Consider the following 72,089-nt stretch of genomic DNA (forward strand, 5'->3'; position numbering starts at 1 on the left):
GTTTGTTCATTTTTCTCTCTTTCTTTTCCTTCTTCTTTTCTTTAACATCGTATTTTTGAAATTCCAAACTCTACTCTAGATTTTTAATTTTCTCTCTGGTATTAGTTATCAATTTTGTACCTGTACTTTCTTTATAATTTTCGCGACCTTGTTTGTTTTTGTTTGTTTGTTCTTTCTCTCTTTCTTTTCCTTCTTCTTTTCTTTAACATCGTATTTTTGAAATTCCAAACTCTACTCTAGATTTTTAATTTTCGCTTTCTGGTATTAGTTATCAATTTTGTACCTGTACTTTCTTTATAATTTTCGTGACCTTGTTTGTTTTTGTTTGTTCGTTCTTTCTCTCTTTCTTTTCCTTCTTCTTTTCTTTAACATCGTATTTTTGAAATTCCAAACTCTACTCTAGATTTTTAATTTTTGCTTTTATGTATTTGTTACCAATTTTGTACCTTTAAGGACCCAATCTTCAGGACCCATTTTTCACTAGGGAGTGAGATTACTGGCTTGACTGCTCTCTCTCCCTTTGGACCCTCCTTTTTCTCCACCAGGTCGCCTGTGTCTCCTCCCTAACCCCTCTCTACTCTACCCAACTCTGTGAATTTCTGTGTGTTTCAGACGGTGGAGAACACTTAGGGAACTGATTACTGGCTGGATCTGTCTCCCTCCTTTTCATTCCCCCTTTTATCCTTCTGGCCACCTCTGTTACCTTCCTCCTTCTTCTCTTTTCTGTATAACCCCGTGAACATCTCTGAGTGGTCCAGTTGTGGAGTGTACATAAGGAAGTGACTACTGGCTAGCCCACTCTCTCCACTATTGATTCACCTCATCTCATTTGGGTCACCTCTAACTCCCTCCTCCCTCTTCTCTTCTCCATGTAACCCTGTGAACCTCTCTGAGTGACCCTCACTGTAGAGAAACTTATCATCTTTAATGTAGATGTTTTATCAATGGTGCTGTATAGAAGGAGAAGTTTTGAAACTACTGTAAAAATAAGACCGATAATCGGAAGCAGGAGACTTAAGTCCAAACCCTGACTCCAGGGAACTCCTGACTCCAAGGAACATTCATTGACAGGAGCTCATCAAATGCCTCCATACTGACACTGAAACCAAGCATCACACAAGGGCCAATAAGTTCCAGGGCAAGACATACCAAGCAAATTCTCCAGCAACAAAGGAACACAGTCCTGAGCTTCAAGATACAGGCTGCCCAAAGTCACCCCAAAACTATAGACATCTCATAACTCATTACTGGACATTTCATTGCACTCCAGAGAGAAGAAATACAGCTCCACCCACCAGAACACCGACACAAGCTTCCCTAACCAGGAAACCTTGACAAGCCACCTGTACAAACCCACACACAGTGAGGAAACGCCATAATAAAGAGAACTCCACAAACTGCCAGAATACAGAAAGGACACCCCAAACTCAGCAATTTAAACAAGATGAAGAGACAGAGGAATACTCAGCAGATAAAGGAACAGGATAAATGCCCACCAAACCAAACAAAAGAGGAAGAGATAGGGAATCACCTGATAAAGAATTCCGAATAATGATAGTGAAATTGATCCAAAATCTTGAAACTAAATGAATCACAGATAAATAGCCTGGAGACAAGGATTGAGAAGATGCAAGAAAGGTTTAACAAGGACCTAGAAGAAATAAAAAAGAGTCAATATATAATGAATAATGCAATAAGTGAAATTAAAAACACTCTGGAGGCAACAAATAGTAGAATAACAGAGGCAGAAGACAGGATTAGTGAATTAGAAGATAGAATGGTAGAAATAAATGAATCAGAGAGATAAAAGAAAACGAATTAAAAGAAATGAGGACAATCTCAGAGACCTCCAGGACAATATTAAACCTACAACATTCAATCATAGGGGTTCCAGAAGAAGAAGACAAAGAAAGACCATGAGAAAATACTTGAGGAGATAATAGTGGAAAACTTCCCTAAAATGGGAAGGAAATAATCACCCAAGTCCAAGAAACCCAGAGAGTCCCAAACAGGATAAACCCAAGGAGAAACACCCCAAGACACATATTAATCAAATTAACAAAGATCAAACACAAGAACAAATATTAAAAGCAGCAAGGGAAAAACAACAAATAACACACAAGGGAATTCTATAAGGATAACAGCTGATCTTTCAATAGAAACTCTTCAAGCCAGGAGGGAATGGCAAGACATACTTAAAATGATGAAAGAAAATAACCTAAAGCCCAGATTATTGTACTCAGCAAGGATCTCATTCAAGTATGAAGGAGAAATCAAAAGCTTTTCAGACAAGCAAAAGCTGAGAGAATTCTGCACTACCAAACCAGCTCTCCAACAAATACTAAAGGATATTCTCAGACAGGAAACACAAAAACGGTGTATAAACCCGAACCCAAAACAATAAAGTAAGGCAACGGGAACATACTTATCAGTAATTACCTTAAATGTAAATGGGTTGAATGCTCTAACCAAAAGACAAAGACTGGCTGAATGGATACAAAAATAAGATTCCTACATATGTTGTCTACAAGAGATCCACCTCAAAACAGGGGACACATACAGACTGAAAGTGAAGGGCTGGAAAAAGATTTTCCATGCAAATAGGGACCAAAAGAAAGCAGGAGTAGCAATACTCATATCAGATAAAATAGACTTTAAAACAAAGGCTGTGAAAAGAGACAAAGAAGGTCACTACATAATGATCAAAGGATCAATCCAAGAAGAAGATATAACAATTATAAACATATATGCACCCAACACGGGAGCACCACAATATGTAAGACAAATGCTAACAAGTATGAAAGGAGAAATTAACAATAATACAATAATAGTGGGAGACTTTAATACCCCACTTACACCTATGGATAGATCAACTAAACAGAAAATTAACAAGAAACAAAACTTTAAACGATACAATAGACCAGTTAGACCTAATTGATATCTATAGGTCATTTCATCCCAAAACAATGAATTTCACCTTTTTCTCAAGCGCACATGGAACCTTCTCCAGGATAGATCACATCCTGGGCCATAAAGCTAGCCTTGGTAAATTAAAATAAAATCATTCCAAGCATTTTTTCTGACCACAATGCAGTAAGATTAGATCTCAATTACAGGAGAAAAACTATTAAAAATTCCAACATATGGAGGCTGAACAACACGCTGCTGAATAACCAACAAATCACAGAAGAAATCAAAAAAGAAATCAAAATTCGCAGAGAAACGAATGAAAATGAAAACACAACAACCCAAAACCTGTGGGACACGGTAAAAGCAGTCCTAAGGGGAAAGTTCATAGCAATACAGGTACACCTCAAGAAACAAGAAAAAGTCAAATAAATAACCTAACTCTACACCTAAAGCAACTAGAAAAGGAAGAAATGAAGAACCCCAGGGTTAGTAGAAGGAAAGAAATCTTAAAATTAGAGCAGAAATAAATGCAAAAGAAACAAAAGAGACCATAGCAAAAATCAACAAAACCAAAGCTGGTTCTTTGAAAGGATAAATAAAATTGACAAACCATTAGCCAGACTCATCAAGAAACAAAGGGAGAAAATCAAATCAACAAAATTAGAAACGAAATGGAGAGATCACAACAGATAACACAGAAATACAAAGGATCATAAGAGACTACTATCAACAATTATATGCCAATAAAATGGACAACGTGGAAGAAATGGACAAATTCTCAGAAAAGTACAACTTTCAAAACTGGACCAGGAAGAAATAGAAAATCTTAACAGACCCATCACAAGCATGGAAATTGAAACTGTAATCAAAAATCTTCCAGCAAACAAAAGCCCCGTCCAGACGGCTTCACAGCTGAATTCTACCAAAAATTTAGAGAAGAGCTAACACCTATCCTGCTCAAACTCTTCCAGAAAATTGCAGAGGAAGGTAATCCTCCAAACTCATTCTATGAGGCCACCATCACCCTAATACCAAAACCTGACAAAGATCCCACAAAAAAAGAAAACTACAGGCCAATATCACTGATGAACATAGATGCAAAAATCCTCAACAAAATTCTAGCAATCAGAATCCAACAACACATTAAAAAGATCATACACCATGATCAAGTGGGCTTTATCCCAGGGATGCAAGGATTCTTCAATATCCGTAAATCAATCAATGTAATACACCACATTAACAAATTGAAAAATAAAAACCATATGATTATCTCAATAGATGCAGAGAAAGCCTTTGACAAAATTCAACATCCATTTATGATAAAAACTCTCCAGAAAGCAGGAATAGAAGGAACATACCTCAACATAATAAAAGCCATATATGACAAACCCACTGCAAACATTATCCTCAATGGTGAAAAATTGAAAGCATTTCCTCTAAAGTCAGGAACAAGACAAGGGTGCCCACTTTCACCATTACTATTCAACATAGTTTTGGAAGTTTTGGCCACAGCAATCAGAGCAGAAAAAGAAATAAAAGGAATCCAAATTGGAAAAGAAGAAGTAAAACTCTCACTATTTGCAGATGACATGATCCTCTACATAGAAAACCCTAAAGAGTCCACCAGAAAATTACTAGAAATAATCAATGACTACAGTAAAGTTGCAGGATATAAAATCAACACACAGAAATCCCTTGCATTCCTATACACTAATAATGAGAAAACAGAAAGAGAAATTAAGAAACAATTCCATTCACCACTGCAACGGAAAGAATAAAATACTTAGGAATATATCTACCTAAAGAAACTAAAGACCTATATATGAAAACTATAAAACACTGGTGAAAGAAATCAAAGAGGACACTAATAGATGGAGAAATATACCATGTTCATGGATTGGAAGAATCAATATAGTGAAAATGGTATACTACCCAAAGCAATTTATAGATTCAACGCAATCCCTATCAAGCTACCAACAGTATTCTTCACAGAGCTAGAACAAATAATTTACAATTTGTATGGAAATACAAAACCTCGAATAGCCAAAGCGATCTTGAGAAAGAAGAATGGAACTGGAGGAATCAACTTACCTGACTTCAGACTCTACTACAAAGCACAGTTATCAAGACAGTATGGTACTGGCACAAAGACAGAAATATTGATCAATGGAATAAAATAGAAAGCCCAGAGATAAATCCACGCACATATGGACACCTTATCTTCGACAAAGGAGGCAAGAATATACAATGGATTAAAGATAATCTCTTTAACAAGTGGTGCTGGGAAATCTGGTCAACCACTTGTAAAAGAATGAAACTGGACCACTTTCTAACACCATACACAAAAATAAACTCAAAATGGATTAAAGATCTAAACGTAAGACCAGAAACTATAAAACCCTAGAGGAGAACATAGGCAAAACACTCTCCGACATACATCACAGCAGGATCCCTATGACCCACCTCCCAGAATATTGGAAATAAAAGCAAAAATAAACAAATGGGACCTAATTAACCTTAAAAGCTTCTGCACATCAAAGGAAACTATTAGCAAGGTGAAAAGACAGCCTTCAGAATGGGAGAAAATAATAGCAAATGAAGCAACCGACAAACAACTAATCTCAAAATATACAAGCAACTCCTACAGCTCAACTCAGAAAATAAACGACCCAATCAAAAAATGGGCCAAAGAACTAAATAGACATTTCTCCAAAAAAGACATACAGATGGCTAACAAACACATGAAAAGATGCTCAACATCACTCATTATCAGAGAAATGCAAATCAAAACCACTATGAGGTACCATTTCACACCAGTCAGAATGGCTGCGATCCAAAAGTCTACAAATAATAAATGCTGGAGAGGGTGTGGAGAAAAGGAACCCTCTTACACTGTTGGTGGGAATGCAAACTAGTACAGCCACTATGGAGAACAGTGTGGAGATTCCTTAAAAAACTGGAAATAGAACTGCCTTATGATCCAGCAACCCCACTGCTGGGCATACACACTGAGGAAACCAGAAGGAAAGAGACACGTGTACCCCAATGTTCATCGCAGCACTGTTTATAATAGCCAAGACGTGGAAGCAACCTAGATGTCCATCAGCAGATGAATGGATAAGAAAGCTGTGGTACATATACACAATGGAGTATTACTCAGCCATTAAAAAGAATACATTTGAATCAGTTCTAATGAGGTGGATGAAACTGGAGCCTATTATACAGAGTGAAGTAAGCCAGAAGGAAAACATAAATACAGTATACTAACGCATATATATGGAATTAGAAAGATGGTAACAATAACCCGGTGTACGAGACAGCAAAAGAGACACTGATGTATAGAACAGTCTTATGGACTCTGTGGGAGAGGGAGAGGGTGGGAAGATGTGGGAGAATGGCAATGAAACATGTAAAATATCATGTAGGAAACGAGTTGCCAGTCCAGGTTCGATGCACGATGCTGGATGCTTGGGGCTGGTGCACTGGGACGGCCCAGAGGGATGGTGTGGGGAGGGAGGAGGGAGGAGGGTTCGGGATGGGGAACACATGTATACCTGTGGAGGATTCATTTTGATATTTGGCAAAACTAATACAATTATGTAAAGTTTAAAAATAAAATAAAATTGGAAAAAAAAAAAAAGAAAAAAAAAATACCTTCTAACATTTAAATGTCTTTTCTATGTTATGTTGGCATAAAGAAAAACAAATAGATCAATAAAACAGAATAGAGCAGTCAGAAGTAGACTCACATCTATAGATAATTTGTTGTTTATTTATGTATAAAGTTGAAAGCAGTCCAAAGGGGAAATCGACATACTTGGGGAAGACAAAACACAAACCTGAATAACTCAGTATCTATATGGAAAAAAAAGTGCACTTTTATTTATTAAATGAACAAATGTCTTATGGTATGTTGCTTCTGAGTCAAGAGCTAACATAGACCACAATATGGTACAATGGTCCTGATAAATTTCTCTGAAGAATTTTGAACCTTTCAGTTTCATTAGAAAATCAAATTCTTATATACTAATAACACTACTCATTCCTACTTATTATTTACCTCCTGAGTGTCAGAGACCATGTGAGACATTTTTCATTGATCATATTATTTTTCTTTGTAATACTCCATAAGATAGTGTCAGATTGATCATAGGACCTAGTTTCTAAATAACTTGCCTACAGTCACAGAAAAATCCCCTGGAGAAGGAAATGGCAACCAACTCCAGTATTCTTGTCTGGGAAATCCCATGGACAGAGGAGCTTTGGAGGCTCTAGTCCATCGAGTTGCAAAAGAGTCGGACATGACTTGGTGATTAAACAACAGTCACACCAGTAAATGAGCGTTGATTTAATCTAGTACTATCTGAAGCAAATTTCAGTACTTTAGTTCACTAAGGAAAAATTTAATATATACAGTGTATTTAAATATATCATATAACACATTAGGAGATATGAAATCAAAAGATGCTTTATTAATTCAAACATACATCTAAGATAGCATAAAAGTCATGGAACTAGCTAGATAGAGTTTGAGCTCTAAAGATGCCATTCCCCATTAATGCCAGATTAAGTTAACAAGTTTACTGATATCTGAGAATGAAAAGTCTCAACAGCAGAGATTCTTTTTTCCCAATAAAAGGAGAAATATTAAACTTATTGGAACAAAAAGCATTTCATTTCAAAAACAGTTAAAATAATTCTACAATATACATGTCTCAGTTTACTAAATTTGGTTGAAAAATTTGAGTCAGTTTTTATTTAATCAGTTCACAATAGTCATTTTAGAGCATATTCTGTTTTGGGAAAAAGATGATGAAAACTTTTGTCAGAAAGATGGGTGCATTAGCAATGGAATAATCAAATAATCAAAAATTCAAGGGAATAATCACTCATAGAAAGAAAAAATGGTCACTTGGGCTCCCAGACTCTCTGGACCTAAGTAATTGATCTATAAGCTACATATTTTCAGGAGGAGCAGCAGAAAGTAAGATGAAAGAGCAGTTACTCTGAGTCTGTATGAGTTAGAGAAGAAAGATATGAGAAGGCACTGACTTGCTTGAAGCTTAGAGATCATAAATGCAGAGGAATAAGCTTGAAGTTTTGAACAAGTTTCAAAATTATTTTGTGTTCTAAAGTAAAGAAAGACTCAAAATTACAGTCCCGCCTGTCTAACAGTTTTTAACTAGGCAGTAGAAACATTTTGGTCTGGATAATTTACTATGGAGAGCTACCCTGTATATTGTGGGAATTTTAGCAGCATTCTTGGTGTCTACAGATTAGATGCCAATGGCACCCTTCTCCGAGCTGTGACAACCAAAACTGAAAACGTTGTTAATGTCTTCTGGTGAGAAAAATCATCCTCAATTTAGAACCACTGGTCTAAATATGCTGGTTTGCCTTTCTAACACACAAAGTGTTTAGAACTAAATCTCATACACCAGTTATAAAGGAACACTTAAATATCTCTCCCTTCTCTGGTGAGAAGTTGCATTTTCTTTGCCTGATGATACTAATGTTGCTGGATGTGAACTGTAGAACTTGCCACATTTATATGCTAAGAATTAGTATTTATCAGATAATGAAAGTAATGCATTAATTTTATACACTATTGTCATCACTAGAGCCACATTATCTTTTCTAAATTAAAATGAATTTTTTATTAAAATGATGATACAAATGATGATATATGTTCTTTTAAAAAGAATATTAATATGTTAGCCCTACACTTGAAATTAAAGATGAGACGTGAACCTTCATATATAAAAAAAGGTACTTCTCTGGTGGTCCAGTGGTTAAGACTTTGTGCTTCCACTGCACAGGTTAGGTCCTTGGTCGAGAAACTAAGTTCCCACATGCCATGTGGAAGGACCAGAAAAAATTTATTTACTGTCATCCAAGTAAATTTAGTATGTGATATTGAAATTAAAGACTGTAGGCCTGGAGACTGGCTGATGCATTCAAGGGGGGATGCCTATTGCAGTTTGTTCATTGATGTAATTGTTTAATTGTTAAGTCATGTCTGACTCTTTTGTGGCCCCATAGACTACGGCCCACCAGGCTCCACTGTCCATGAGATTTCCCAGGCAAGAATACTGGAGTGAGTTGCCATCTCCCTCTCCAGGGAGTCTTCCTCATCCAGAACTGAACTCGCATCTCCTGCTTGTCAGGCAGATTCTTTACCACGGAGCCACCTGGTAAGCCCTGTTGATCTGGTTAGCCAATACCTATTTAATGTTACTTTGTGTAATTCATTGTTTCTGGGAAAACAAAGGATCTACTAGCCAAAATCTCTCATGGAGTTTATGTCCTAGTTGAGGGAGAAAATAATGAACTAATAATGTTAAGCAGATAAGCTATTTGTAGGAAATAAAGCATATCAAGGACTAGAGAATTTTATGTGGGATGATCAAGGAAATCCTCTCTTCATAGATGATTCTATAAACAGAACTCTGAATAAATAAGGGAACGGGGTTCATGGAGAACTGGGAGAATTCTAAGCAAAGAAGAAATACTGTGCAAAATTTGGAGTCAGAATCAACCTAGCTTATTGAAAAATCATCAGGAAAACTAGTGAGACCAAATTAAGGAAGTAAACTAGAAACTTACATGGGTGGAGAGGTTGGAGAGATCATGCAGAATCACTTAAGTGAGGTTAAAATTTGCTTTTCTGTGGAATAAAAAAAAGACACAGTGGAATCTGAGCAAAAGAGTGTGTGATGTGATTTACATTTATAAATGATCAGGCTGCCTGCTTTGTAGAAAAGTGTCTGTAGAAGGAAAGGAATTGAAACAATGAGAATTATTAGGAAGGCACTGAAGTTTCATAGTGCAGGGAAAATGAGATGGTTTGGATAGGGACAGGAGAACTAGGGTAGATGAGAAATAAGCAGATTCAGGAAATATTGTTCCAGAAAGAAGGAATAAACAGAACCTGCTGAGGTACTAAATGCATGGTATACTTGAAAGTATTCAAGAACAACATAAAAGGATTTGGGTTTGAATGACAAGGTGAAAATGTCATTTTCTAAAATGGGGACAACTGGAGAAGAAACAGATGTGGGTGTGGGTGTAAGAGTGAGATCAAATGTCTTTTCAGACACATCAAGTTTGAGATGACCTTTATATGTTAAACTAGCACTATGTTATCTACGGAACTCATCAGATATATCCTTCCTCTTCATTACTTCTCAGTCACTTTTTAAAGTATCTTTTTTTTCTCTTAATAGTAGGGTATTTAATTACATCAGCTTTTCTACTTATCTCCAACTTATTTATTTCTTATCTGCTAGCTTTGCCATAGAAAATATGTGTCTTGATTGGTGTTTATCAGAGCTTGTGGTTTTTTTTTTTTTTTCTTCCTTTATCATGTTATCTGGGGCTTCCTTAGTGGTGGTAAAAAGAATCCACCTGCCAATGCAGGAGACGCAGTTTCGATCCCTGGGTCACAAAGATCCCCTGGAGAAGAAAATGACAACCTACTCCAGTATTCTTGCCTGGGAATTCCTATGGACAGAGGAGCCTGGAGGGTTACAGTTCATGGGGTTGCAAAGAATTGGACACAATTTAGCGACTAAAACAATAACCACCATATTATCTATCTAAGCCTAGACAGCTCAAAAAAAAAAAAAAAAAAAGGTCAGTGAAAAAAAGCAAGACATTAATAAATTAAATTTCAGAAGTCTGTTTTTTCCTCAGGCAACTGGTGAACATTGACAAATATTGTTTTAAAACACAAATGTTAAAGTTGACCAATACAAACTTTAAAAATGTAATTGTGACACAGATTATATGTACAATTTGTGGGATCTCTTCTTAAAAGTATATAGTTTGACATGGATAGGAATAAAGATCGTTCCCTGAATGTTTAAAAATGTAGTAAATCTAAGTTTGAAGATTATTGGTATGTAAATTCACTGGGGAAGAAAGACCTGTAAAAGATAGCTTCATCGTAAAAGTACCAGCTATAATTTTTTACTGTCATTAATTGGTATTCCACATTTCTACTTTTTGATACTTTGATTGAAAATTGAACCAAAATCAAAGATTCAGTCTATATTTATAAAGTTTGTCTTGAAATATATTACAACAGGCCATGTAAAATCTTTATGGGGTGCAACCTTTTTAAGATGATACATGAATTGTAAACATTATTTCAGCCAAGAAAGGTAGTATTATAATTTTTATTATCCATTTATATCATAGGAATGATAATCTTTTTTTGAGCAGATTCTGAAGACACACTAGGTAAAATAAATTGAGAGAGGGGAAAGATCAGAATAGGGGAGTGTTCCTGGTTCTAATGTTTAAGTGGGAAACCTAAAGGTAGTTTAATGATTTATAAGAGAAGGAAAAGAAGAGTTTGTTGTTGTTGTTTTGCTGTGTGCTCAGTTCAGTTCAGTTCAGTCATTCAGTCGTGTCTGACTCTTTGCTACCCCATGAACCACAGCACGCCAGGTCTCCCTGTCCATCACCAACTCCCAGAGTTCACCCACAACCATGACCATTGAGTCGGTGATGCCATCCAACCATCTCATCTTCTGTTGTCCCCTTTTCCTCCTGCCCTCAATCTTTCCCAGCATCAGGGTCTTTTCAAATGAGTCAGCTCTTTGCATCAGGTGGCCAAAGTACTGGAGTTTCAGCTTCAACATCAGTCCTTCCGATGAACACCCAGGACTGATCTCCTTTAGGATGGACTGGTTGGATCTCCTTGCTGTCCAAGGAACTCCCAAAAGTCTCCAACACCAAAGTTCAAAAGCATCAATTCTTCGGTGCTCAGCTTTCTTTATAGTCCAACTCTCACATCCATACATGACTACTGGGAAAACCATAGCCTTGACTAGATGGACCTCTGTTGGCAAAGTAATGCCTCTGCTTTTGAATTTGTCATCTAGGTTACTCATAACTTTCCTTCCAAGGAGTAAGCATCTTTTAATTTCATGGCTGCAGTCACCATCTGCAGTGATTTTGGAGCCCAGAAAAATAGTCAGCCACTGTTTCCCCATCTATTTGTCATGCTTCATCCTGTTCAAAACTTTTGTGACCCCACGGACTATATGTAGCCTGCTAGACTTCTCTGTCCATGGAATTTCCCCGGCAAGAATACTGGAATGGGTTGCCATTTCCTACTGCAGGGGATCTTCCAAACCCAGGGATCCAACCCGCAGTACACTCTCGCATCTCCTTCATTGGCAAGGGATTTCTTTACCAATTTCCTGTGCCATTTCGGAGGCTCCAGTAAGACAGCAGAGATGGCTTAAGGAACAGCAAGACAGGGCCCTGACTCATGTTTGATTTGGGGTTAATCCCTATTTTCTACATTGCTCTTATTAAAGGAACATTCTATATATTGTGAAAACTCATATTTTCAGGCCCGTTACTGTCCTATGGAATTTGTTTTCATGCTCATAAAAAAAAGAAAATAAAAAATACAAGTGAAACAAAGTTCTTAATAAGCTGGATAAGTGAATTGTATCATACTTTGGGCAAGAAATATAAATTCTATTATTTCATCATGCTAAAAGAAATATTAGTGACTCCTGGGGTTCAGTAAAAGGACATAGCATGTTTTAGCCTCTAGGCCATTTGATAATTTTAAGTGACCTGCGGAGACTGAAAATGTTTTATGCTGTTTTCTATCTCTGTGACAGCAGGAATGGGCAAAGATGATTAAGAACAGTCTTTATGTATGAAAATAACCATAAATGAATATAAACGAGCAATTTATATTCATATCTCAGGAAACAACTGACAAAAATATTCTGATTATAACATTGAAAATTATGAAAATTAACTAAATTCTTAGGTACTTGGTAAATTTTTAATTTGGCCTTCAATACTCCAAAAATAGTTAACAGCTAAATGGTGGTCAAATAAAACTTGTAAAGTTAGAATATTTACTAAATCTTATGTTGAAGCACATTAATGAATGATAAATTTATGAAAAGTACAATAACAAATTAAATCTTTAAAAAATAATCCAAAATATTCAGTATTTTTATTTTTCTATAACTGAATTTAAATTCTAACTCTAGCTTTTAATTATCCCAGAAATTGAAAAGTACATTAATTCTTATCAGGGCAAAGTAAGCCAATCTAATTGTTTTCATTTATGTACAGAATATTTTTCATCAAGTTTCAGATGCTTTTTGGATTTGATCTAAGCTCTGGAAGGTTTAAAAGCATCCGTGGAGTTCTGGTGATGATGTTATTGGTGGTGGTAAAGCTTCTAGTCCTTAATCATCACTATCTATTATTTTTTAAAAAATACCATTCTTGGTGGCCCCAGGTTTCAGCATCTCCCTCCTGGGAGTCCACTAACTCTTGCCCAGCATCTGTTTTCCGTTGGTCACATCTCTGAATTGTGATTTCTTTACCAAGACAGTGACACTATTCAAATAGGCCAACTTTTCTTCAGGCATATCGTAGTCCCAGACAATAGAAATTCAAGTACCCTTCTCTCCTTTCCAAAGCATTTAGATTCAGCAGCTAAAGAATGAGTAGGAGTTTTTCAGCTGTCCCATGAGAATGGCAAGGCTCCTGGAAAATTCCTCATGTCCAGTAACTTCCTATTTACCCAACTAAAACCCAGGCATAGTGTAAGAGCCTGATAGTTAAGTTTTGGTTGTAATGTTAATGCCCAACATCAAGCTTTTGATTTCAAAGATATCCATTTTGAATAAACAAGGTGCCAGCATAATGACAGAGCTACTAGCTAAACAACTAGTTAAGAAACAAGGCCACCCACACCCATGAAACACTCCTTTCAGAAAACTCCGGGTAACCTAGATAACTGACCACTTGAGTGACACCTCACCCTCATTCTTGTTCTTATGTGTTTGAATTCACCAGTGAAGAGCGAACACATGAAACCTTAGGTCCCCACCCATGACGTTAATAAAGGCAGAAGCCAAAGTACATGATTTCTCTTCCTCTTTCTCCCTCTCTTCCCCCCTGCAACCTCATTGTGTGACCCAGGGCTGCTTTGCACTCTTCAGTACTCATGAGTAATAAACCTTGGCTTTTCACAGTTTCCTGATGGCTGTTGCCAAGGTAAGTCTAACAATCATAATAAAAAACCACAAGGACCCAATATTGTCACAACATTGGCTCCATTCAGAGAAATTTCTGTGGGAGCCTGCTACAAGTAGTATGGGCCGAGGTGAGTGCCTAGGCTTTCCTAGCCAATAACATCACTACCAATTTGCTGAGACCAATGCAAATCACCAGACCTAACTAACTGGTCATTAGCCAGAGACTCTGTCCTGCTCTACCTTGTCTATGTTCTTCCATCTCCAGACACAGGAAATAGTAAGTACTCTGTGACCCTCCAAAGCTTCTAAAATCCCATAAAAATCCTTTGGCATCAGCAAGAGATGGAGTAGTCCTTTCCCCAACTTTACCTGTGCCAAAGTACATTGCAAATAATAGTTGAACTTGGATTTGTGTCTCAGGATAAATTTTTATCTTTCTGAATGACAGATCCAGTAGCTTCAGCAAACTCAATAGGCTGTCTCAGTGACTTAAAACAACAATTTCATTATATATCATGATTTTGTGAGTCAGAAATTCAAACAGAAAGTGGTTAGCAATTTTTCTATTCATTGTACCAATGACTAACTGGGGTCGTTCCTTATTTTTACCTTATAGCTGGGCTCTTGTAGAAGTTCAGAAAGGCTTCACACAGGTGCTAAATACTTTGGCAAGGACAGTTGGTAAACTGGAATCAGCTGAGCCTCTTTCTTTTTCCACGTAGACTCAAGCCCAATCCACTTGGTTTTGTCCAGAGGGAAGATGGAGTTCTTACATGGAGGATATCTTTGTGTCCACGGTAGATCTTTTTTGACTCAAATTATTTTGAAGGGCTTAAGTTCCAAACTTAAGCCCATTCCCTGCTTATTTAACTTCTATGCAGAGTACATCATGAGAAACACTGGGCTGAAAGAAGCACAAGCTGGAATCAAGTTTGCTGGGAGAAATATCAATAACCTCAGATATGCAGATGACACCACCCTTATGGCAGAAAGTGAAGAGGAACTAAAAAGCCTCTTGATGAAAGTGAAAGAGGAGAGTGAAAAGGCTGGCTTAAAGCTCAACATTCAGAAAACGAAGATCATGGCATCTGGTCCCATCACTTCATGGGAAATAGATGGGGAAACAGTGGAAACAGTTTCAGACTTTATCTTTTTGGGCTCCAAAATCACTGCAGATGATGACTGCAGCCATGAAATTAAAAGCCGCTTCCTCCTTGGAAGAAAAGTTATGACCAACCTAGATAGCATATTGAAAAGCAAAGACATTACTTTGCCAACAAAGGTCCGTTTAGTCAAGGCTGTGGTTTTTCCCATGGTTGTATATGGATGCGAGAGTTGGACTGTGAAGAAGGCTGAGCGCCAAAGAATCGATGCTTTTGAACTGTGGTGTTGGAGGAGACTCTTGAGAGTCCCTTGGACTGCAAGGAGATCCAACCAGTCCATTCTGAAGGAGATCAGCCCTGGGTGTTCTTTGGAAGGAATGATGCTAAAGCTGAAACTCCAGTACTTTGGCCACCTCATGCGAAGAGTTGACTCATTGGAAAAGACTCTGATGCTGGGAGGGATTGAGGGCAGGAGGAAAAGGGGACGACAGACAATGAGATGGCTGGATGGCATCACCGACTCGATGGACATGAGTTTGAGTGAACTCCAGGAGATGGTGATGGACAGGGAGGCCTGGCGTGCTGTGATTCATGGGGTCGCAAAGAGTCGAACACGACTGAGTGACTGAACTGAAGTTCCAAACATTTTAAAATATAATTTAAAATTATATTCTCATAAGTTTTTATATCATTTAATTTTGGTTTATTTCTTGTGGGCTCCAGATAGAATCTGTAAGAATTTGACATTTTCAAATTTGCTAAGGTTTTCTTTATTGGTTAGCATATAATAAAAATTATAGTCAAAATTGATTAAATGTAGTCCCTGTGTAGCTAAAAAGATCACGTATTCTGAAAACATTCAACTCAATGTTCTATATATGGTAATTCATTATGTAGTTAATTGTAAATTACTTATACCAAGCTGTGTTACAATTAGCAATTATGATATTTGCTTATTTTTTACCTTTTAGTTCATTTTTGGCACTATATATATTGAATACAGGGGAGCACAAATATAAATATTGTTATATCTTTCTCTTAAGTTGACATTTTTCATCATTATGAAAACTTCTCTCAATATACTCCTTGCCTTAAAGTCCTCTTTGTCTGATATTAATGTCACCACACCAAATACCTATTAAGAATATAACAATTAAATTCTTACCTCTGTAACTTCTGGGCATCAGTCAAGAGAAGTCTTAATAACTGTAGCATGTGAAACAATTATGATTAATATTTAAACATATTTTTATTAACCTGAGAGAGTCTTAGACTAGGTCTAAAAATATCTATTGAATTATTTTCCTAACTGCTAAAGGACTCTTTTTTGCAAAAAATATAACATGTATTTATATTTAAATTTATTGGTGATCACACTAATGCAAATCATTGATTCTAAAATGGTTGCCTATTTTGTTTATGGGAAAGCTTGAGCATTTTATTAGAACAGGCAAAAATTTGTTTTAAAATACAAAATGAAAAATAGTGCCTTGTAGTTCCTAAAGCAGCTATTTGAATGTGAGGCAAAATTTTATACACCACTTATTACTTGACTTTACTTGTTTGTTTTTGTTTCTACTTCAGCTACCCATGGTTGCTGCTGCTGCTAAGCTGCTTCAGTCGTGTCCGACTCTGTGCGACCCCAGAGACGGCAGCCCACCAGGCTCCCCCATCCCCGGGACTCCCCAGGCAAGAACATTGGAGTGGGTTGCCATTTCCTTCTCCAATGCATGAAAGTGAAAAGTGAAAGTGAAGTCGCTCAGTCGTGTCCAACTCTTAGCGACCCCATGGACTGCAGCCCACCAGGCTCCTCCATCCATGGGATTTCCAGGCTTTAGAGAATAGTTAAGTTTAGCAAAAAGTGACTAAGAAGATAATGTAAGTGAAGTGAAGGGAGTCACTATTTCTTTGGATGTGGTATTCCTGAAGGTGACATCAGTAGTCTGAAACTATTAGGCTGTTACAAGGTTTGGTTAACAAAACATTGCTTTCACCTGAATACCTGTAAGCCCCACACATATTGTTATTATGTGTTTAAATATTGCTATTTAAGTATTAGCAAAATACTATGTGTTTAAATATTGCTATTGAAGCAACACGGAGAAAGCGATGGCACCACACTCCAGTACTCTTGCCTGGAAAATCCCATGGACAGAGGAGCCTGGTGGGCTGCAGTCCATGGGGTCGCGAAGAGTTGGACACGACTGAGAGACTTCACTTTCAATTTTCACTTTCATACATTGGAGAAGGAAATGGCAACCCACTCCAATGTTCTTGCCTGGAGAATCCCAGGGATGGGGCAGCCTGGTGGGCTGCCATCTATGGGGTTGCACAGGGTCGGACACGACTGAAGCAACTTAGCAGCAGCAGCAGAAGCATAAATCCTGTTAAAATAAATACTTTATAATAGCTTGTAATAATCGTATATTTTGTTGATCAAAAAATTTCACTAAAAGTGAAATTACTCTAAGTTAAGGATTCATGATTTTTATTTTACCTTTGAAATTACTTCTTAAACTCTAAAAGGCAAATATTGCTAAAATGATTGATTCTATAAATGTACTCCTGTCATTGCCTAATGTTTTAAAATGTAACACCTTTATAGCTAAATCATTACAAATTCATGTGAGATATCTGTATGGTACAATTCTTTAAGTGTTTGTGAAGTATGGCTTACCACTTCTTTGTAAACATTACATAAAAACAAGCATAGCAAAATATGACTATTTAATAAAAGATATTTGGTCATGATGCTAAAAAATACTAAAGAGAGAAAAGTTAAATGTTTTGTTTGAATATAAAAAATAACAGAAAAAGTTTTGGCAATAAATTTATTGAACTTATATAAAATATGTAACACCATCAACAACAATAATAACTAATAGTATAGAGTCTGTTTACATGCCAGGTACCTTGCTAACCTTCATATGTGCATTATCTCCTTGAATCATTATAACAAATGGATAAAATTAGTAGTGTTTTCACTAATTTTTACATGGAAACTAGGCATAAAGGTTATTCAAAGACCATAGAGCTAGTAACCAATACATTTGAATTTATGAAGACTATCACTAGAACCTATGTTCTTATTCACTTTGCTGATGAAACAGTATAAATAGGAAATAGTGATAGTAAGAGAAGAGAAGGCATAAAGGATATAAGGCTGGTAGGCCAACTCATGGACAAACTAAAAGGATATTGCACCTTGGGAAGAAAAAAAATTGACTTAAATCTGTAATTCAAGAGCAAATAAAGTCTCAAGCAAAACTTTAAACTTCAGAATATAATTAGCCTAATTTGTTTCACAAGGATTGACAATAAAAATGGTATGAGTACATTACAGTAAGGGGAAATCTTAATATAGCCTAAGTTTGTAAGCTTGATAGGAATTGTTTAGATTACCATCAGGGTTTAGAGCCAATTAAACTATAGAAGTAAAACATGATTATTAAGTCTCTTGTAATCAAAATTTTAGGGCAATTTTAAGCTGTAAACTTGATGTAGTGCTCACTCTCACTACATGCTTGGAAGTGAAGAGGAATAAAAATGATCAGTAAACTTCCTTTTTAGCAAGATGCACATTTTAGTGTATGCCTCAGCAAATCCAGACTGTAGAAGATGCTTTGTGTGTGTTTGTGTGTGTGTGTGTGTGTGTGTGTATGCTAAGTTGCTTCAGCTACAGGTGTGTCCAACTCTTTGTGACCCCATGGACTGCAGCATGCCAGGAGCCTGCCAGGCTCCTCTGTCCATGGGATTCTCCAGGGAAGAATACTGGAGTGGATTGCCATGCCCTCTTACAGGGGATCTTCCATACCCAGGAATCAAATCCGAATTTCTTATGTATTCTGCATTGGCAGGCAGGTCCTTTACCACTAGCATCACCTGGGCAGCCAGAAACTGTTTTAGGAAGGTAAGTAAAAGTAGGTTTACATCTATGATTGTTGTTGTTGTTCAGTCCCTCGGTCATGTCCGACTCTTTGCAACCCTATGGACTGCAGCATGCCAGGCTTCTCTGTCCTTCACACTCTCCAGAAGGCTGCTCAAACTCATGTCCATTGAGTCCGTGATGCCATCCAACCCTATTTGTCGTCAGTTGTCCCCTTCTTCTCCCACCTTCAATCTTTCCCAGGATAAGGGTCTTTTCGAATGAGTTGGCCCTTCACATCAGGTGGCCAAAGTATTGGAGCTTCAGCTTCAGCATTAGTCCTTCCAATCAATATTCAGGGTTGATTTCCTTTAGAATTGACTGGTTTATTCTCCTTGAGGTCCAAGGGACTCTCATGAGTCTTCTCCAACACCCCAGGTCAAAAGTGTCAATGCTTCAGCGCTCAGTCTACTTTATGGTTCAACTCTCACATCCGTACATGGCTACTGGAAAAACCATAGCTTTGACTAGATGAACCTTTGTGGGCAAAGTAATGTCTCTGCTTTTTAATAAGCTGTTTAAGTTGGTCATAGCTTTTCTTCAAAGAGTAAGCATCTTTTAAATTCAGGGCTGCAGTCACCATCTGCAGTGATTTTGGAGCCCCCCAAAATAAAGTCTCTAACTATTTCCATTGTTCCCCCATCTATTTGCCATGGAATGATGGGACCAGACCATGATTTTTTGAATGTTGAATTTTAAGCCAACTTTTTCACTCTCCTCTTTCACTTTTTTCAAAAGGCTCTTTACTTCTTCTTCACTTTCTGCCATAAGGGTGGTGTCATTTGTGTATCTGAGATTATTGATATTTATCCTGGCAATCTTGATTCCAGCTTTTGCTCTATCCAGCCCAGCATTTCTCATCATGTACTCTGAATATAACTTAAATAAGCATGGTGACAATATGAAACCTTGACATACTCCTTTCCAGATTTGGAACCAGTCTGTTGTTCCGTGTCCAGTTCTAAGTGTTGCTTCTTGACCTGCATACAGGTTTCTCAGGAGTCAGGTCAGGTGCTCTTGAAGAATTTTTCACAGTTTGTTGTGATCCACACAGTCAAAGGCTTTGGCATAATCAATAAAGCAGGTGTTTTTCTGGAACTCTCTTTCTTTAAAAATGATTCAGTGGATGTTGGCAATTTGATCTCTGGTTCCTCTCCCTTTTCTAAACCCAGCTTGAACATCTAGAATTTCACAGTTCACATACTGTTGAAGCCAGACTTGGAGAATTTTGGGCATGACTTTGCTAGCACGTGTGATGGGTCAATTGTGCAGTAGTTGGAACACTCTTTGGCATTGCCTTTCTTTGGGATTGGAATGAAAACTGACCTTTTCCAATCCTGTGGCCACTGCTGAGTTTTCCAAATTTGCTGGCATATTGAGAGCACCACTTTCACAGCATCATCTGTTAGGATTTTGAAATAGCTCAACTGGAATTCCATCACCTCCACTAGCTTTGTTCATAGTGATGCTTCCTAATGCCCACTTGACTTCACATGCCAGAATGTCTGGCTCTAGGTGAGTGACTACACCATCATGGTTATCTGGGTCATGAAGATCTTTTTTGTAAGTTTTTCTGTATATTCTTGCCAACTCTTCGTAATACCTTCTGTTTTTGTTAGGTCTATACAATTTCTGTCTTATATTGCACCCATCTTTGCATGAAATGTTCCCTTTGTATCTCTAATTTTCTTGAAGAGATCTCTAGTCTTCCTGTTCTATTGTTTTTCTCTATTTCTTTACATTGATCACTGATGAAGGGTTTCCTATCTCTCCTTGCTATTCTCTGGAACTCTACCTTCAAATGGTTTTATCTTCCCTGGGAAATCCAGCTGAGCTATTTCACATCCTAAAAGATGATGCTGTTACAGTGCTGCACTCAATATGCCATCAAATTTGGAAAACTCAATAGTGGCCACTGGAGTGGAAAAGGTCAGTTTCATTCCAATCCCAAAGAAGGACAATGCCAAAAATTGTTTCAAGTACCACATTTGCAATGCTGAGCCCTAAATGGCTCTGAGTAGGAACAAGCCTGTGACTGTAGTGCATTTTAAGTCACTTCTGTCCTGTCCGACTCTGTGTGACCCCTGGACTATAGTCCACCAGGCTCCTTTGTCCATGGAATCTCCAGACAAGAATATTGGAGTGGATTGCTATGCCCTCCTCCAGGCAATCTTCCCAACCCAGAGATCAAACCCGTGTCTCTACATCTCCTGCATTGGCAGGTGGGTTCTTTACCATTAGAAAGGTGGGCATGATCTTGCAAAGAGTTTCCTTACTCAGAAAAACTGGCAAAGCGGCTCAAAACTTATAGCCTGTCTCTTTCTGCTTTGCTGAACTTCTTGGCAACTCTTAACTCCCTCTCCCAGACCTTTCCCACACCCAAACAAGACTGCACATGTTCTTTCTTAGTGAATTGGTATAAAACGTTCTAAGATGAATGCACTGGATTTACAGCATATTTAAGTGAGGGAGCACTACATTATCCTCTTCTTCAAATGCAACTCAAGGTCCTTGCAATTCTGCATGCATTCAATCAAATATATTAGCATTCTGCAGGTAAAGAAATTTCTCTCTAACCTGACCTCTATTTTCAATCAATTTCAAAACTTTAAATGACCGAGGCTTGAAATACATGATTAAATACGCATGTGACAAAATGTGTGTGGAAAGAAAAAATGACAGACTCATGGTGTTGCACTGAAAGTTTAAACAGAATTATCATGTTAAGAGGCATATCTCCAGTAAAGCGATAATAATCTAAGAAGGGTTTCTATTTTACACAACTTCAGGGAGCAACACAAAACACAATATAAACATTAACCACTGGAATTGTGCAACATGACAGTTCATGACCTTGTTGAAAAAACTTTTCCATTAGAGGACAAAGTTCACATTTAGGTTTTGCCATTTTTCTGAGTGGTGATATATTTTCCTGATTCCAAATTACAAAAATGTGACTGTTTTTTTTCCCTACTTACCTCTCAGTGTTTTTAATGATTTCCTTTTACCTCCTTGCCACTTCCATTTTGCCTTCTACTCTGCCTAACCAAGTGCTATACATTTTTAATGCCAGCTCATTTCAATTCCTCAACTAAATTCTGTGATAATTCTATACAGTGTTAATCTTATATGATCCTTGTAAATTTCAGAGCTGAGTTTTAATAATGGGAATTTTTTTGTCCCAACTAATAAGTAGATTACCATTCAATATTGCTGGTATCTAGACATTATCATTTATCTGTTATCTATCATGCTTGGACTAAGTTATTGGTACATGTGTGCAGACCAAATTTCAGCCTGAACTTTTCCCCAAACTGTGTCCTTTTGTTGGAGTTAATCATTAAAAGTCAGTTTTCCTACCTAGTGTTTCAGATTATAGGGGGAATTAGAGCTCAAACCTTAACAATAATTAACTTTGCTGAATTTCCATTGCTTTACACAAGTGGCATTATTTTCCAAAACAGTAAGCAATTCTTGGTAACCTTCCAAATAAACTGCACTCTTGCCTTGATTTATACAGCAATTACCTACCTGGAAAAATTAGTAAATCTTAATAGCATTCCAAAAATATTTTTTTACATGTAGAAGTGATTTACATCCTTGTATCAAATAATTTAAATGAATTTTTAATCTACATAATATCTGGTCAGAAATATAAGAGCAACAGGGTGTTTCCATTATAAGACACTTCCCGTGCATTGAAAGGTATCAAATCAGCCCTTAATCTGTAAACGGCAATAGTGCCCCTCCCCCACAGTTTTTTGTGACAAAGAAAAACACTCCATACAAACTTCAATATTTCTCTATAAGCTCCCACTGAGAATCACATCTGTTAGACTGGAAATTAAGGCAAGAGCCAAATTATGGCGAGCTTGTAATATATGTAAAGGACTCGAGGTTTATCTTTAGGATAATAACAATTCATTGAAAATATTTAAGCCAGAGAGTAACATGGCAGCATTTTTATTTCAGAAAATATAATTGTTCTATTATGTACAGAATGAACTGGAAGGTGTTTCTGTGTCAAATTGAAGACCTTATATAATCCAATGCCTTGAAATAAGCTATTTAGAAATTACATTATTAAAGATTGAATCTAAGAGAGTAGAAAAGGAAATGAACACATAAAGGATAAATGGTCAGTGTAGGAAAAAGTTAGAGAAGAATCAAGTTTGGAGTTCAGTCTTGTATATCTCATTTTCCTCTCTGAATTTAAGCTGTTATCTATGCCAGTATTTCCACCTTTTACGATTTTTTTCCTCAATTTTCTAATTTTCTTTGAAGTTAGTTTATGTCACTAGGAAAAAAAGAAATTTCATATACAAAAATTACCTACACAGAGAAATTTTATTAATAAATTTACCACTTAAAAATTTGAAGTTATTTTGCAGTAATCTTTGGGAGATTTAAATTTTTTCATGGATGCCATATTAATGGAGATTAACAAGGTCATAACTTTGTATTTCCAAGTATTTGGCACTAGAATTTCTAACCAAGTTATAATACTTAACACATTTAACCTTTTTAAAATAAAGTATTCATTTTTTCTTTCTCAGATTCATGCTTTACTTTCATGTATATAAAGAGATATAAAAATTCAGCTTAGAAGAAAGTAATATAAATACTTAGATAGGATAGAGTTCTTGTATTAATATATTTTCAGTGTACACTAGAATCATCCAGGTTGCCTCTTAAGAATATATATTTCTGGGCGCCATTCTTTAACAAAGAATTCCTTTTTTAAAAATAATATAGTGAAAATTTTTATAGAATGAAAGAATTCCATTTAAGCTAGATATCAATGGACATAAATGTAGAAGCAGCTTGGCCAATGCTATTAAGTGACCCATCTGTCCAAGACAGTGTCCTTCTAAACAGTCACCTGTACAGGACATTCTCTTATATGCATAACCACAAATCTCAGATGAACAAAAAGTAGTCAGAAAAGTTCTTAGAAGTCATGTATCCCAAAGACCACAATGCTTAGCACCAGTCACTGTAGCAATAGCTGTCTGGGCCATAAATGTGCAGAATCAAAATTTCTGGTTCAGTAAGTCTGGAGGCGAGTTCAGGAATGTGATTTACTTATTGTTTATTTCTTTGTTTATTAGTAAGAAATTTGGCTAATGCAGGTATTAAGAGTACACTTTGAGAAACAGTGCTATTTCCAAGGAACAATTTACCACACTCTATTCTTTCCTTGATGTGTAAAACAGAATAGAATTAGCTGTTTGCGAGCCTATAAATATGTTAATTCTCTACATTGTGGAGTGGTCTATATTCTTCTAGGAGAAAAATTACATAATATTATGTGGAAAAGTTCCCCATGTGCCAAAATTACATTTAACCCAGACTATCTCAATAAAGTATACTCTGATACTCTTTCCTGGGGCAGGGTTGAGGGATTGGTAGTAGTTAGCTATGGGATACAAACAGCTAATTCAGTAATAATCTGCCTTGACTGTGTATAAAATCACCTGAGTAATTTAATAACATCTTTTTACTCAAATCACACCCTAGACTATTTAAATAAGAATGTCTGGAGGTGAGGCCAAGACATTTAAAAAAATATTCTAGGTAATTTTGATGGGTAGCCAAGATTGAGAACCACTCATTAAATGAATTGTTCAATGATTAGCCCAAACTGGGTTTTACCTTTCAGTGCAGCTGAGAGGTAAAAGAACATCACTATTCAGGTGCCCTACAGTGATGGTTAATTTTACGTGTCAACTTGCAAGGACAAAGGGATGCCCAGATAGCTGGTAAAACATTATTTGTATGTGTGTCTGTCACTAAGGTGTTTTTGGAAGAGATTAGCATTTAAATGAATAGAGTTAGTGAAGAAAGTGTGTATCATTTAATCAGCTGAGGCTCAGAATAGAACTAAAATGCGGAAGAAGAGTGAGTTTGCTTTCCCTGTCTCAGCTGGGATATCCATCTTCTGTTCTCAGACATCAGTACTCTCGATGCTCAATTCTTCAGATTTGGACTAAATTACATCAGTGGCTTTCCTGTTTCCTCAGGTTGCAGATGGTAAATCATGATGCATCATGGCTTCCATGATCACATAAGCCAACTCTTATAATTAATTAATACACTTTCTCATTATTAATTAATTAATGCTCTTTCTCTGAAGAACCTTAACACGTGAACCTTACACGTAGCCTTCTGATTCAAATGCTAGTGGACTGGACACTACTTGTGTGTCAACTTTCTGATAGTAATAATCACCTAACATGAATTCGTTTTCAGAGTGAAAAACCCGTTTTGAAGAACCAGCTTTATTAACCTTACAGATAATAAACTTTGTTTCAAACTTTCTTATCATTGAATCAAGCTATTCATAATTTCCAATGCATAGAAATCTCTCCATTTGTCCCAGGGCCACTGTAATCATCTTAAATTTTTCAATTTTATGATTCAACTGGAAAAGACAAATCTGCATTTCACTTTTGGCCTTATATATATGCCCACCATTTCACAACTAAATGCAAGAAAAAACAGTTGTAAGTGGGACCATTTGGAACCAACATAATCACATGGAATTTTAAATTTAAAAACAGTAACTTAATTTTCAAAAGAGATCTTTTACTGGAGAAATAAACTTGTAAGGATTTTTTGTTAGATATTTTTCCTGATTTTTTAAAATGTCATTTTCAACAGCAAAGACTCATTGTTTCTAGAACTGAGATAGTAGAAAAGAATAGGTACAGAAATATTGTCTGTTTCTTTAAACAAGAACAATGCCTTCATAAACCAACGTTTTTTATGTCTGACAAATAATTAGTGATTCAATACTGAAATGAGCTAATACTGACAGAAAATATACCTATGATTTCTCACTGATGTGTCTTAGTAGTTGTAGTAGTTTCCTAGCATTCTTATTGCATATTATCACAAACTTGGTGGCTTAAAATAATGGAAATGTGTTCACTCACAGTTTTGGAATCCAGAAATCTGAATCGAGATTTTGGAAGGGTTGGTTCTTTCTGGAGTCTCTGATGCAGAATCCCTTCCACACTTCTCTCTTAGTTGCTGGTAGCTCTGGCACTCTTTGGCATTTTTTGGTTCGTTGACATAGGCTTCCAATTTATACACCCATCTTTATTCATGGTTCTATCCCCGGTGTTTCTTTATGTCTTTTCCTTTTCTGTCACTTATAAGGAATCCTGTTGCTGAAACAGGGCCCACCATAATCCAGAGTGATCTCACTGGGCTCCTTTCCTTAATTACATCTGCAAATATAATCCCATTCTGAGGTTTTAGGTGGAGAAAGAGCTTGGGGAAGACCCTATTCAACCAACTACTGTACTGATATATTTTATCTCTTATTCTTTTTCAAATATATACATTTCACATATACATAATGTTTATTCCATGATAGCATATTAATTATTTTCCCCAAAATATTCTACTTTTTGAAGTAGGAACAGACATTGGACCCAACTTAAACAACCTGAGTTAAAGTTTCATCTTGGTCATCTAGCTGTGTAGTTTGGAAAGCCATAACTTAAATAAAGCTTAATTTTTCATTTATGAAAAGAGGATGACAATACCTATGCTATAGCCTGCGCAAAATCATTGGAATCAAAGAATGCATGGCAAAAACCACCTTAGCCTCCAATTAAAATAAATTAATTAACTTACAAAAAAAGTGATATGAATTACAAGACTGAAACCTACAGACACTTTAAACACTTTATTTTTAATAAAACATATAAAATTAAGGTTAATTTTCTAATCTTTGATTTATTCACCATACTCATAATGCAAATTTTAATATTGTTTTCTTTGGAATGGGTCAAGAACAAAGATGAATGTGAAATAATTTGATGTATTTTTTCAAAGATTTAAAAATATCTATACCATTTCCATATTGAAAGCAATTTTAGAGAGTCATTTCATTAAAATTTCCCAGACATTTCAACATAATTTTTATAGATACAAGATTTCAATAACATTTTATTATAAATTATTTATCATAATAATAAACATTATTGGCAAAAACATGTTTGAAGAAACATACCTGACTCTTGGTAGGTATTCAGTTCAACAGCTGGACAAAGATGTATGGTCATATTGAAGAGTAGCCTAGTTACTAATTTTCAGAATTGGAGGTACCTTAATCAGTATGACTTGTAGAGAGAATGGAGAGCTTTAGTTAATGAAGCTTTAAGTTAACTGGAGGTTAGTTAGTCATAATTTCTTATCCACCAGGAAATAATTGTTCTTTTTCCCCAACTTGTGAATTCTTTAATAATTTATCATGCTACTAAATATAATTTTTTGCATCTGTTTTGCTCTTTGTGAGCATACTTCTATTACATTTTCTATTAGGCTAAATGCCCCTTAGGAGAGGAAGTGTGTCTTGTTCATCTTTGTATTTTTCTCAGTTTCTTGGGACATAGTCCTTATACACACACTGTGTTTTGCTGAATGAATGAATGATGCTTTAAAAGAAACAGGAAATTTCTTGTCAAGTAAAACCCTATCTATTCTTTGAGGAAATGTGGAAAGTGTGTCAGATTTCATTTTCTTGGGCAGCAAAATCAATGTGGCAGGGCCATGCTCAGTGAATCTTTAATCCACTTTTCTGTTGATGGGTGGAGCTGTGTTCCCTCCCTGTTGTTTGACCTGAGACCAAACTATGGTGAAGGTAATGAGGAAAATGGCAACCTCCTTAAAAATATCCCATGCACACAGTTCTGCACTCAGTGCCCCCAACCAGGCAGCAGGCCACCGTTGACCTGTGTCTCCATTGGAGACTCCCGGACACTCACAGGTAAGCCTGAGTCAGTCTCTTGTGGGGTCACTGCTCCTTTCTCCTGGGTCCTGGTTCACACAAAATTTGATTATGCCCTCCAAGAGTCTGTTTCCCAGTCCTGTGTTCTGGCGGTTCTATGTGGGATTAATGGTGACCTCCTCCAAGAGGGCTTATGCCACAGCCAGGTCTGCTGCACCCAGAGCCCCATCCCTGTGGCAGGCCACTGCTGACCTGTACTCCCACAGGAGACACAAACACTCAAAGGTAGGTCTGGCACAGTCTCTGTGAGCCAGACCTGCCACTCACCTAGAGGCAGACATCCTGGAATATGAAGTCAAGTAAGCCTTAGGAAGCATCATATGAACAAAGTTAGCGGAGGTTATGGAATTTCTGTTGAGCTATTTCAAATCCTAAACGATGACGCGGTTAAAGTGCTACACTCAATATGCCAGCAAATTTGGAAAACTCAGCAGTGGCCACAAGACTGGAAAAGGTCAGTTTTCATTCCAGTCCCAAAGAAGGGCAATGTCAAGAATGTTCTAACAACTGCACAATTGTGCTCATTTCACATGTTAGCAAAGCAGTACTCAAAATCCCCCAAGTGAAGCATCAACAGTACGTGAAGCGTGAACTACCAGATGTTCAAGCTGGATTTAGAAAAGGCAGAGGAACCAGAGATCAAATTGCCAACATCCGTTGGATCATCAAAAAGCAAGAGAATACCAGAAGAACATTTACTTCTGCTTTCTTGATTACACCAAAGCCATTGACTGTGTGGATCACAGCAAACTGTGGAAAATTCTTCAGGAGATAGGAATACCAGACCACCTGACCTGCCTCCTAAGAAATCTGTATGCAGGTCAAGAAGCAACACTTAAAACTGGACATGGAACAACAGACTGGTTCCAAATCCAGAAAGGAGTACATCAAGGCTATATATTGTCAACCTGCTTATTTAACTTATATGCAAAGTACATCTTGAGAAATGCTGGGGTGTGCTGGAATCAAGATTGCCAGGAAAAATATCAATAATCTCCACCCTTATAGCAGAAAGTGAAGAAGTAAAGAGCCTCCTAAAAAAAGTGAAAGAGGAGAGTGAAAAAGTTGGCTTAAAACTCAACATTCAAAAAACTAAGATCATGGATTTTCCAGTAGTCGTGTATGGATGTGAGAGTTGGATCATAAAGTAGGCTGAGTGCTGAATAATTGACACTTTTGAGCTGGAGTGTTGGAGAAGACTAATGAGAGTCACTTGGACTATGAGGAGAAGAAACCAGTCAATTCCAAAGGAAATTAACCCTGAATATTGATTGGAAGGACTGATGCTGAAGTTGAAACTCCAATACTTTGGCTATCTGATGTGAAGAACTGACTTATTGGGAAAGACCCTGATGCTGGGAAAGACTGAAGGCGAAAGGAGAAGGGGACGACAGAGGATGAGTTGGTTGGATGGCATCACAGACTCTATGGAAATGAGGTTGAGCAAGCTCTAAGAGTTGGTGATGGACAGGGAAGCCTGTCATGCTGCAGTCCATGGGGTTGCAAATAGTTGGACACAACTAAGTGAATGAACTGAACTGAATTCATTTTCTAGTCATTCCATTTTCTGTTCTTTTAAAAGTTTTTACGATGCTCAGATCAGAAACCAGATATTTACTTCGTTGTTGATAGTCCGGTCTTTCTTACTCTTTGACAATGAGTATCCTCATACCCTGTTTCAAAGAATATATATGATATGATATGCCCATCATATATGAGCATAATGTATATGATAGTGTTCCTTGACAATTAAATAAAAATGTATTACTGAAAAATATGTGATTTCTGTATCTACTTTATTTCTTATACTACAGTTTATATTACAGTTTCTGTCTCATTACTCTCACCACTGTGTGCCAGGACCTAATCTGATTTTTTTTTTCTTTTTTCATCTTTAGAAACCTACCACTGAACATACTGCCAAGTAGATAATAGACATTCAGTTCAGGTCAGTTCAGTTCAGTCACTCAGTCATATCCGAGTCTTTGTGACCCCATGAACTGCAGCACACCAGGCCTCCCTGTCCATCACCAACTCCCAGAGTTCACCCAAATCCATGTCCATGGAGTCAGTGATGCCATCCAGCCATCTCATCCTCTGTCGTCCCCTTCTCCTCCTGCCCTCAATCTTTGCCAGTATCAGGGTCTTTTCAAACAAGTCAGTTCTTCACATCAGGTGGCCAAAGTATTGGAGCTTCAGCTTCAGCATCAGTCCTTCCAATGAATATTCAGGACTGATTTCCTTTAGGATTGACTGGTTGGATCTCCTTGCAGTCCAAGGGACTCTCAAGAGTCTTCTCCAACACCACAGTTCAAAAGCATCAATTCTTCAGTGCTCAGCTTTCTTTATAGTCCAACTCTCACATCCATACATGACCACTGGAAAAACCATAGCCTTGACTAGATGGACCTCTGTTGGCAAAGTAATGTCTCTGCTTTTTAATACGCTGTCTAGGTTGCTCATAACTTTTCTTCCAAGGAGTAAATGTCTTTTAATTTCATGGCTGCAATCACCATCTGCAGTGATTTTGGAGCCAGAAAAATAAAGTCAACCACTGTTTCCACTGTTTCCCCATCTATTTGCCATGAAGTGATGGGACAAAATGCCATGATCTTCGTTTTCTGAATGTTGAGCTTTAAGCCAACTTGTTCACTCTCCTCTTTCACTTTCATCCATAAGAGTGGTGTCATCTGCATATCTGAGGTTATTGATATTTCCCCTGGCAATCTTGATTCCAGCTTGTGCTTCTTCCAGCCCAGCATTTCTCATGATGTACTCTGCATATAAGTTAAATTAGCAGGGTGACAATATACAGCCTCGACGTACTCCTTTTCCTACTTGGAACCAGTCTGTTGTTCCATGTCCAGTTCTAACTGTTGCTTCCTGACCTGCATACAGGTTTCTGAAGAGGCAGGTCAGGTGGTCTGGTATTCCCATCTCTTTCAGAATTTTCCACAGTTTATTGTGATCCACACAGTCAAAGGTTTTGGCATAGTCAATAAAACAGAAATAGATGTTTTTCTGGAACTCTCCTGTTTTTCGATGATCCCTGGATGTTGGCAATTTGATCTTGTTGACTTTCAGTAAGTATTAGATTAACTATAAGTGACTAATGAAAACCAGGAAATATTAGATGAATTACAAGTGATGAATGATTGAATGTCTCTGTGAGGTATTAAGAATTCTAAGATAAACTACACATACACATTGAAGTAATAAATCCATTGTTTTTTTTTTTTTAATCCATTGTTTTAAGGAAAACACCTAGATATGCAATTCATCAGTACTTAAAGTTTGTGGATGTGTTAGTCACTCAGTTACGTCCAGCTCTTTGCGATCCCATGGACTGTAGCCTTCCAGGCTTCTCTGTCCTTGGAACTCTCCAGGCAAGAATACTGGGGTAGGTAGCCATTCACTTTCTTGGAGATCTTCCCAACCCAAGGATCAAACCCAGGTCTTCTGCATTGCAGGTGGACTCTTAACCATCTGAGCCACCAGGGAAGCCTCCATAGTGAAAGTAAGTGAAGTTGTTCAGTCATGTCTGACGCTTTGCAATCCCATGGACTATAGACTACCAGGCTCCTCCATCCATGAAATTTTCCAGAAAGGTATACTGGAGTAGATGCAAATTCCTTCTCCAGGGGATCTCCCCAACCCAGGGATCAAACACAGGTCTCCCGCATTGCAGGCAAAAGCCTTACTGAAAGAGAGCCTTTTCATAAATCCAGCTAGATTATTTCTCAACATCCTAGAGAAATGATGATGTAATTTTCCATGTATCAATAAGGTATTGAGTTCAGAACATTTGGCAGAAAAACTGATAGTGAGTCAACTTTGGACAGATATATGAGAATTCTACATCATGTAAAAAGGGAGAGGCATGAAGAGAAATTTCAGACAGAGAAAATGTACCATCAAAAAGACAAACCAAAAGCCCCACCAACGTATGAAATGCAAGTATGCTCAGGTACTTTATGTTATAACTATATTATTTTCTGTCTAGATTTTAACATCTAAGAACATCTTATTTTTCCTGCCTGAGTAAACATTATGGTCAGCATCCTTCTTAAAATGCATTATGGGTTATCCTTGTGTTGATTTAGTTTTGCCATATCAAGGTCATGGTTATGGGGAATCTCATTAAAGGTCACACATTATATCTGGCAAAAATGTTCCAAAAGAGCAGTGTTTCACACTCCCAAAAGAACTTCATAAAAAGTTTTGTAAATTGTTATTTGACCACCATAAGAAACAAACAACAAATCTCCGGTTTTATCAAAGCTCTCAGGAACCTATTCTCTTGAATGATAATAAAATGACAAGCATAGGAAAGCAGTAAACTTACATTCAGTCTGGCCCTGAAATTCTGAACTGGCTCTCTACCAGATAACTTCTCCTAGAAGATTCATCTTCTATTTCCTAAAAAGGCAAGAATCTATTTGAGCCCCATGTCACCAGATATACAGTGAGACATCTCAGGTGCCTTAAAAGGAAGGCTCTCTGATTCTTCTCAGTGCTTCTATCATGTTCCATAAGCACAGCTCTTCCATGCCTGTGGTAGGTTCTCTTGATTGAGGGACCAAATCCCCAGTTCCAAGTTTCTTCTTGACTTTCAGCCAGGGGTGGCCAAAAGACACAGCTCTGGACTATGAGACACAAGTGAAAAACTGTTGTGGTGAGTCTAGGAAAGTTTTTGTTCTGTTTGGTGCGAACGTTGCCTTTTCCTCTAGCTCTCTGTCTTTATCCTGCCTCAACTGCTAATGTGATGGCATCTGTGGCAGTCATCTTGTGACCATGAGGGAGACAACCTGAAAACTAAGTACAACATCCCTACTATTATTAAGCTACTAATTCAATGCCAGCAAATAACTAGTTCCAGACTTTTCTCATTATGTAAAACAAACCCCAATTTTTAAAGCCATTGTAGCAGGGTATTCTATCACTTCCAATCAAAGGCATTCTAAGCTTTTTTAAATACTACTGACCCTCCATTAATTAAATTAGAGCAATTTCTAGAGAGATGAGGAGCAAACATAGCTAACATTCTCCAAGGCATGTAATGATTTAGATTTTCTGATTCAAAGGCCAATAAAGAGCAAAAGTGAATCTTTATAAGATTTTATATAACTTGGCCATTGCTGAGTACAATGGGAATATTACATTCTAGTCATAAACTGACCAATTCAATGAATACAGCCTATGCCTACTTTAGCCTGTTTAGTACATTTGTTTATTTATAGGACACTTCACCAATATTAAGTACTATTGAGCATTTATGTATTTGTCCATTCACAAATATTTATTAGTTGCCACTAAATTAGAGACTGGCTTCTGTATACCTAATCACATATATATTTTCATATGAGGTGCTGCCAAAGCAAATAACCCAATAATTTGCTTTTACACATTTACTTAACCTAAATTTATAGCTTTGCCACATTAGTGTTTCTTAATTAAACTTTTTAAGATAGTTGTAGTTCACATGTACCTGTAGGAAACAATACAGAGACACATTGTAATCTCTATTTATTTCCCCCAATAATGATATCTTGAAACATCTCACAACCAGGATGTTGACATTGATACCATCAAGATAAAAACATTTTCATCACTGCTGGAATCCCTCTGGTTGTCCTTTTATAGACATAATAACTCTCCTATAATCCTCTCCTCCTCTTTAGCCCTATACTTGTGCTTCATCTCCATGGGCTGAAGCCTGCCAAGCTCCTCTGTACATGGGGATTCTCCAGGCAAGAATACTGCAGTGGGTAGCCTTTCCCTTCTCCAGGAAATGAAAGTGAAAGTCACTCAGTCCTGCTCTACTCTTTGTGACCCCCATGGACTATACAGTCCATGGAGTTCTCCAGGCCAGAATACTGGAGTGGGTATCTTTTTCCTTTCTCCAGTGGATCATCCCAACCCAGGAATCAAACCAGGGTTTCTTGCATTGCAGGTGGATTCTTTTTTTTTTTCGTGCAGCATATATTTTATTAAAGTGAAAGGATAGAGAAAGCTTTTGACATAGACATCAGAAAGAGGTAGAAAGAGTACCCCGTTTTTTTTTTCTTTTTTTTTAAGTGGAATCACACAGTATTTGTTCTTTTGTGACTGGGCTTATTCCATTTAGCTATTTTCAAGGTCTATCTATGTTGTAATCTGTGTTAGAATTTGCTTCCTTTTTATTGTATTTTATTTTTTTTATGTTAATAAACTTCTGTTTGATTTTGTCCTGCTATTCTGTCATTTCTTACAGAGATCCTCAGCTAAGAACTCAGAAGGGTAAAGGGAAATAAGCCTCTATGTCACCCTAAGTCAGCTTCAATAATTGCCATAGTGAGCAGTCTTTTTTTTTATTGGGATGAAATGTCCTATAGCTATCAATTAGGTCTAACTGGTCTATTGTATCCTTATTCCCATAAGGATAACAGCTGATCTTTCAATAGAAACTCTTCAAGCCAGGAGGGAATGGCAAGACATACTTAAAATGATGAAAGAAAATAACCTACAGCCCAGATTATTGTACCCAGCAAGGATCTCATTCAAGTATGAAGGAGAAATCAAAAGCTTTTCAGATAAGCAAAAGCTGAGAGAATTCTGCACCACCAAACCAGCTCTCCAACAAATACTAAAGGATATTCTCTAGACAGGAAACACAAAAATGGTGTATAAACTCGAACCCAAAACAATAAAGTAAATGGCAACGGGATCATACTTATCAGTAATTACCTTAAACGTAAATGGGTTGAATGCCCCAACCAAAAGACAAAGACTGGCTGAATGGATACAAAAACAAGACCCCTACATATGTTGTCTACAAGAGACCCACCTCAAAACAGGGGACACATACAGACTGAAAGTGAAGGGCTGGAAAAAGATTTTCCATGCAAATAGGGACCAAAAGAAAGCAGGAGTCACAATACTCATATCAGATAAATTAGACTTTAAAACAAAGGCTGTGAAAAGAGACAAAGAAGGTCACTACATAATGATCAAAGGATCAATCCAAGAAGAAGATATAACAATTATAAATATATATGCACCCAACATGGGAGCACCGCAGTATGTAATGCTAACAAGTATCAATCCAAGAAGAAGATATAACAATTATAAATATATATGCACCCAACATGGGAGCACCGCAGTATGTAATGCTAACAAGTATGAAAGGAGAAATTAACAATAACACAATAATAGTGGGAGACTTTAATACCCCACTCACACCTATGGATAGATCAACTATGCAGGTGGATTCTTTACCAACTGAGCTATCAGGGAAGGCCCTCTTTAGCCCTAGTAATTACTAATCTGTCTTCAATTTCTGTGATATTGTCATTTCAAAATATTACATGAATGGAATCATCTATTATGCAACCTTTTGGGATTGGATTTTTTTTCACTTGGCATAATTCTCTGGAGATACATCTAAGATGTATATAGAGCTTTTCTTTTAATTGCTGAGCAGTATTTCAGGGTATAGCTGTACCAGTTTGCTCAATCATTTATTCATTGAATGGCATCTAGATTCTTTCTAGCTTTTGCCATTATATATTTAAAAAAAATACTACTAAAACATTGTGTGTACAGATTTTTTGTGCAAACCTAAGTTTTAATTCTTCTGGGATAAATGCCTAGTAGTGAATTGATAGGAGGTATGATAGAATGAATTTTTAGCTTTTAAGAAAGTGCCAAATACTTTTTCCTTAATGGCTATACCATTTCACATTTGAATCAGTAATGTAAGAGTGATCTAATTCTCTGCATGGTCAATAGAATTTGATGTTTTCACCAAATAATTTTTAGTCATTCTGATATATGTGATGATATCTCATTGTGGTTTTAATTACAATTTTCCAAATGGCTGATGATGGTAAACTTCTTTTAATTTGCTTATATGCCATACATACATCCTCTTTGGTGAAATGTCTCTTCATGTCTTTTGCCCAATTTCTAACTGAATTATTTCCTTAGAAATGAGTTTTGAGAGTTATTTATATATTCCAAATATTAGTATTTTGCTGTACGTATTTTCTCCTATTCTGTAGTTTGTCTTTTTATCCCTTTCAAAGGATCTTTCTCAGAGAAAAATTTTTAGTTTTGATAAAGTCTAATTCATCAGTTTTTCCTTGTATATATTGCACATTTGTTGTCAAGTCTAAAAATTCTTTGCCTAGTCCAAAATCTTAAATATTTTGTCCTTTTATTTCCTAACAGTTTTATAGTCTGATATTTATGTTCAAGTAAACACTAGAATACAAGGCCCTTTAAATTGAGTTTACATTAAATCACTCTGTCTTCAAGTCAACAGAAACTGTATTTGAAAAGTTTTCATTATTAATATTATTAATACCTATTAGAAAAATTAACAATATACATTGAAAATTAATGGTCACTCCTAAGAGTATCATTCAAATAATTGTGTCTGGTTTCCTCAATGTGTACAGATTTATTTGTACAATAAAAGTCTTTGTCACTTTTATCTAAATGACTTTGTTACTTTTATTTAAATTCTTTAACAAAAAATATTTAAATATTTCATTACTTATGATATCCCCATCCAGAAGAGAACTCTGTCCAATAGACTTCATAATTTTTTGAAAGCATCTAAAGTAGTGATCATGATTGCCGGGAGAAATATCAATAACCTCAGATATGCAGATGACACCACCCTTATGGCAGAAAGTGAAAAGCAACTAAAAAGCCTCTTGATGAAAGTGAGAGAGTGAAAAAGTTGGCTTAAAGCTCAACATTCAGAAAACGAAGATCATGGCATCTGGTTCCATCACTTCATGGCAAATAGATGGGGAAACAGTGGAAACAGTGGCTGACTTTATTTTTCTGGGCTCCAAAATCACTGCAGATGGTGACTGCAGCCATGAAATTAAAAGACGCTTACTCCTTGGAGGAAAGTTATGACCAACCTAGATAGCATATTGAAAAGCAGAGACATTACTTTGCCAACAAAGGTCCATCTAGTCAAGGCTACAGTTTTTCCAGTGGTCATGTATGGATGTGAGAGTTGAACTGTGAAGAAAGCTGAGTGCCGAAGAATTGATGCTTTTGAACTGTGGTGTTGGAGAAGACTCTTGAGAGTCCCTTGGTCTGCAGGGAGATCCAACCAGTCCATTCTGAAGGAGATCAGCCCTGGAATTTTTTTGGAAGGAATGATGCTAAAGCTGAAACTCCAGTACTTTGGCCACCTCATGCAAAGAGTTGACTCATTGGAAAAGACTCTGATGCTGGGAGGGATTGGAGGCAGGAGGAAAAGGAGACGACAGAGGATGAGATGGCTGGATGGCATCACCGACTCGATGGACATGAGTTTGAGTGAACTCTGGGAGTTGGTGATGGACAGGGAGGCCTGGCATGCTGCGATTCATGGAGTTGCGAAGAGTCAGACATGACTGAGCGACTGAACTGAACTGAACTGAACTGAAAGTAGTGATCAAAGAGCCTTAAATCAAAAGGTTTCTCTCATTTTTCAATTAAATTATATTTTAAAATGAATATAATATTATTCATAATTAGGCCTTCTTTGTTGTTGGCCTAAATAAGTTAAAATTCCTACTCAAGGACCATGCCACTTCATTGGTATGACTTCTGGAAACACAGTGCACTTTTTTCATGTAAGGAAGGTCTTGATATTCTGCTCTTAATTTTAGCAAAACCTTTAGGATGGGATCTTATTTTAATGAAAAAAATTACTTATAGACTTCTTTCATGATCAACTGAGATCTCTGTTGCAACCACTTACCAAAACTACAGTTAAAAGCAAAGAATCACAAGTTGTGGATCATTTTCATCAAAGTACAGAAATAAGACATTTTGTGAAAATTGGCATTTTTCAACTTGTGTAAACAGTATCAAAACTTTCTAATCAGTGTTTTTTGAGGATTTGTTTTCACACACACAAAAAAAACATAAAATTTGAAAATATTGGTCAAAATTGGTATGGAACAGAGCATTCAAAATAAGAATTATTTTTTTACAGAGCTATCACACATATAACAGATGACCTGGTTGTTCCACAAGGTCAGTAGGCTCATCCAATTTTATATTGAAGGGATGTTATATTTTTTCATAGGATGCTTCAAAATTCTATGATAATAATAATTTCATGATAAAAATTTATTTACAGATATATCACTTTAAAATTCATTTTCTGTCCCAAGTCAAATGTGACCACTTTGATCCCGATCAACCTGACCATTTTAAATTACAGGGTTTCAGCTTACACTGTCTCAAGGAGCAGTGTTAGAAAAATTACTAAATAAAATACAATAAAACTTAAACAAAATAGAGGGAAAGTCTCTTCTGGACCCTGCTTTCAAAACCTGGGATCCAATAGGAAAAAAACAGAAAGTATCCATGACAAAGGAAAGATTTGGTAAAATCATGAGCTGAAGTTGAATATGAAAACCCTCCCCCTCCCCTCTTAGAGAGTTTTACGTACAGGTGAGTTACATGAGAAACCAGTAAAGACAAATGAGTGACTGGTGAAATAAGAAAAAGGCATTAGCAAAATGAAAATGCAAACCACATGTGTATATCCCTATACATATTGTACATTCATGTTCACAGCACCTTCATATGTAACAGCTAGAAAATGAAAAGAACCCAATGGCCATCAACAGGTAAGTGGACAAACTGTATGTAGTCAAACAATGTAATATTATTCAGCAATAAAACAGAATAAACTATTTATATACACAACAATATGGATAAATCTCACAAAATTACGGTGAATGACAGAGGCCAGACAAAGAAGAGTATTTACATCCTGTATGGTACCATTTATATTTTATTTTAGAAAATGCAAAGTAAGTGGCAAAGTGTAGAACAATGATTTCCTGGGGACTGAGGGCAAGGCATGGATAGGGCCAAGAGGGAGTGACTAGACAGGTTATGAGGAAACATCAGTTAAGTTCAGTCACTCAGTCATGTCTGACTCTTTGCAACTGCATGGACTACAGCATGTCAAGCTTCCCTGTCCATCACCAATTCTTGCAGCTTACTCAAACTCACATCTATTGAGTTAGTGATGCCATCCTACCATCTCATCCTCTGTCATCCCCTTCTCCTTCCGCTTTCAATCTTTCCCAGCATCAGGGTCTTTTCAGTGAGTCAGCTTTTTGCCTCAGGCAGCCAAAGTATTGGAGCTTCAGCTTCAGCATCACTCCTTCCAATGAATATTCAAGACTGATTTCCTTTAGGATGGACTGGTTGGATCTCCTTGCTGTCCAAGGGACTCTCAAGAGTCTTCTCCAACACCACAGTTCAAAAGCATCCATTCTTCAGTGCTCAGCTTTCTTTATAGCCCAACTTTTGCATCCATACATGACTACTGGAAAAACCATAGCCTTGACTAGATGGACCTTTTTTGGCAAAGTAATGTCTCTGCTTTTTAATATGCTGTCTAGGTTGGTCATAACTTTCCTTCCAAGGAGCAAACATCTTTTAATTTCATGGCTGCAGTCACCATTTGCAGTCATTTTGGAGCCCCAAAATGTAAAGAGTGCCACTGTTTCCCTATCTATTTGCCATGAAGTAATGGGACCAGATGTCATGATCTTAGTTTTCTGAATGTTGAGTTTTAAAGCCAACTTTTTCACTCTCCTCTTTCACTTTCAACAAGGGGCTCTTTAGTTCTTCTTCACTTTCTGCCATAAGGGTCATGTCATCTGAATATATGAGGTTATTGATATTTCTCCCCCCAATCTTGATTCCAGCTGTGGAATCAAGATTGCTTGATTCCTTCCTCTAGCCCAGCGTTTCTCATGATGTACTCTGCATATAAGTTAAATAAGCAGGGTGACAATATACAGCCCTGATGTACTCCTATCCCGATTTGGAACCAGTTTGTTGTTCCTTGTCCAGTTCTAACTGTTGCTTCTTGACCTGCATACAGATTTCTCAGGAGACAGGTAAGGTGGTTTGGTATTCCCATCTCTTGAAGAATTTCCCACAGTTTCTTGTGATCCACACAGTCAAAGGCTTTGGCACAGTCAATAAAGCAGAAGTAGACATTTTTCTGGAACTCTATTGCTTTTTTGATGATCCAATGGATGTTTGCAATTTGATCTCTGGTTCCTTGGCCTTTTCTAAATCCAGCTTGAACATCTGGAAGTTTATAGTTCACATACTGTTGAAGCCTAGTTTGGAGAATATTGAGCATTATTTTGCTATCTTGTGAGATGAGTGCAATTGTGTGGTATTTTGTGCATTCTTTGCATTGCCTGTCTTTGGGATTGGAATGAAAACTGACCTTTTCCAGTTGGCCAATGTGACCATTGCTGAGTATTCCAAATTTGCTGGCATATTGATTGCAGCACTTTCAAAGTATCATCTTTTAGGATTTGAAATAGCTCAACTGGGATTCCATCACCTCCACTAGCTATTTGTAGCGATGCTTCTTCAGGTCCACTTGACATTCCAGGATGTTTGGCTCTAGGTGAGTGATGACACCATCGTGATTATCTTGGTCGTGAAGATCTTTTTTGTACAGTTCTTCTGTGTATTCTTGCCACCTCTTCTTAATATCTTCTGCTTCTGTTAGGTCCATTCCATTTCTGTCCTTTATTGTGCCCATCTTTCCATGAAATATTCCCTTGGTATCTCTAATTTTCTTGAAGACATCTCTGGTCTTTTCTGTTCTATCATTTTCCTCTGTTTCCTTGCTTTGATCACTGAGGGAGGAAACTGTTAGCCTTAATGGATGTGTTATCTTGAATATGGTGATGGATGAATATATATATGCTAAAATGTATCAAATTTTATAATTTATATATGTGCTGTTTATCATATGGCATCACCCCAATAAAGTTTTTTAAGAAAACAAACCAAATAGGAGAATTAATGTCTACATTGTCAGAATATTAAATTCTTCTGAATGCCTGAAATTTTATTGCCCCATTTAAATTCTTTCCATCACTTTGGAATCTTGGTTTTATGCTCATTTTTTTTTTAATTGTGTAAAAATGTTCCTTATAATCTCTATTCGTATAAGCTTGCAGCACAATTAAATACAATATGCAAACCAAATTACAGTAAGAACTTAAAGATTTTGTCAATATCACAACATAAAACGCAAAATGCAAGCAGGTAGAAAAGGCGTTAATTGATTTTTAGAAAATACTTTTATAAAAATAACCTCAGTGCTTTATTTTATTAAGATTACAGAAGTATAAACATGTACAGATATATCAGAATGCAGTATTTTGTTAATTTCTATCTTAACATTATCAAATATGTTTATGCCCTAATTTAACCAGCCTAAGGGGATTTTCTAGCATTGTTTCTTTTTTCCCACATTAATGTATGTAAATATACATTTAGAATTTTGTTAAAATCAAAATTTTGCACATAAAGCAAAGCACAGTAGTAATTTCCTAGATGAAGCTCTAAAGAATATGTCACATGACTCTCCTGAAATGAATGACCAGATCACTGAGAGCTATCAGGACTTCCCTGGTGGCTCAAACTATAAAGAATCTGCTTAAAATAAAGGAGACCTGGGTTCAATCCCTGGGTTGGGAAGATCCCCTGGAGGAGGACATGGCAATCCACTTTAGTATTCTTGCCTGGAGAATTCCATGGACAGAGAAGCCTGGTGGGCTACAGTCCATGGGATCCCATAAAGTTGGATACAACTGAGTGATTTTTCACAAGTACAAGGATATTGGAACATACTACCAAAAACCTTCCTGGCAGTAAAACTGTGTGATTTCTTTTAATGCCAGGTGATATTTCTGGAGCTATAAGAAGCATTTACTATTAATGTAATGATTATTTTGCCAAAGTTACTTTGCTTAGTAAAAAATAAAGAACCAAAGCTCTGCCTTTTAAAGATAAATATAGCTCCCATAAGCTCTGGTGGATTTGAATGGAAAATATTTTTCCTAAACTTCTTTAATAAAATGTATTAACATCAGAAATAGTTTACTATCATGCTTCATGCTTGGCTTCTCAGTCATGTCAGACTCTACAACCCCATGGACTGTAGCCTGCCAGACTTCTCTGTCCACGGGATTCTCCAGGCAAGAATACTGGAATGGGCTGCCACTTCATCCTGCAGGGGATCTTCCCCACCCAGGGATCAAACCCATGTCTTTTGAGGCTTCTGCACTGGCAGGTGAATTCTTTACCACAGAGGCACCTGGAAATCCCTGCTCACTATCAGGAATGCTATTATATGTCAAACATTGTTCTAAGTGCTATCCAGATACTAATTCTCCCAATCCTCATAAAAATTCTATGAGGTAGATAATACTGCCATTCTACTTTTAACAAATGCAAAAATTTTGGATCAGGGAGTTGAGGTTGTTATGAATTGAATTGTGTCCCACCGCAGTTCATATGTTAAAGTCCTAACCCCCAACACCTCAGAATGTGAGTTTATTTAGAAATAAGTTTGTTACAGAAGTAATTAGTTCATTTGATATAATGCTGTACTGGAGTAGGGGAAGCCCCTAATTCAATATGACTGATATATTTGTAAAAGGGGAAATTGGAAGAAATTCACACACACACAAGAGGAATGCCATGTGAAGACGAAGGCAAAGATCTGGGTGATGTCACAGAAGCTAAGGGATGCCAAAGATTGCCAGCAAACCAGCAGAACATAGGAGACAGGCATGGAACAGATTAGCCTTCACAGATCTCAGAAGGAACTAATTCTAGCAACACTTTAATCTCAGACAGTTATTTCCAAAAGACCCCAAGACAATACATTTCTGTTGTTTAATCCTCCCAGTTTGTGGTGCTTTGTTGTAACAGCTCTGGTCAATTTATACAGGGATAGAATCCAGATATCTTGTTCCAGAGTATGCACTATATATTCCCAGCAAGTATCAATTACACTAATTCTACATTAGAAAGGAGATATGGATTTTCAGAAGGGACAGATCAGAGGGAGTAAACTGTGGAGCTGATGATAGGGAGTCCAAGTGTGCTAAATGAAGGAGTAACTGGAGGCTTCATGTAAATTGGAGATGGAGTAGGAAGAAGGAGGGGAAGGAGAGCCTAGCGGGAAGTAAGGAAGGTTGCACTGAGAGAGGAAAAATTAACTTACAGAAACTTCACTTGTTTTTCAAATGTGTCTAAAAGTTTGTACCTAAATCCTGGTGTGAAAAGTCCAAGAAACGGGTGAACAAACAATATTCACTGCAAAACCAAGAGGATGACTAGAATTACAGCAAATTGCCTCTGTCACAGAATAACTTTCATAAATAACCTCAAGTATGTCTGGTTTAAAATTTCAGGCCAACTGACCTGAAAAAGTGAATGAGTTCTTTGAATACTCTACATTCAGAAAATAACTTGTTCTAAGAAATTCTGATGGGTCAAAAACAAACAAACAGACAAACAAACAAAACTCCCAATAAACTACTGTTAATGGTTAGTGTTGCCAAAAAGAAATATAAAACTAATACAGCTCTTTTGTTGCTTTTTTATTGTTTGTTTTCTTTCGGTTGAAGACTTATTTTATTTTCTGGGACGTGCTTGGGAGCTTTTCTTTGCAGGATAAACCAATATCCAGTCTTAGCATTTACCGGCTCAACTCTGAAAGGGACTCAGGTAACTAAGCTTCTCTGGTTCCACATCATTGAGCTCTAGAATGTTCTTGCACCAGGCAGAACCACAGTGGAGAGATTAGGAATGATGACTAAGGATATTGTTCATGGGCTATAATGTTGTGCAGTGCTGAGTCCTAGCTGGATTAATGAAGTACTCAGAGCCTAGTTCAGGTGGTCGCCACCACACGACTGAGTGAAGATAGATCATGGACTAACTACTCTAGCCTTATGAATCTAATGCTGGTGGGATCTGGCAGGAAGCTGTTATGCTCCTAACTGTTCTGGGTAACCTTTACATACCAAGACATTATCATTTGAAAGTATGCATTTGTTGATAAAAAGTCTGGAGGACAAGAAGCTCTTCCCTCTCTCAGAATGTTGCTGCTTTCTATGCTGCACATTCTAAGATCAATCCTTCCTTTCACAACTCTAAATTCAGTAAAAACTTTTTCTCACTTTTTCATTCCAGTTTAATGTCAACATTTATCCACATAGTTGTAATGTAGTCTTTTATCCATGATGTAGTGAAATTTTACCAGGTTTTATCTATTTATCATTCTATCTATCTATCTGTTGTCTTTTATCCTTCTTGGTGTTTAGTGAAGTCTTTCAATTTGAGAATAAATATTATCTTCAGCTATAGAAAAATTTTATATTATATTTTTGAATATTGCCTCTATTTCTCCTTTTGGAATTGCTCTTAGACTGGATTTATCCTTTTCAAATCTTTCTATATACACCTACTATATTTTAGGCTTGAAATATTTCCCATCTGTTTGATTTTTTTAAGCATGGGAAATTTCCTGGTTTCCATTTTTCAGTTTGCTAATTAGCTCTTCAGATGAACTTATTTTATTATCATTCAGTCTTAATTTAGTTGTTCTTTTTCTTATAGATTTTTTTCTTTCCAAGTTTTCTATTTAATTAAATTTGTGACATATTGTTTCATAGATTAAACACACTTTTTACTCCTTTAAATATATCATCTTTTTAAGTTTTTCTGTGTTTATTCTCATGTTTCATAAGATATTACTTCTGCTTACTGAATTTAGTGTCACTATTTCACAGCGTTATGTTTTTAAAAATTGATGATTTTGGCTTATCTTTCTGAGATTCTTCAATGGTGGTCCTGTGATTACAACTTTTTTAGTGTCATGAGATATTCTTATTCTAAGCTTTAAGAATTGAATTAGTTCCAAGTCAAAATACCTACTTATATATTTTCTTCTTGGAATATAAGTAGACATTATTCATTAATGTTATCAACCATGTTGATTCTATTCTTCACATTTGAAAATCAATTTCTTTGAAAAGGAGCATAAAGCAAACATAGAAGTCATTTACTTATGTTTGCAGAGCTTTGGCAAGATGAATGAAGGAAAATAGCACAAAGTCACACATAAAGGTTAAGAAACAGGGAGGGTTTACTGGTGACTGTCTCAGGTCAGTTTCTCTAGAAGCAGAGTTTGAGATGAAGATTCTGGTATTTTGAGAGTGTGCTTTCAGAAGAATGGGAGAAAAAGAAGCAGAATAGGACATGGAGAGAAAGTTAAAAAAGAATGTGGTCGTCACTGGAGACGAGATTCATCCTGGTGCCATGGGGATCTCTGAAACATGTTAAAACTCAGAATTTTATCCTAACTTGAGGCAAGAGGGATGACCTTCTGTACCCTATGTCATTCATTCATTAACCTCTTGCTAACCCAGCAGTAAGGAGTGGCTAGCATAATTATTTATCCAGCCAAGACATTTCTCTATAGAGGATTCAGCTGTGAATATTCTGTAAGCATCATTCATTTGGAATGTTCATGAATTTTACAGGCTAGTTGTTACACTAGTAGCAGCTTGAAATCAGCCATGATAAAAGATTTTACATAATAGAAATTAGCAAATATTACAAGTCAGAGTGTTTTTTTTTTTTTTTTTTCCAGAGAGCCATTTTACCTGCACCCAATTGATATGGTGGAGGAATAAAATGGCCCTTGATAGGGGTTAGGGTGGTGCATGAAAAACAACCTACAATTCACTCCTGGCACTATTCAGATTTCCTTCTTTCATTTCCCAAGAGTCTAGCTGGTCTACCATATTCTGAGAAAACATTAAGGAAAGCTTTGTGGGATAAAATACAGGTGCTACTTCAGGTTTTGGTCATGAAGCTTTACTGATATTAATTTTTACTCTTCTCTAACACACACTCAAGATTTCCTTTCCTTTATATAGCACTTCTTTCTATGTGGTTAGGTGGTCTGTCTAGTTATCATGCTCTGATGAGGATACAGTTGCTTTATTTGCTCATTTACAGGTAAAATTGGACACAGGAATAATAAGAGATGCTCTAGTAGATTACCTGGATACTAAACATATATCTCCAAACCCCCATTATATAGCATCAATCCTTCCTCTGGACCACTGGTAAATTCTTTGTGCTCTTTGATCTACTGAAACTAGTTTACCAAAGAGTAGAAGTTTTAACTGCATGTTTACAGGAAGTCTTAATTGTGTACCCTGGCAGAACCCAGGATCTCTAGGCAACAGTGCTGAAATTCATGGGGTCAGGAGATATAAACATCACACATAAGTCATTGGGAGTGATAGTAAAAGGGACCATTCCTACATCCACTCCTTGTATTCTACCTATTGATGACAAGACATCCAACAATATATAATGGCTATTTGTTGAAAATATGTCACAGTCTGTGGAATGTCCAGACCATTTAGGTCCTTTTGAATTACATAATAACAGGGAGCAAGAGAATGAACATAGCCTTCAGGCAAGACTACTGTCAATCTCATATAAATACAAGTTATTTCCAATACTCCTTCTAGATGGGTAATGAAATGATAGAATTTTTCAGATCAGTAGTTTCACTCCTTACACAAGACCATGTTAATAAAGATACCACATGAAGCACAGCAAGAACAACTGGGGCTTCTACTTGGTTATGGTAGTCCATTTTCTTCTGCCATTTCACTTTAGTCTTCACCTGACAAGAGAATTAAATGTAAATATAAGAGGAACATTAGCACTGAGTCTTTAAGTATTTATGTAGCATCAGTTAGAGCTTGTGAGTGGCATTAATCATTGCCATTCTTTCTAGATTGGATACTAATTTTATTTGCCATCTTGGGGAGAGGGGACAATTTCAGGGGCATTCATTTTGGTTTTCTTACTGCAATGGATCTTACTCTACTGGACAACCAATTTGTAAGAATTTTACAATTGGTAATTATTTCCACTGTGGTTATTAGGAACCCAAAAGATAACTACACAGACTTTGGATCTCAGTTCAGTTCAGTTCAGTTCAGTCGCTCAGTCGTGTCCGACTCTTGGTGACCCCATGAATCGCAGCATGCCAGGCCTCACTGTCCATCACGAACACCCAGAGTTCACTCAGACTCATGTCCATTGAGTCAGTGATGCCATCCAGCCATCTCATCCTCTGTCATCCCCTTCTCCTCCAGCCCCAAATCCCTCCCAGCATCAGAGTCTTTGCCAATGAGTCAACTCTTCCCATGAGGTGGCCAAAGTACTGGAGTTTCAGCTTTAGCATCAGTCCTTCCAAAGAAATCCTAGGGGTAATCTCCTTCAGAATGGACTGGTTGGAGCTCCTTGCAGTCCAAAGGACTCTCAAGAGTCCACTCCAACAACACAGTTCAAAAGTATCAGTTCTCTGGTGCTCAGCTTTCTTCACAGTCCAACTCTCACATCCATACATGACCACAGGAAAAACCATAGCCTTGACCAAACGGACCTTTTTTGGCAAAGTAATGTCTTTGCTTTTCAGTATGCTATCTAGGTTGGTCATAACTTTTCTTCCAAGGAATAAGCGTTTTTTAATTTCATGGCTGCAGTTACCATCTGCAGTGATTTTGGAGCCCCCCAAAATAAAGTCTGACACTGTTTCCACTGTTTCCCCATCTATTTGCCATGAAGTGATGGGACCAGATGCCATGATCTTCGTTTTCTGAATGTTGAGTTTTAAGCCAACTTTTTCACTCTCCTCTTTCACCTTCATTAAGAGGCTTTTTAGTTCCTCTTCACTTTCTGCCATAAGGGTGGTGTTATCTGCATATCTGAGTTTATTGATATTTCTCCCGGCAATCTTGATTCCAGCTTGTGCGTCTTCCAGCCCAGCATTTCTCATGATGTACTCTGCATGTAAGTTAAATAAGCAGGGTGACAACATACAGCCTTGATGAACTCCTTTTCCTATTTGGAACCAGTCTGTTGTTCCATGTCCGGTCCTAACCATTGCTTCCTGACCGGCATATACATTTCTCAAGAGGCAGGCCAGGTGGTCTGGTATTCCCATCTCTTTCAGAATTTTCCGCAGTTTATTGTGATCCACACAGTCAAAGGCTTTGGCATAGTCAATAAAGCAGAAGTAGATGCTTTTCTGGAACTCTCTTGCTTTTTCCATGATCCAGCAGATGTTGGCAATTTGGTCTCTGGTTCCTCTGCCTTTTCTAAAACCAGCTTGAACATCTGGAAGTTCACGGTTCACGTATTGCTGAAGCCTGGCTTGGAGAATTTTGAGCATTACTTTACTAGCGTGTGAGATGAGTGCAATTGTGCAGTAGTTTGAGCATTCTTTGGCATTGCCTTTCTTTGGGATTGGAATGTAAACTGACCTTTTCCAGTCCTGTGGCCATTGCTGAGTTTTCCAAATTTGCTGGCATATTGAGTGCAGCACTTTCACAGCATCATCTTTCAGGATTTGAAATGGCTCCACTTGAATTCCATCACCTCCACTGGCTTTGTTCGTAGTGACACTTTCTAAGGCCCACTTGACTTCACATTCCAGGATGTCTGGCTCTAGGTGAGTGATCACACCATCGTGATTATCTGGGTCGTGAAGGTCTTTTTTATACAGTTCTTCGGTGTATTCTTGCCACCTCTTCTTAATATCTTCTGCTTCAGTTGCTGCTGCTGCTGCTGCTGCTGCTAAGTCGCTTCAGTCGTGTCCGACTCTGTGGGACCCCAGAGACGGCAGCCCACCAGGCTCCACTGTCCCTGGGATTCTCCAGGCAAGAACCCTGGAGTGGGTTGCCATTTCCTTCTCCAATGCATGAAAGTGAAAAGTGAAAGCGAAGTTGCTCAGTCATGTCGGATTCCTAGAGACCCCATGGACTGCAGCCCACCAGGCCCCTCCGTCCATGGGATTTTCCAGGCAAGAGTACTGGAGTGGGTTGCCATTGCCTTCTCCGCTGCTTCTGTTAGGTCCATACGATTTCTGTCCTTTATCGAGCCCATCTTTGCATGAAATGTTCCCTTGGTATCTCTAATTTTCTTGAAGAGATCTCTAGTCTTTCCCATTCTGTTGTTTTCCTCTATTTCTTTGCATTGATCGCTGAGGAAGGCTTTCTTATCTCTTCTTGCTATTCTTTGGAACTCTGCATTCAAATGGGTATATCTTTTCTTTTCTCCTTTGCTTTTCACTTCTCTTCTTTTCACAGCTATTTGTAAGGCCTCCCCAGATGGCCATTTTGCTTTTTGCATTTCTTTTCCATGGGGATGGTGTTGGTCCCTGTCTCCTGTACAATGTCACGAACCTCAGTCCATAGTTCATCAGGCACTCTATTTATCAGATCTAGTCCCTTAAATCTATTTCTCACCTCCACTGTATAATCATAGGGGATTTGATTTAGATCGTACCTGAATTGTCTAGTGGTTTTCCCTACTTTCTTCAATTTAAGTCTGAATTTGGCAATAAGGAGTTCATGATCTGAGCCACAGTCAGCTCCTAGGACTCCATTTATAAAGAGACTTCCAGTGCCCTGGTTGATCTTGGAGAAAATGATGCCTTCTCTCACCAACCTTAGGTACCCAAATGCCATTCATATCCTGTTGCCCACCTTGTTTCTAACAGGCAAATGCTACCATCAGATTTGATCTAATCTAGGATCCTATTTTTTTCACTGTCATTGTGGGGTCCAGTTTTGTAACAGCAACTCCTATCTTCAGGCCTATCTTACCAAATATAGCTGCCATACACTTTTGGTTATTTCACAAAGGGACGAATATAAACAGCTCATAGGTATCTAGCATTGCTACTTTTCCAAATATGTTTATACCTTTCTCCAGTCTTCCTTCTCAGGCTATTCTGGAATCTCTATTTATGTACCCAACAGTTTTTGTAAACTCATTATAAATGGAAGTGAAGATTTATCCTGAGGAGGACAGGCATTGCCTTCTAAGTCATCTGCATTGAAGGCCTTTCATAATATTCAAAGAGCAATGTGAGGGAGGTATAATCACTTCTCCAACTGATAAAATGATAAAATGAACATTTCTATAGGCCTAGAGTTCAGGAAAATCTGGGAACTCAATATTACTTGTTTGAAAATTAAAATACTGTGTGTCTCCATGAAATACACATTCACCAAACATGAACAGCTTCGCTTTTCATGTGATTAAGACCTTCTTCCCAGTTGTAGAAGCCTTTTGGGAACCATACTACTCTCATGATACTTCCTGAATCTTCATCATGTATGCTAAGCCTGATACAGTTGACAGCATGTGCAATTGAGGACAGTAGAGCTTCCTTTTAAATCTATAGACAGTGCATGTTTTGCAGTACTCCAGGTACTAGCATTCAATGAAACATTGACTAAACAAACAAACCAACAAATCCTGGAAGAAAAACCATGGTAGGAATATTATTAGGAATATTACATTAATCTTAAATTTAAAAATTCAGGTTTTTTATTGTTGTATCTTGAATGAGTTTTGATACACTTCCAATAAGTCCAAGGAGGTTTTTCTCAACTTCACCATCTAACTTCACAATTTTGTCAAATCCACATAACTGTGTATAGGTGAAAGTGTTCAATTCTCAGCATAACTCTTCTTAACCTTTATATGTTTTTCCCCTTAGAACTGGTGTTATAAAAGACTGATTACAGAAGGCAATAAAATGGTATGATTTCTATTTTAACTTTCTTAAGTCAATACCAAGTGGAGAGGAGTTATGATGTCTGACTTGTAGTCCTCCAAAGACAAGCTCAATAAAAAGTCTTTAACATGACCTCTTCTTTAAACCAAGCGTCTGTCCTATTCTTAGATGAAATTGAATAACATTTAAGCTGTTCTAGAATCAGTGCCTTGCTTTAGTCTCCATGGTTTCTGAACGCTGTCATGATACTAGTAAAACAAGAATATCTCAACTACTCTTATTCTCAAGAATCCCAGTCAGTTCAGTCGCTCAGTTGTGCCCGACTCTTTGCAACCCCATGGACTGCAGTATGACAGGCTTCCATCACCAACTCCCAGAGTTTACTCAAACTCATGTCCATTGAGTCAGTGATGCTATCCAACCATCTCATCCTCTGTCATCCCCTTCTTCTCCTGCCTTCAATCTTTCCCAGCATCAGGGTCTTTTCAAATGAGTCCCTTCTTTGCATCAGGCAGCCAAAGTATTGGAGTTTCAGCTTCAGCATCAGTCCTTCCAATGAATATTCAGGACTGATTTCCTTTAGTATTGTCTGGTTGGATCTCCTTTCAGTCTATTAACTATTTACACACGTTAGTAGTTTATAAAAACTCAATTAGTATTTTAATAGTTTATAAAAACTCACTTAGTATTTTTCAAGTTTTATTCCATAGACTAGTTTTCCCACAAAGTGATAGTGATTTTACTGTTGTTGTCTTTTTAAACATGATGTCCAAGAGTAAATTTTGGGGGATATGATTGGCTTAATAAAGCTACTTCTGTTTTATTTTTATTGCAGCAACTATCAAAGTATTACTATGACAAAGAATAGAAAGAAATGCATTACCTATTTCTTTAACTAAAGAAATTAAACTTTCGGGGAGGTGCCAAGATGGCGGAGGAGTAGGACGGGGAAAACACCTTCTCCCCCACAAATTCATCAAAAGAGCATTTAAATGTCGAGTAAATTCCACAAAACAACTTCTGAATGCCAGCAGAGGACATCAGGCACCCAGAAAAGCAACCCAACTCTTCGAAAGGAGGTAGGAAAAAATATTTAAGACAATAAAAGAGACAAAAGAGGGAGGGATGGAGTTCCGTCCCGGGAAGGGAGTCTTAAAAAGAGAGAAGTTTCCAAACACCAGGAAACCTTCTCACTGCCGAATCCGTGCCGAGCTTTGGAAGCACAGAGGGCAACATAACAGGGAGAAAAAATAAATAAACAATTAAAACTCGCAGATTGCGAGCCCTACGGTAACTCCCCCAGCGGAGAAGCAGCGCAGACGCCTGCATCCGCCATTAGCAAGCGGGGGCTGGGCAGGGAGGCGCGGCGCGGGCTGCATCGCTGAGAGTAAGAATCTGGCCTGAATACCCTGAGCGCTATCTGAGCGAAATAATTTGGGCTAGCAAACCAGACTGTGGGATATCTACCACGCGAAAAGCCAGCCCTAACCTAAGACACCGCCAGCCCGCGCACGGAACAAAGGACTGAACAGAGATAGCCGGCTGCAGACCTTCCCCCTCCAGTGACAGGCAGCCAGAGCCGGAAGGGGGCAATCGCAGCCCCAGAGAGACATTATCTATAAAACTGGCTTCTTTGCTAACTAAAACTTATTGGGGGTCTGGACGGTCAACATCTGCCTGAGAAGGTGCGCCGGTTTTACACCCAGATAACGGAGTGGCGGGGAGGTGATAAGTCGCAGCATTGGCGCTCGCCAAACACCTCATCACCTGAGCTGCTTGGACCTGGGAAGAGCACAAAACGCAGCCCCAACTGAGTCTGCGCCTCTGAGGACTACCCGAGTGCCTGAACCTGAGCGGCTTGGACCTGGGAGGTGCATGCAACCCAGGGCCAGCCTCGGATTGTTCCCGGCGGAACAACCTAGAGCCCCGAGCAGTGTGGGCAGGGAGGCTACACGCGCCGTGAGCCGGGGCAGACCCAGTGTGGCTGAGGCACTGTGAGCGCACACCAGTGTCATTTGTTTGCAGCATCCCTCCCTCCCTCCCCATAGCGCGACTGAACAAAGAGAAGAAATACAGCTCCACCCACCAGAACACCGACACAAGCTTCCCTAACCAGGAAACCTTGACAAGCCACCTGTACAAACCCACACACAGCGAGGAAACGCCACAATAAAGAGAACTCCACAAACTGCCAGAATACAGAAAGGACACCCCAAACTCAGCAATTTAAACAAGATGAAGAGACAGAGGAATACCCAGCAGAAAAAGGAACAGGATAAATGCCCACCAAACCAAACAAAAGAGGAAGAGATAGGGAATCTACCTGATAAAGAATTCCAAATAATGATAGTGAAATTGATCCAAAATCTTGAAATTAAAATGGAATCACAGATAAATAGCCTGGAGACAAGGATTGAGAAGATGCAAGAAAGGTTTAACAAGGACCTAGAAGAAATAAAAAAGAGTCAATATATAATGAATAATGCAATAAATGAAATTAAAAACACTCTGGAGGCAACAAATAGTAGAATAACAGAGGTAGAAGATAGGATTAGTGAATTAGAAGATAGAATGGTAGAAATAAATGAATCAGAGAGGATAAAAGAAAAACGAATTAAAAGAAATGAGGACAATCTCAGAGACCTCCAGGACAATATTAAACGCTACAACATTCGAATCATAGGGGTTCCAGAAGAAGAAGACAAAAAGAAAGACCATGAGAAAATACTTGAGGAGATAATAGTTGAAAACTTCCCTAAAATGGGGAAGGAAATAATCACCCAAGTCCAAGAAACCCAGAGAGTCCCAAACAGGATAAACCCAAGGAGAAACACCCCAAGACACATATTAATCAAATTAACAAAGATCAAACACAAAGAACAAATATTAAAAGCAGCAAGGGAAAAACAACAAATAACACACAAGGGAATTCCCATAAGGATAACAGCTGATCTTTCAATAGAAACTCTTCAAGCCAGGAGGGAATGGCAAGACATACTTAAAATGATGAAAGAAAATAACCTACAGCCCAGATTATTGTACCCAGCAAGGATCTCACTCAAGTATGAAGGAGAAATCAAAAGCTTTTCAGACAAGCAAAAGCTGAGAGAATTCTGCACCACCAAACCAGCTCTCCAACAAATACTAAAGGATATTCTCTAGACAGGAAACACAAAAATGGTGTATAAACTCGAACCCAAAACAATAAAGTAAATGGCAACGGGATCATACTTATCAGTAATTACCTTAAACGTAAATGGGTTGAATGCCCCAACCAAAAGACAAAGACTGGCTGAATGGTTACAAAAACAAGACCCCTACATATGTTGTCTACAAGAGACCCACCTCAAAACAGGGGACACATACAGACTGAAAGTGAAGGGCTGGAAAAAGATTTTCCATGCAAATAGGGACCAAAAGAAAGCAGGAGTCACAATACTCGTATCAGAAATTAAACTTTCTTGGACACACAGAAGGCAATGGTTTAATCGTGGATAAAGGAGAATAGTATCTATACTAGCAAATTGTTTAGTCTTAAATTGTAGCTGTACTGTAAATTCTCTAATTACTTATAAGGTCTTCTCCCATAGGAAGAAAAAGAATTCTTATTGAGTGTAATTTAAAAGCTGCCTCTCCTAGTAGAACAAAAAAGAGGAATTATGACCAGCTAAATTTACTTAAACTGTTCTAAGTACTTCTATGTCATTGCCTATGGAGGGAAATTTTAAATTCAGAAATATCATAATTGTACCAATACTCACCTTTTGTCTGACCTTCTATTTCTAGCTTTATATAATATAAAAAGTTTATATAATGCCACATCTTCTCAATCAAATAATAACTTTTAAGCACACCCATGCATGATTTTAAAATAAAGCATATATTAGTGCTCTAAATAACTCTTTTTAGTAGCTCTGAATATTGAGGAATTAGCTTGTATATTTCAATTGCCAAAGAAAAATGAAAAGATAACTTAATGAAGTTACATTTTCTAAATGGGAAAGCTTATATGTGAAAATATCTTCAAATATGAAATAAATTAAATTCTAATTTAGAATGGTCTAATCTATAAATAAAAATATTTTTCAGAATTAAGCCATAATAAAGAATTTCATATATATATATATATATTATGGAATATGATGTGTTATAGCTAATATTTATTCAAAGTTTTATGTATTGGACCACACATAGAGAAAATGAGCTTGTTTCTTTTAAGACTATTAACATATAGATACCAATTATTCACTGAAACCATGTAGAAATTCATGATTTATGAGAATTGGTTTCAAATATTTCCATATACTGATTTCATAAGTGAACAGAATGTGGATAGTGGGAGTGTTTTAGTCCCACAGGAAATGAAGGAAATAAGAAAAGCATGATCAAAATAAAAAGCATCCATCATACTAAACTGGTAAAATTCATGTCTGTTACATAAAATAACTTCTAATATATATATATATTTATCCGAAGGGTGGGGGTACGACCGCAGATGAGAAATCCACAATAGTGGTCAGAGAACACTAAATAGAGATGATAAGGTTTTTTTATTTTCCAAACCTTGACCAAATACCTCATGTGCTCTACTTCTTTCTTTAACTTAGAGTTTGCATGAGGAGACCTTTGCTGAGTTTCTGATCAAAATAACACTTAATGCACTCTGCATTATTGAAATCTAGTGGTTACTCTGAGACATTTTCAAACTTATGAGCTAACAAAATAGAGGCAAGATACTCCAGTATGACCTGTTGTAATAAGAGTGTAAAGCAGCTTCTATGGATTGGTTTTCTAAGATAGTGTTGGCTTTCCCCTCATGCCATCCTGCATTCATCTCTCTGACTGTCAACAGGCTCTGATAGAACTTTTAGACTATTAACAGTATTCAACTATATTTCTCATTGATTCAAAATTACACAGTAATTTAAATTGATTATAATCTTGTGAGCATTATAATATCGCTCCCAAACTTGTATAACCAAATAAAAGCTTTTTTTCTCTCTCTCCACCCTGTTTATTTTTATGGGTTTATAAAATAACAATCGATGTGATGTGGGGGTTGTACAATTGATAGGGAAAATAGTGTATTCCAATATATTATTTTAATTTGATATTCCTTAAAGCTAAACTTTTGCCAGGCATTCATGAGCTTGGATAACTTTGTACTATGAAGTAAATGATGGGTTTCCAATAAAAGTGTAAATGTGAAGCTCTGTTATAAAATAGGGTATATATTTGCGGATAAAGATAAAACATGTGCTAAGTATTGATAGAAATTTAGTTTTTGCAAAGTGAATTAAGTGAAAAATATTCAATTTATTCAGAAAATTTGGCTTCAAATCCCAAATCAGCTATTGGATATGAGTCTTCAGCAAACCGCTAACCTGTCTGTGGTTAAGTTTAGCTGTCTACAAAAATGAAGGTAATATGTTTGCCTGACTTGCTTTTATGTGCTCAGTAGAGAAAATAAATGCAAAATCACTCAGTATATTCTAAAAAATAAAAAGCTACAACTAGTTATGGGCTTTGATTAATGCTTTAGATGAACTAGTTCTATAGTTTTCTTGTGCAAAAATTCTGAGATGCATTAAAAAAATTGACATGATAAGTGAAATGAATCTACATATTTAGCACAGATAATGTCTCAATAAATCAAATGACAATTGTGAAATGATAGAGTCTATTTCATTGGGACAATTTCCTTCAGACTATTGATTTTTAAAGTAATAAATTTCTCCTTAGACACAAGATGGAGTTAAAACTTTGGAATCTCCCTAATTGCATAAGCATAGCAGGTTCCTGAGGGTGATATAGTTAGTAGACATAATTTTAAATTAATTTTACTTCATTTAGGAAAATTCTGAAAACATGTACTATTTTTCCAAAAAATTTCTAGACAAAATTGTTGGGGAGTGAGTGAGGATAAGATGCAGGTTACTTGTCATTTTAGTAAGGGTACTTGAACCAATTAGCAAAAACAAGAAAATCTTTGGTTTACCTTAAATATCCCTTCTCAAATGAAGAGATGTTGCTTCTAATAAATAAAATTACTTTTTACTAGGTATAAACATTTTAAAGTCTTAAATATAATTTGACATATTTTACCATTTTGACAGTAAATAAAATTTGTTTTTTTTCTATTCTGTTAATATCAACTTTTAAAACACATTTATATTTTATTTACTAGTATGTCAGCATGTATGAATCATTTTAAGTATTAAAATTCAATTCAGCATGAAAAAACAGAATAAAATTATTCTAGATTGATTCTCCAGTTTCACAAGACTGTAGCTTCATTCTTAGACTCCCTTCTAGCTTGCATTATCCTTACACAGCCAGCAGCCTTAAGTTGCTGTATCTACATTTTTTTCAAACTTGCTCACAACTGAGTTGTCAGTGATCAATTTAATTTCAACAATAAAGTACATGTGCTTTATTATTATTGCTTTCTTTTCAATCAAAGAAGAAAGTTTAACCTGTACTCTCAATACTTTGGCCACCTGATGCAAAGAACTGACTCACTGGAAAAGACCGTGATGCTGGGAAAGATTGAAGGCAGGAGGAGAAGGGGATGACAGAGGATGAGATAGTTGGAAGGCATCACCAACTCGATGGATATGAATTTGAGCAAGCTCCAGGAGTTGGTGATGGACAGGGAAGCCTGGTGTGCTGCAGTCCATGGGGTAACAAAAAGTTGGACACGACTGAGGGACTGAACTAATTGACTCAGTGTTATTTTATCTACCCACAACTTCAGAATGTAGTTCCATTACAAGTTAGTATGCTAGAACATTGGAGAATGGAGAATGAAATGGCAACCCACTCCAGTACTCTTGCCTGAAAAATTCCATGGACAGAGGAGCCTGGTAGGCTAGAGTCCATGAGGCCACAAAGAGTCGGATACGACTGAACGACTTCACTTTCATTCTTTCACTTTCTTTATGCTAGAACATATCTGCGCACAAGTGCAAAAATGTGGTATTGACCTTAAAATATAAGGAACTGAATATTTCCACCCTCTTTGATTTGTGTGAGATGTTAATATTGCAAACTGCCTACTTCCTATCTGCTCAATACAGAATCCTATATAGATAGAAACACTTAAGCAGATGTTTGTTCAACCTGAACCAATATTGGAGGCATGACATTGCAGCACATTTAAAGCAAAATATAAGTGGAGTGGTCATCCCAGTAGATGTAGAGATACGAAGTGTGGAAAGAGGTTCACATTGTGCCTGTTCCCAGAAATATTCTTTATCCTATGTTCCTGGCTAACTTTTTCTTACCATTCAGTTGTAAGAAGAAATATGTCTTCTACAGAAAGTCTTCCCAAGGCCTCTCTTGATTTTTTATTAATAAATTTTAGTATAACCTGTAATGCTACATTTGTTCTAGTAGGCCTTTTTGTATCTATCTTCAACAAATTATAAGCTCCATCAAGTCATCTTAACATACAACTATTCACTATAGTTCATTTAACTCTTACAAGAGCCATATACATTCTAATTAGACAATAAATATTTTTGAACAAATAAATGCAGCATTTTAGGGCTATATGGAGCATCTGAGAGGCTTTAACTAGCTTCTCAAGAATCTGGTCTCTTGAGCTAACTCCAGCTATGTCAAGATATAGTTACTGAGTTCAGTCAGTTAAGTTGAAGAATATTGTAGAGGAATTCTAATATTAGTTGAGAGATCTGTCTCCTTGTGACAAACAAGGTTAATTCAGGGTGTGATAACGTGACCAGCATATCCTTCTGAAAGGCTGACTTTTTATTTGACAGAATATGTCCTTCAAATTAATTGAAAACAGAACCCAAGAGAACGATGTCCTTCTTATTTAGCCTTGTAGTCTGCCCTCTTTATTCTTGGAAACAGGGATATTTGAGATTGTAAAAGGATAAGAGTGTATGAGTCTTTACTGAATTCAAAGGGGCATCTTTAGATTTCTAAGAATAGAAGGCTTCAACAGAAGTTCTTAGAGTACTTACTATGTGTCAGTATTCAAAACTAGCAAACTTCTACCAACTGTATCACTTTGACTTTAATGTAACATAAAAACTGTTTTGCATGAGAAATTACACTGTTGCAACCAATATTATAATTAGTATAGAAAGCAGACACATTAGATTCACATTTAGGAACAAGCTAGAGAAGATTAATTACAGTCTATTAAAATTCTAAGTTCATCATCATTTAAATTTTTTTCACTTGATGCCAGAATGTAAGGATTCAAACACATTTGTGAGATGAATCTAGCATGCCCTAATCTACCATGCTGAATCCATTCAAACTTAAGGACCCAAATGTGTTATAAAGCATAATTGCTTGAGAGCTAAATCTTAAGCCAGACAGAAATCTGAATTAAAATTGGCAAGGATCACATGTAGACAGAAAATAAAATCAAGGAGAATCTACATAAATAAAGATTTGTCTTTAAGTAGTCCAAAATCACAAAATTATAAGAATCATGTTGCCTACTATAGTTTAAAGTGGCTTCTTGTGAATTAATTTTAAGGCATTGAAAGGCATACCTTCTTTCAAATGTTTAAACATTCATTTTATATTAGCTGTCACATGTCACAGTTGAGTTTCATCTTAATCTTCTAATCATGCATGCAAATGAAATGATTCTGCAAGACTATTTTAATAATATGAGTACTTGATGCCACTTTTTTTTTATTAGACTAATTAATATAATTGCATACAATACCATTTGTGACATAAATTCCAAGTGACAAGCTGTCATTCAAATGTGATGTGATAAAACATCTTGTTAATCTCATCCAAAACCACAGTCTTAGGTTTCAGAGCTCCATTTGCCTTTTTAAAACAACAGATCAGTGCTCTTTCACAGGTAATCATGAAAGTCTTCGATGTGAAATACAATGTGATCAAAACAAATGGGGTCAAAATTGACAGTCATAAATAGTAGTTCCTCATCAAGAGAGCTCTTTTGAAATAAAACCTTTGGCTAGACTTCTCAGGTTAGTTTTGAAAAATCTGATTTGCTTTATTTTGTTTATTTGCAAACACAGTATGCTGCTAAGTTGCTTCAGTCGTGTCCAACTCTGTGCGACCCCATAGACGGCAGCCCACCAGGCTCCCCCGTCCCTGGGGTTCTCCAGGCAAGAACACTAGAGTGGATTGCCATTTCCTTCTCCAGTGCATGAAAGTGAAAAGTGAAAGTGAAGTCGCTCAGTCGTGTCCGACTCTTAGTGACCCCATGGACTGCAGCCCACCAGGCCCCTCCGTCCATAGGATTTTCCAGGCAAGAGTACGGAGTGGGGTGCCATTGCCTTCTCCAAAACACAGTATAGAGGGGGCAAATTAAACCTATTCTATCCTTCTAAGCTAAATGTACTGCATTAAGTTAAAAAAAAAAAAAAAGGAGGGGTGGAAACTGTGACAGAAGCACTTCATTACTTTCTTACTTTAATACTCAGCCTAATTTATCCTGGATTAATTATAGCTGGATGATCAGCTAATTAGGAATAGTCATTACCATTTTCATAGGCTCTTTGTAGAGTATTATGTCTGAATGATTTAATATTCATTGCTTTATGAATACACTCTTGCAAGTAAGCACTATCAGAGCCATAGGAAGATGAAAGTAAATGTCATTTCATGACCATGAAAATCACTTCATTTTTTTAACTAGAGTTTTAGGTCTGAATAAATTCATATATGTTAGAGTCAAAAGAATAAAAAGCAGCTTTATTCTTCAAAAACACATTTCTGTATTAATGTGTAACTTTCTGATTTTCTATATAGTTCTCACCACACATTTGTTTTTTCTGAATGTTAGGACTTTTATGCTAAATTTATCATGGATGTAATTATTGGATTGACCAAAAATTTCCTTCAGTTTTTAAGTAAAAATAAAAGATACATTTTCATAAACAATTTTATTGAAAAATATATTCACCATTTTACTCAACTGCTTTCTGCCATTTTCCAGGCAAATTCATAAGTCCATCTTCCCAAAACTTTTAATCTTTTTGATTAAAGAACTGTTCCAGGTGCTTTGTATAGTCTTCTAAAAAACTGAAATGTTTTCAATTAAGGAGAATTTTGTAAAGAATAAAATACTAATAAGTGGAAATCCAAAACTGTAATGTCTGGTGAATACAGGGGATGACTCAGAACTTCCTAGCTAAGCTATAACAGTTTTTGCTTGGTCATCAAAGAAACATGCAGTCTTGTATTCTCCTGATGGAAGATCATGCATTTTCTGTTGACATTGTTACCAAAATGCCAGTCTATGTGCCAGATGCACAGTAAGGCCAAAAAATATCCAGTCATCAGAATTTGGAACAGGGAAAGTTTCATAGAGGGCAATGCAAGGGAATGGATGGCTGATGCCTTAAAAAACCCAAACTCCCCAAAAACCTTCATCAAAGACCTTTTCTAGGAAAGATGAAGGAGGGGTGTGGATAATGACTGCAAACTTCCCGGTGTCCAATCCTTTGTTCTTGAGGTCAGGTTATGGTCAGGTGATGATGGTTCTAAAAATCTCTACCAAACAAATGTTATTTTGTTCTGATGAAAAAGGGTAAGGTCCCAAGGCATGACTTTTACCTTCCGAGATCCAGGTCCTGGCTAAGAGGAGACAGATCTCAGCTGGAGGCTCCCTCAGGGCCAGGTCCCCACATCCTGCCCAACTGTCATAGTTGAGGGAGCCAAGTGCCCAGGACCCAATTGCCCTCAGTGAAATGTTGTTGCTGAACCACGAAAAGATGCCGCGATTCTTGGCCTCCGGGGGAGAGGAATTCAATCTGGGGCCAGAGACAAGGCTTGATCGCTCAGAGCTTTTGTGTAATAATGTGTTATTAAAGTATAAAGGAGATAGAGAAAGCTTCTGACATAGGCATCAGAAGGGGGCAGAAAGAGTACCCGCTTGCTAGTGTGTTAGCAATGGAATTATATACTCTCCAATGAAAGAAAAAAGTGTCTGGAGGTTGTAAAGACCTCACCAGACCTACTCCCATAATTTACATTTTAAGATAACAGGATTAGTCAGAAGGTTTAATCCAGAGACTGTCCTCAGGCAGGATACATTATTGTTATATAATCCTAACGATTTGTTTGTTTCATTGGAGAGTATATAACTCCATTGCTAACACTAGCAAGCAGGTACTCTTTCTGCCCCCTTCTGATGCCTATGTCAGAAGCTTTGTCTATCTCCTTTATACTCTAATAAAACTTTATTACACAAGTGTTGCCAAGAGAATGCACTGGTCATAGCAAACACCCTCTTCCAACAACACAAGAGAAGACTCTACACATGGACATCACCAGATGGTCAACACCGAAATCAGATTGATTATATTCTTTGCAGCCAAAGATGGAGAAGCTCTACAGGTCAACAAAAATAAGACCAGGAGCTGACTGAGGCTCAGATCATGAACTCCTTATTACCAAATTCAGACTTAAATTGAAGAAAGTAGGGAAAACCACTAGACCATTCAGGTATGACTTAAATCAAATCCCTTATGATTATACAGTGGAAGTGAGAAATAGATTTAAGGGCCTAGATCTGATTGATAGACTGCCTGATGAAGTATGGACCGAGGTTAGTGATATTGTACAGGAGACACGGATCAAGACCATCCCCATGGAAAAGAAATGCAAAAAAGCAAAATGGCTGTCTGGGGAGGCCTTACTAATAGCTGTGAAAAGAAGAGAAGTGAAAAGCAAAGGAGAAAAGGAAAGATATAAGCATCTGAATGTAGAGTTCCAAAGAAGAGCAAGAAGAGATAAAGCCTTCCTCAGAGATCAATGCAAAGAAACAGAGGAAAACAACAGAATGGGAAAGACTAGAGATCTCTTAAAGAAAATTAGAGATACCAAGGGAACATTTCATGCAAAGATGGGCTCGAAAAAGGACAGAAATGGTATGGACCTAACAGAAGCAGAAGGGATTAAGAAGAGGTGGCAAGAATACACAGAAGATCTGTACAAAAAAGATCTTCACGACCCAGATAATCATGATGGTGTGATCACCTAGAGCCAATTATCCTGGAATGTGAAGTCAAGTGGGCCTTAGAAAGCATCACTACAAACAAAGCTAGTGGAGGTGATGGAATTCCAGTTGAGCTATTTCAAATCCTGAAAGATGATGCTGTGAAAGTGCTGCACTCAATATGTCAGCAAATTTGGAAACCTCAGCAGTGGCCACAGGATTGGAAAAGGTCCGTTTTCATTCCAATCCCAAAGAAAGGCAATGCCAAAGAATGCTCAAACAACCACACAATTGCACTCATCTCACATGCTAGTAAAGTAATGCTCAAAATTCTCCAAGCCAGGCTTTAGCAATACGTGACCCACGAACTTTCAGATGTTCAAGCTGGTTTTAGAAAAGGCAGAGGAACCAGAGATCAAATTGCCAACATCTGCTGGAAAATCGAAAAAGCAAGAGAGTTCCAGAAAAACATCTATTTCTGCTTTATTGACTATGCAAAAGCCTTTGACTGTGTGGATCACAATAAACTGTGGAAAATTCTGAAAGAGATGGGAATACCAGACCACCTGACCTGCCTCTCAATAAATTTGTATGCAGGTCAGGAAACACCAGTTAGAACTGGACATGGAACAACAGACTTGTTCCAAATAGGAAAAGGAATACTTCAAGGCTGTATATTGTCACCCTGCTTATTTAACTTATATGCAGAGTCCATCATGAGAAATGCTGGACTGGAAGAAGCACAAGCTGGAATCAAGATTGCTGGGAGAAATATCAACAACCTCAGATATGCAGATGACACCACCCTTATGGCAGAAAGTGAAGAGGAACTAAAAAGCCTCTTGATGAAGATGAAGGAGGAGAGTGAAAAAGTTGGCTTAAAACTCAACATTCAGAAAATGAAGATCATGGTATCCGGTCCCATCACTTCATGGGAAATAGATGGGGAAACAGTGGAAACAGTGTCAGACTTTATTTTTTGGCTCCAAAATCACTGCAGATGGTGACTGCAGAATGAAATTAAAAGACGCTTACTCCTTGGAAGAAAAGTTATGAGCAACCTAGATAGCATATTGAAAAGCAGAGACATTACTTTGCCAACAAAGGCTATGGTTTTTCCTGTGGTCATGTATGGATGTGAGAATTAGACTGTGAAGAAAGCTGAGCACCGAAGAATTGATGCTTTTGAACTTTGGTGTTGGAGAAGACTCTTGAGAGACCCTTGGACTGCAAGGAGATCCAACCAGTCCATTCTGAAGGAGATCAGCCCTGGGATTTCTTTGGAAGGAATGATGCTAAAGCTGAAACTCCAGTACTTTGGCCACCTCATGGGAAGAGTTGACTCATTGGCAAAGACTCTGATTCTGGGAGGGATTGGCAGCAGGAGGAGAAGGGGACAACAGAGGATGAGATCATTGGATGGCATCACTGACTCGATGGACGTGAGTCTGAGTGAACTCCGGGAGTTGGTGATGGACAGGGAGGCCTGGCATGCTGGGATTCATGGGGTCGCAAATGTTGGACACAACTGAGCGACTGAACTGAACTGAACTGAATATTCCATTGTGTATATGTACCACGATTTCCTTATCCATTCGTCTGTCAATGGACATCTAGGTTGCTTCAGTGTTCTAGCTATTGTAAATAGTGCTGCAATGAACAATGGGATACATGTGTATTTTTCAATTTTGGTCTCCTCAGGGTATACGACTAGGAGTGTGATTGCTGGGTAGTATAGTGGTTTTCTTCCTACTTTTTAAGGAATCTCCATACAATCTTCCACAGTGACTGTATCAATTTACATTCCCACCAACAGTGCAAGAGTGTTTGCTCCCTTCTCTCCACATCCTCTCCAGCATTTATTGTTTGTAGACTTTTTGATGATGGCCATTCTGACTGGTGTGAGGTGATATCTCATTGTAGTTTTGATTCCCATTTCTCTAATAATGAGCAATGTTGAGCATCTCTTCATGTGTTTGTTAGCTATCTGTATGTCTTCTTTGGAGAAATGTCTATATGTCTTTTTACCACTTTTTGATTGGGTTGTTTGCTTTTTTGGCATTGAGTTGTATAAGCTTCTTGAAATTAAAAGACTCTTACTCCTTGGAAGGAAAGTTATGACCAACCTAGACAGCATATTGAAAAGCAGAGACATTACTTTGCCAACAAGGGTTCATCTAGTCAAGGCTATGGTTTTTCCAGTGGTCATGTATGGACATGAGAGTTGGACTGTGAAGAAAGCTTAGAGCAGAAGAATTGATGCTTTTAAAGTGTGGTGTTGGGGAAGACTCTTGAGAGTTCCTTGGACTGAAAGGAGATCCAACAAGTCCATTCTAAAGGAGATCAGTCCTGGGTGTTCATTGGAAGGACTGATGTTGAAGGTGAAACTTCAATACTTTGGCTACCTGATGTGAAGAGCTGACTCATTTGAAAAGACCCTGATGCTGGGAAAGATTGAGGCCATGAGGAGAAGGGGAAGACAGAGGATGAGATGGTTGGATGGCATCACCGACTCAATGGACATGGGTTTGGGTGGACTCCAGGAGTTGATGGACAGGGAGGCCTGGCGTGCTGTGGTTCATGGGGTTGCAAAGAGTTGGACATGACTGAGCGACTGAACTGAATCCTTTGTCAGTTGTTTAATTTGCTGTTTTCTCCCATTCTGAGGGTTGTCTTTTCACCTTGCTTACAGGTCCCTTTGCCATGCAAAATGTTTTTTGTCCAACTTGTTTACTTTGTTTTTTATTTCTGTTATTCTAGGAGGTGGGTCATAGAGGATCTTCCTTTGATTTAAGTCATCGAGTGTTCTGCCTATGCTTTCCTCTAAGAGTTTTATATTTTCTGACCTTACATTTAGGTCTTTAATCTATTTTTAGTTTACTTTTGTGTATGGTGTTAGAAAGTGTTCTAATTTCATTCTTTTACATGTAGCTGTCCAGTTTGCCCAGCATCATTTATTGAAGAGGCTGTCTTTGTCCCATTGTATATTCTTGCCTCCTTTGTCAAAAATAAGGTACACATAGGTGCATGGGTTTACCTCTGGGCTTTTTATCTTGTTCCATTGGTCTATATTTCTGTTTTTGTGTCAGTACCATACTGTCTTGAAGACTGTAGCTTTGTAGTATAATCTGAAGTCAGGAAGGTTTGATTCCTCCAGCTCCATTCTTCTTTCTGAAGACTGCTTTGGCTATTTGGGGTCTTTAGTATTTCTGGCAACCCACTCCAGTGTTCTTTCCTGGAGAATCCCAAGGACGGGGGAGCCTGGTGGGCTGCCATCTCTGGGATCGCATAGAGTTGGACATGACTGAAGCGACTTAGCAGCAGCAACAGCAGTGTTTCTATATGAATTATGAAAATTTTTGTTCTAGTTCTGTGAAAAGTGCCATTGGTAATTTGATAGGGGTTGCAATGAATCTGTAGATTGAATGGTAGTATAGTCATTTTCACAATATTCATTCTTCCTTTCCAGGAATGTGGAATATTTCCCCATCTGTTTATGTCATCTTTGATTTCTTTCATTAGTGTCTTATAATTTTCTGTGTACAGTTCTTTTGTCTCCTTAGGTAAGTTTATTCCTAGACATTTAATTGTTTTTGTTGCAATGGTGAATGGGATTGATTTCCTAATTTCTTTTCTGATTTCTCATTGTTGGTATATAGAAATACAAGTAATTTCTGGGTATTGATTTTATATCCTGCAAAATTTGCTAAATTCACAGATTAGCTCTAGTAATTTTCTGATACTATCTTTAGGGTTTTCTATGTACAGTATCATGTCATCTGCAAACAGTGAGAGCTTTACTTCTTTTCCAGTCTGGATTTCTTTTATTTCTTTTTCTTCTCTGATTGCTGTAGTCAGGACTTCCAGAACTATGGTGAGTAACAATGTGACAGTGGACACCCTTCTCTTTTTCCTGATCTTAGGGGGAATGCTTTCAGTTTTCACCATTGAGAATAATGTTTGCTGTAGGCTTAACATATACGGCCTTTACTATGTTGAGGTAGTTTCCTTCTGTGCCCATTTTATGAAGAGTTTTAATCATAAATGGGTGCTGAATTTTGTCAAAGACTTTTCTGCATCTATTGAGATGATCATATGGTTTTTATCTTTCAATTTGTTAATATGGTGTATCACATTGATTAATTTGCATATATTGAAGAATCCTTGCATTCTTGGAATAAACACAACTTTTTCATGGTGTATGAGCTTTTTGATGTGTATCTGAATTCTGTTTGCTAAAATTTTGTTGAGATTTTTGCATCTATATTCATCAGTGATAATGGCCTGTAGTTTTCTTTTTGTGTATTGTCTTTGTCTGGTTTTGGTATCAGGGTGATTGATGGTGGCCTCATAGAATGAGTTTGGAAGTTTTCCTTCCTCTGCAATTTTCTGAGAGAGTTTTAGAAGGATAGGGATTAGCTTGTCTATAATGTTTGATAGAATTCTCCTTTGAAGCCATCTGGTCCTGGGCTTTTGTTTTTTGGGAGATTTTTTTTTTTTTTTAATCACAGCTTCACTTCAGTGATTGTAATTGGGTTATTCATAATTCCTGAATCTGTTCATTTCTTCTAGGTTGTCCATTCTATTGCCATATAGTTGTTCATAATACTCTCTTATAATCCTTTGTATTTCTGCATTGTATATTGTAACTTTTCTTATTCATTTCTAATTTTGTTGATTTGATACTTCTCTCTTTTTTTCTTGATCAGTCTGGCTAAAGGTTTGTCAATTTTGTTTATCTTCTTAAACAACCAGCTTTTAGCTTTATTAACCTTTACTATTGTTTATTTCATTTATTTTTCATTTATTTTGCTCAGATTTTTATGATTTCTTTCCTTCTATTAATTTTGTTTTGTTGTTGTTATTCTTCTTCTTTTTCCAGTTGTTTTAGTTGTGAAGTTAGGTTGTCTATTCGATATTTTTCTTGTTTCTTGAGGTAGGATTGTATTGCTATAAATGTCTCTCTTTGAATGGCTTTTGCTGCATCCCATAGGTTTTGAGTTGTCACGTTTTCATTATCATTTGTTTCTAGAACTTTTGATTTCTTCAGCAACCTGTTGGCTATTTACAAATGTGTTGTTTAATCTCCATGTGTTTATGTCTCTTACAGTTTTTTCTTGTAATTGATATCTAGTCTCATAGCAGTGGTCAGAGAAGATACTTGATATGATTCCAATTTTCTTAAACTTACTGAGGTTTGATTTGTGACCCAAGATGTTGTCTATCCTGGAGAATGTCCCATGTGCACTTGAGAAGATGTATTGTTATCCATTTGGATGAAATGTCCTGAAGATACCAATGAGATCCATCTCATCTAATGCATCATTTAAGACTTGTGTTTCCTTATTAATTTTCTGTTTGATGATCTGTCCATTGGTGTGCGTGGGGTGTTAAAGTTGCCTACTGTTATTGTGTTACTGTCAGTTTATCCTTTTATGTCTGTTAGTGTTTGTCTTGGTATTGAGGTGTTCCTATGTTGGGTGCATAGATATTTACAATTATTATGTCTTCCTCTTGGATTGATCCCTTGATCATTATGTAGTGTCCTTCCTTGTCTCTTGTATTCTTCTTTCTTTTAAGTCTATTTTGTCTGATATGATGATTGCTACTCCAAATTTATTTTGCTTCCCATGTGCATGGAATATATTTTTCCATTCTCTCACTTTCAGTCTATATGTCTCTTTAGGTCTTAAGTGGGTTTCTTGTAGACAGTATATATACAGGTCTTCTTTTTGTATCCATTCAGCCAGTCTGTATCTATTGGTTGGAGCATTTAATCCATTTACTTTTAAAGTAATTATTGATATATATGTTCCTATTGCCATTTTCTTATTTGTTTGGGTTTAATTTTGGAGATCTTTGTTCTTCTCTTGTATTTCTTGACTAGATAAGTCCCTTTAACATTTGTTGTAAAGCTGGTTTGGTGGTACTGAATTCTCTTAACCTTTGCTCATCTGAAAAGCTTTTTATTTCTCCGTCGATTTTGAATAAGATCCTTGCTGAACACTGTAATCTTGGTTGTAGATTTGTCCCTTTCAGTACTTTAAATATATTCTGCCATTCCCTTCTGGCCTGCAGAGATCCTGCTGAAAGATCAGCTGTTAAGCATATGGGGTTTCCTTTGTATGTTACTTGTTTCTTCTCCCTTGCTGCTTTTAATATTCTCTTAGTGTTTAGTCTTTGTTAGTTTGATTAGTATGTGTCTTGGTGTATTTCTCCTTGGGTTTATCCGTATGGGACTCTTTGTGCCTCTTAGACTTGATTGACTATTTCCTTTTCCACGTTGGGGAAATTTTCAACTATAATCTCTTCAAAAATTTTCTCATACCCTTTCCTTTTCTCTTCTTCTTCTGGGACCCCTGTAATTCAAATGTTGCTGCATTTAATATTGCCCCAGAGGTCTCTGAGACTATCCTCAGTTCTTTTCATTCTGTTTACTTTATTCTGCTCTTCAGAAGTTATTTCCACCATTTTATCTTCCAGCTCACTGATTCATTCTTCTGCTTTAGATATTCTGCTATTGACTCCTTCTGGAGTATTTTTAATTCTAGTAATTGTGTTGTAATGCTTATTCTTTAATTTTTCTAGGTCTTTGTTAATTGATTCTTGAATTTTCTCCATTCTGTTTTCAAGGTTTTTGATCATCTTTACCATCATTATTCTGAATTCTTTTTCAGGTAGTTTGCCTATTTCCTCTTCATTTACTTGGACTTCTCTGTTTCTAGTATGTTCCTTCATTTGTGTAGTATTTCCCTGCCTTTTCATTATTATTATTATTATTTTTAGCTTATTGTGTTTGACATCTCTGTTTCCCAGGTTTCAAGGTTGAATTCTTTCTTCCTTTTGGTTTCTGCCCCCCTAAGGTTGGTCCAGCAGTTTCTGTAATCTTTGTATAGCGTGAGATTTGTGCTAGCTTTTGCTTGTTTGTTTAGTTTTCCTCTGATGGGGAAGGCTGAGTGATGTGGTAATCCTATCTGCTGATTGCATTTGTATTTTCATTGTTTTTTGTTTAGATGAGGCATCCTGGTGGTTGGGTGATGCTGGGTCTTGCATTCAAGTGGTTTCCTTTGTGTGAGTTCTCACTATTTGATACTTCCTAGGGTTAGTTCTCTGGTAGCCTAGGGTCTTGGAGTCAGTGTTCCCACTCCAAAGACTCAGGGCTTGATCTCTCATCAGGAACAAAGATGAGATTAAAACAAATATCCAAAAATGAAAAACCAAAGATGAACTCCAGATGCAGTTACAGAATCATGCAAATAATAATTAAATTAATGGAATATATACATACAAATACACATCCATGAGCAAAGTAAAAACAGTCCAACAAAAATAAAGTATAATAAATTGACCAGCAAACAAAGGAAATCAAAAATTATATTTACCAGTTAAGAACAAAACTAACTAAAGCACAAAATGGAAAACAAAACTAAAGCGAGGTGCCAAGTGGGGAATAAAGCAATGAAAACAAAACTAACAAATATGTTGAGAGGAAAGGAAGGAAAGAAAAGAAAGAAAGAATAGATATGCAAAGTTAAATAGAAGTATATGAAGAAGATTTATGCACATTAAAGATTAACTGCAAGGGGGAAAGAACAGTAGGAAACAGAAATAAAGGAATAAAAGTAGAAAAATAATAATAGGCTTAAAAAATTAAAATTAAAAAGAGAGAAAGGACAAAGAAAAAATGAAAACTCCCCAGAACTGTAAAAGCCTAATGTAGAGGCAGAGGCTTATAACCACAATAAAAAATATGACTGACAAAAGCAAAAAAAAAAAAAAAAAAGCTCAAAATCTTAATTAGATTTAATAGTGCCAATAAGAGGGCTTCCCTTGATAGCTCAGTTGGTAAAGAACCCACCTGCAATGCAGGAGACCCCAGTTCAATTCCTGGGTGAGGAAGATCTGCTGGAGAAGAGATAAGCTACCCACTCCATATTCTTGAGCTTCCCCTGTGGCTCAGCAGGTATAGAATTCACCTGAAATGCGGGAGACCTGGGTTCGATCCCTGGGTTTGGAAGATCCCCTGGAAAAGGGAAAGGCTACACACTACAGTATTCTTGCCTGGAGATCTCCATGGGGTTGCAATAAAATTGATAACTACAACAAGGTGGTGGGGGGGAATCCAAAAGAATCTACAGTTCAGTTCAGTTCATTTCAGTCACTCAGTAGTGTCTGACTCTTTGCAACCCCATGAATTGCAGCATGCCAGGCCTCCCTGTCCATCACCAACTCCCGGAGTTCACTCAGACTCATGTCCATCGAGTCGGTGATGCCATCTAGCCATCTCATCCTCTGTCGTCCCTTTTTCCTCCTGCCCCCAATCCCTCCCAGCATCAGAGTCTTTTCCAATGAGTCAACTCTTCGCATGAGGTGGCCAAAGTACTGGAGTTTCAGCTTTAGCATCATTCCTTCCAAAGAACACCGAGAGCTGATCTCCTTTAGAATGGACTGATTGGATCTCCTTGCAGTCCAAGGGACTCTCAAGAGTCTTCTCCAACACCACAGTTCAAAAGCATCAATTCTTTTGCGCTCAGCTTTCTTCGCAGTCCAACTCTTGCATCCATACATGACCACTGGAAAAACCATAGCCTTGATTAGACGGGCCTTTGTTGGCAAAGCAATGTCTCTGCTTTTCAATGTGCTATCTAGGTTGCATGTGGTCCACTGGAGAAGGGAAAGGCAAGCCACCTCAGTATTCTTGCCTTGAGAACCCCATGAACAGTATGAAAAGGCAAAATGATAGGATACTGAAAGAGGAACTTCCCAGGTCAGTAGGTGCCCAATATGCTATTGGAGATGAGTGGAGAAATAACTCCAGAAAGAATGAAGGGATGAAAGCAAAAACAGTACCCAGTTGTGGATGTGACTGGTAATAGAAGCAAGGTCTGATGCTGTAAAGAGCAATATTGCATAGGAACCTGGAATGTTAGGTCCATGAATCAAGGCAAATTGGAAGTGGTCAAACAGGAGATGGCAGGAGTGAGCATCAACATTCTAGGAATCAGCGAACTAAAATGGACTGGAATGGGTGAATTTAACTCAGATGACCATTATATCTACTACTGTGGGCAGGAATCCCTTAGAAGAAATGGAGTAGCCATCATGGTCAACAAAAGAGTCCGAAATGCAGTACTTGGATGCAATCTTAAAAACGACAGAATGATCTCTGTTCATTTCCAAGGCAAAGAATATACAGAACAAGTCAAAACATAAGAATAATAAATGTTTTTTCTTGAGTCACTGCTGTCAGAGTCCTTTCCCTCGCTGGCAGTCACAGTCCACCTCACCTCCCTAGGATGCCCTCCAACATTGTACTGATCTCTGGACCTGCTGCGGGGGCCACTCAGATTCTAACCTGGTCCTACTCCTGGGTGTTCTTGCCTCCAGTGTCCACAACTATCATATCTAGTGCGTTTTCTTTTGTGGGACCTCTCAATGACCTTTTATATGTTCCATCAACACAGAGTCTGCCTAGTTGATTGTGTGGACTTAATCTGCAGCTTGTACAGCTATCTGAAGGCTTTGGGTCTTCTCCCTTAGTCACACTGCCCCCTGGATTTCAATTGTTGTTTTATTTCCACCCCTGCATGAGTTTGCTCCTGAGGCTGCCCTGGAGGACTTGGGTTTGCCCCTGTGAAGGCCAGGTGTGGAGGTGGTGCAGCTGTTGGGTTTCAGGGGTTCTAGCAGCACTAGGTACTAGGAGAGTTGGTGCCTAGGGCAGCAGGAAATAAATATAGTGCTCTGGAAGGGTATGGCAACCAGTATTGGCCAATACGCTCCAGTATTCTTGCCTGGAGAACTCTCTCCCCGACGGAGAAGCCTGGAAGGTCATAGTCTACAGGGTCACAAAGAGACACTACCAAAGCAATCCTTCATGCATAGATA

This window comes from Bos javanicus, chromosome 3 (assembly GCF_032452875.1).
Source record: "Bos javanicus breed banteng chromosome 3, ARS-OSU_banteng_1.0, whole genome shotgun sequence".
NCBI lineage: Eukaryota > Metazoa > Chordata > Mammalia > Artiodactyla > Bovidae > Bos > Bos javanicus.